Source organism: Nothobranchius furzeri, chromosome 17, assembly GCF_043380555.1.
Source record: "Nothobranchius furzeri strain GRZ-AD chromosome 17, NfurGRZ-RIMD1, whole genome shotgun sequence".
In the NCBI taxonomy this organism is placed as follows: Eukaryota; Metazoa; Chordata; class Actinopteri; order Cyprinodontiformes; family Nothobranchiidae; genus Nothobranchius; species Nothobranchius furzeri.
Genome location: NC_091757.1, coordinates 495,062 through 567,150, shown reverse-complemented (window position 1 = coordinate 567,150; position 72,089 = coordinate 495,062). Strand labels below are relative to the sequence as shown.

The 72,089-nt window shown below is 43.1% G+C and overlaps 2 protein-coding genes across 5 annotated transcripts; one reads left to right on the top strand and one right to left on the bottom strand.

The window, feature by feature from the left end:
- Positions 1-37,320: 37,320 nt before the first annotated feature.
- Positions 37,321-66,442, bottom strand: LOC129153212 (uncharacterized). Of its 4 annotated transcripts, XM_070546414.1 has the most exons (12): positions 66,307-66,442; positions 65,894-65,971; positions 48,944-49,060; positions 48,699-48,802; positions 47,956-48,228; positions 47,753-47,846; positions 47,562-47,629; positions 47,083-47,469; positions 46,883-47,005; positions 46,706-46,756; positions 46,565-46,627; positions 37,321-46,484 (listed from the first exon to the last, which is right to left on the bottom strand). In XM_070546414.1, exons 3-12 carry the CDS (start codon positions 49,050-49,052, stop codon positions 37,449-37,451), a joined length of 10,308 nt encoding a protein of 3,435 aa, XP_070402515.1. In that variant the 5' UTR covers positions 49,053-49,060; positions 65,894-65,971; positions 66,307-66,442; the 3' UTR covers positions 37,321-37,448. The 4 variants fall into 4 exon arrangements, with proteins under 4 accessions (XP_070402515.1, XP_070402516.1, XP_070402517.1 ...); XM_070546415.1 differs by lacking the exons at positions 65,894-65,971; positions 66,307-66,442 and adding an exon at positions 58,882-59,013; XM_070546416.1 differs by lacking the exons at positions 65,894-65,971; positions 66,307-66,442 and having other exon boundaries at positions 47,083-47,148; positions 47,251-47,469; positions 48,944-49,308.
- On the top strand, positions 59,773-62,064 carry LOC139063793 (uncharacterized). Its single transcript, XM_070546612.1, has 6 exons — positions 59,773-59,852; positions 60,137-60,176; positions 60,561-60,666; positions 60,895-61,182; positions 61,372-61,440; positions 61,852-62,064. The coding sequence occupies exons 1-6, from the start codon at positions 59,773-59,775 to the stop codon at positions 61,965-61,967; spliced, it is 699 nt and encodes a 232-aa protein (XP_070402713.1). The 3' UTR covers positions 61,968-62,064.
- Positions 66,443-72,089: the final 5,647 nt, after the last annotated feature.

Genomic DNA, 72,089 nt, shown 5'->3' with positions numbered 1-72,089 from the left:
TGACTGAGGATTACGAAAATTGGTACACTCATGTAGGGTCTCTGGCCCTACAAAAAAGTCTCTTGGAGCCAAGCGCAATTTCGCACAGGAGGTCGGCCATTTTGGTCCAAGTACTCGATTTAGTGGTTTTCGCACACGTTGTTTGGACATTGATGGCCCGTTGCCCTTTACACCGATCACCTTCAAACTTATGCTATGTACTTTTAAGTCAAAGGGGAAAAAATTCAACCGTCGGATTTTAAATAAGTATAAAGGTGTGGGCGTGGCTAAGCCTCAAACTTTGACCTTTCGCCATGACATTACTTGACTTAATAACGCCCATGTGCATGATCAGATCTAATTCAAACTTTGTCTGTGTGATCACTGACCACATCTCAAGACAACGACAATGTGGACAGCTGACATCACCTAAGCCCCGCCCCCTGACAACAGGAAGTCTATTGTTTTATGGTGAAATGCCCATATTTGTCCCCTCTAATTTAATGAAAATGACACTCAGGTCATACAGTGTCTTCATGATGTTTTAAAGACCATTCAGATCTGATAGCTTTCCAGAAAGGGAGGGGCTTTGATGCCATGGTGAATGCTGGCGTGACGCCATGACCTTACATTTGACTGTAACTTCCACAAACGGCCTCCGATTTGCCCGAAACTGAATATGGCAATGAACAATCATGCCCTTTAGCCAATGAGGCACAAACGGTTGGTGAATGTTATATAATGTCACCAAAGCTGACCTCAATGGGACTTTTCTGTAGTTGGTCACAGCGCCACCTAGATAACGTTATCCTTCGATAACTTTAAAAAACATGGTCAGAATAGCATTAAAGTTGGTCACTGTCATCACACCACCAGTGTGGTAAAGATAGAGGATTCCCTAGTGGTGAGACATAAAATATAATGGTGGGCTCAAAGGGGATGCTGAGTCAGGGTGAGTTGCGGACAAGGTGGCCGTTAGCAGTTTCTGGTGTTGGGGTGGTCGACGTTTGTGTTCTGCGGACGTGCCCTGGTGCCCCGGGCTGCCGGCCAGGCCGGAGCGGCGCGGAGCTGCGAGGGCCGAACGACGCTGCTTGCAGCTTTAATTAGGCCCGAGCAGTGAAGCTGCGAAGGCCTATTGTATCTGCTCCGTTTATTATTTTTTTTTTTTTTCTTTCTTTCTTTTTTTTTCTTCCGCGTCTTTGGATGGCCTTTAGGGGGTCTTAGCATATCCAAAAAGTCACCAAATTCTGGCCCAATATAGAAAGTGCGTGAAATTTACGTATTTCACTGGCAACGTGAAAGTTGGTAAAAAAATGTGTCAACAGCGCCCCCTGGAAAATTAAAAATACCCCTCCGCTTTGACCTTTTTTCATAGTAGAGTGATGAAATTTGGTACACTTGTAGAACTCAACAATACGCACAGAAAAGCCTCTTGCACCCATGGTCAATATCAAACAGGAAGTCGGCCATTTTGGACTAAAGTGGCCATTTTGACCCCGTTTTGGCCATTTCTAGGGTCTATATTTGGTTTAACAGTTTGGTCATTTTTCGCACGATCGTCTCAAAAATAGTGTGCGATCGAACAGAAGCGATGGACGATTAAAATGAGACAATAAAATTGACTTTTCGTAAATACTGAAGGGGCGGAACCAGGCCTCAAAGTTCGAGCACTCGCCAAAAAAATTCAAATTGCTATAGATTCATAAATGAAAGAATTACAGTTAAAGAAATGTTCTAAGGACAATCGTCGTCGCCCTCCGAAGACAAATGAATGGTCGATTGATGATGTCACATAAGCCCCGCCCCCTCAGGACTTAAAAGGTCAAGATTTACTGGGAAATTTTCCAAAATTTGCCCTTTCCAATAATCACCCCAAATTTGTAGCGGGTAACTGAAGACAAGTTGGGGTTGCTTGGCGTCACTTTATGGGAGTTTTCTCCAGAAGGCGGGGCTGTGGCGGCGCGGCGAAGTCAGGCATACCGCTTAGGCCTTACGTTTGCCTCCCATTTCGTCATTTCTAGAGATATCGCCACAAAAACTCTTGGGAGTGATCCTAGTTCAGCCCCCCACAAAATGTGATGTGAACATCCGGTGGGCGTGGCCTATTTTCTGAAATAGCGCCCCCTAGGACCATTAAAACTGTCAGCCCCAAGTCATGCTTTGACTGAGCATTATGAAATTTGGCACACTAATGTGGTGTCTCAGGACCTACAAAAAAGTCTCTTGGAGCCAAGTGCAAAGTCGCACAGGAAGTCGGCCATTTTGGTCCAAGTACTCGATTTAGTGGTTTTCGCACACGTTGTTTGGAGAGTGATGCTCCATCGCCCTTTTCACCAATCGCCTTCAAACTTCTGCTATAGACTCTTAAGACATAAAGGAAAAAATTCAACCGTCGGATTTTAAATAAGTATAAAGGTGTGGGCGTGGCTAAGCCTCAAACTTTGACCTGTCACCACGCCACTCTTTTTTTCACAGCTACCTATTGGACTCCTTTTACCCAACCGCCAGCAATCTCTGGCGAATAGCAGCTGACAAGTTGAGGTCACTTAGTCTCCAGTACTGGCAGGTTTTGAAAAAAGGCGGGGCTTTGGGAGCATGGCAAAATTCACCATCACGCCATGGCAATACGTTTGCCTCTCATTTCTTCAATTATCGTGCCATCACCACAAAATGTCTGGTGAGTGTTCCTAGTCTGACCCCCAATAGATTTGGACAGCTGTAGTTTATGGGCGTGGCCTATTTTCTGAAATGGCGCCCTCTAGGACCATTAAAACTGTCAGCCCCTAGCCATGCTTTGACTGAGGAGTACGAAATCTGGTACACTAATGTGGTGTCTCCGGTCCTACAAAAAAGTCTCTTGGAGCCAAGTGCAAAGTCGCACAGGAAGTCAGCCATTTTGGTCCAAGTAGTCGATTTAGTGGTTTTCGCACACGTTGTTTGGAGAGTGTTACACCATTGCCCTTTTCACCAATCACCTTCAAACTTCTGCTATAGACTCTTAAGACAAAGGGGAAAAAATTCAACCTACGGATTTTAAATAAGTATAAAGGTGTGGGCGTGGCTAAGCCTCAAACTTTGACCTGTCGCCACGCCACTCTTTTTTTCACAGCTCCCTATTGGACTCCTTTTAACCAATCACCAGCAATCACTGGCAAATAGCAGCAGACAAGTTGAGGTCACTTGGTCTATAGTACTGGCAGGTTTTGAATAAAGGCGGGGCTTTGGGAGCATGGCGAAATTCGCCATCACGCCATGGAAATACGTTTGTCTCTCATTTCTTCAATCATTGTGACATCGCCACACAATTTCTGATGAGTGATCCTACTCTGACCCCTAATAGAATTGGACAGCTGAAGTTTGTGGGCGTGGCCTATTTTCTGAAATAGCGCCCCCTAGGACCATTAAAACTGTCAGCCCCAAGCCGTGCTTTGACTGAGGATCACGAAATTTGGCACTCTAATGTAGTGTCTCAGGACCTACAAAAAAGTCTCTTGGAGCCAAGCGCAATGTCGCACAGGAGGTCGGCCATTTTGGTCCAAGTACTCGATTTAGTGGTTTTCGCACACGTTATTAGGAGAATGATGTCTCGTCGCCCTTTCCACCGATCACCTTCAAACTCTTGCTATATACTCTTAAGACATAGAGGAAAAGATTCAACCGTCGGATTTTAAATAAGTATAAAGGTGTGGGCGTGGCTAAGCCTCAAACTCTGACCAGTCGCCATTACGTTACTTGACTCAATAACTCCCTTGTGCATGATCAGATCAATTTCAAACTTTGTCCGTGTGATCACTGACCACATCTGAAGACAGTGACAATGTGGACAGCTGGCATCACCTAAGCCCCGCCCCCTGACTACAGGAAGTCTTCTGTTTTATGGTGAAATGCCCATATTTGTCCCCTCTAATTTAGTCAACATGACACTAAGGTCATGCACTGTCTTCATGATGTTGTAATGACTATTCAGATCTGATAGCTTTTCAGAAAGGGAGGAGCTTTGATGCCATGGCGATTTCTGGCGTGACGCTGTGACCTTACGTTTGACTGTAACTTCCACAAACAGCCTCCGATTTGCCAGAGACTGAACATCACATCACCAGTGTGGTAAAGATAGAGTATCTCCTAGTGGTGAGACGTGTAATGCTGGGCTCAGAGGGGATGCTGAATCAGGGTGAGGTGTGGACGAGGAGGCCGTTCACGGTTTCTGGTGTCGGGGTGGTTGACTTTCTGTTCGGCCAGACGTGCCCTGGTGCCCCCGGCTGCCGGCCAGGATGGACAAGCGCGGAGCTGGGTTTGGAGAGCGTCGGGGATGGAGCGGAGGGGGTGCGGAAGGAGGGCGAGCAGCTTCGCTGCGAGGGCCGAACGACGCTGCTTGCAGCTTTAATTATTATTATTTTTTGTTATTCCGTGCCCCCTTTGAACAGCTTTTTGGGGACCTTAACATACCCCAAAACTCACAATATTTTGCACACTTGTCAGGCCTGGTGAAAAATTTGATATTTTAAAGGTCCCAAAAAAATCGCAAAGAAAATGGCTGAACAGCGCCCCCTACAAAGTGAAAAAAACCCCTCTCCATAAAGCTTAGTTTATCGTACAGTTATGAAATTTGGTACACTTGTAGTACTCAACAGTCCGCACAGAAAAGTCTCTTGCAACCATGGTCAATATCAAACAGGAAGTCGGCCATTTTGGGTTGAAATGGCGATTTTTTGCCGTTTTTGCCGTTTTTAGGGTCCGTTTCTGATTGGATTGCTCGATCATTTTTCGCACGATCGTCTCAAAAATTGTGTAAAATTGCTCAGAAGGGATGGGCGAACAAAATGAGATAAGGATTCTGAGTTTTCGTATATGTTGAAGGGGCGGAGCCAGGCCTCGAAGTTTGACTACTCGCCAAAAATATTTAAATTGCTATAACTTCATAACTGAATGGAATAGAGTTACCAAACTTTCTGTGGTCATTCGTCATCCACCCACAAAGTAAATTGAAAGGTCGGATGATGACATCACACAAGCCCCGCCCCCTCAGGACCAAAAAGATCAAGTTTTACTGTGAAAGGTCCCAAATTGCCCCATTTCACTTAATCACCACAAATTTGTAGCTGGTAACTCAAGACAAGTGGGGGTTGCTTGGCGTCACTTTATGGGAGTTTTCGGCAGAGGGCGGGGCTGTGGTGGCGCGGCGAATTCAGGCGTACCGCCTTGGCCTTACGTTTGCCTCCCATTTCGTCATTTCCAAAGATATCGTCACGAAACTTCTTGTGAGTGATCCTAGTCCGGCCCCCCAAAAGATCTGATGTGAACATCTGGTGGGCGTGGCCTATTTTCTGAAATAGCGCCCCCTAGGACCATTAAAACTATTAGCCCCAAGCCATGCTTTGACTGAGGATTACGAAATTTGGTACACTAATGTGGTGTCTCAGGACCTACAAAAAAGTCTCTTGGAGTCAAGTTCAAAGTCGCACAGGAAGTCGGCCATTTTGGATCAAGTACGCGATTTAGTGGTTTTCGCACACGTTGTTTGGAGAGTGATGCTCCGTCGCCCTTTTCACCAATCTCCTTCAAACTTCTGCTATATACCCTTAAGACATAGGGGAAAAAATTCAACCGTCGGATTTTTCAAAAGTTGAAAGGTGTGGGCGTGGCTAAGCCTCAAACTTTGACATGTCGCCACGCTACTCTTTTTTTCACAGCTCCCTACTGGACTCCTTTTACCCAATCACCAGGATTCTGTGGCAAACAGCAGTAGACAAGTTGAGGTTACTTGGTCTCCAGTACTGGCAGGTTTTGAAAAAAGGCGGGGCTTTGGGACCATGGCGAAAATCGCCATCACGCCATGGAAATACGTTTGTCTCTCATTTCTTCAGTTATCGTGATATTGCTACGAAACTTCTGGTGAGTGATCCTAGTCTGAGCTCCAAGAGAAATAGACAGCTGAATTTTGTGGGCGTGGCCTATGTTTTGAAATAGCGCCCCCTAGGACCATTTAAACTATTAGCCCCAAGCCATGCTTTGACTGAGGATTACGAAATTTGGTACACTAATGTGGTGTCTCAGGACCTACAAAAAAGTCTCTTGGAGTCAAGTTCAAAGTCGCACAGGAAGTCGGCCATTTTGGATCAAGTACGCGATTTAGTGGTTTTCGCACACGTTGTTTGGAGAGTGATGCTCCGTCGCCCTTTTCACCAATCTCCTTCAAACTTCTGCTATATACCCTTAAGACATAGGGGAAAAAATTTAACCGTCGGATTTTTCAAAAGTTGAAAGGTGTGGGCGTGGCTAAGCCTCAAACTTTGACCTGTCGCCACGCTACTCTTTTTTTCACAGCTCCCTACTGGACTCCTTTTACCCAATCACCAGGATTCTGTGGCAAACAGCAGTAGACAAGTTGAGGTTACTTGGTCTCCAGTACTGGCAGGTTTTGAAAAAAGGCGGGGCTTTGGGACCATGGCGAAAATCGCCATCACGCCATGGAAATACGTTTGTCTCATTTCTTCAGTTATCGTGATATTGCTACGAAACTTCTGGTGAGTGATCCTAGTCTGAGCTCCAAGAGAAATAGACAGCTGAAGTTTGTGGGCGTGGCCTATATTCTTAAATAGCGCCCCCTAGAGCCATTAAAACTTTCAGCCCCAAGCCATGCTTTGACTGAGGATTACGAAATTTGGTACACTAATGTGGGGTCTCAGGACCTACAAAAAAGTCTCTTGGAGCCAAGCGTAAAGTCGCACAGGAAGTCGGCCATTTTGGTGCAAGTACGTGATTTAGTGGTTTTCGCACACATTGTTTGGAGAGTGATGCTCCGTCGCCCTTTTCACCAATCACCTTCAAACTTCTGCAATACACTCTTAAGACATAGGGGAAAAAATTCAACCGTCGGATTTTTCAAAAGTTGAAAGGTGTGGGCGTGGCTAAGCCTCAAACGTTGACCTTTCGCCATTACTTTACTTGACTTAATAACTCCCATGTGCATGATCAGATCTTTTTCGAACTTTGTCTGTGTGATCATTGACCATATCTGTAAACAATGACAATGTGGACAGCTGACATCACCTAAGCCCCGCCCCCTGACTACAGGAATTTATTTTTTATGCTGAAATGCCCATATTTGTCCCCTCTAATTTAGTCAACATGACCCTAAGGTCATGCACTGTCTTCATGATGCTGTAATGACCATTCAGATCTGATAGCTTTCCAGAAAGGGAGGGGCTTTGATGCCATGGCGAATTCTGGCGTAACGCCGTAATCTTAATATTCAATTTAATGGTGAGCTCAGAGGGGATGCTGAGTCAGGGTGAGGTGCAGACTAGGAGGCCATTCGCGGTTTCTGGTGTCGGGGTGGTTGACGTTTCTGTTCTGTCAGACGTGCACTGGTGCGACGGCAGACCGGAGCGGCGCGGAGCTGCGAGGGCCGAACGACGCTGCTTGCAGCTTTAATTAGGCCCGAGCAGCGAAAGCGCTGCGAAGGCCTCTTGTTTTTGCTCTGATTATTATTATTTTTTGTTATTCCGTGCCCCCTTTGAACAGCTTTTTGGGGACCTTAACATACCCCAAAACTCACAATATTTTGCACACTTGTCAGGCCTGGTGAAAATTTTGATATTTTAAAGGTCCCAAAAAAATCGCAAAGAAAATGGCTGAACAGCGCCCCCTACAAAGTGAAAAAAAACCCTCTCCATAAAGCTTAGTTTATCGTACAGTTATGAAATTTGGTACACTTGTAGTACTCAACAGTCCGCACAGAAAAGTCTCTTGCAACCATGGTCAATATCAAACAGGAAGTCGGCCATTTTGGGTTGAAATGGCGATTTTTTGCCGTTTTTGCCGTTTTTAGGGTCCGTCTCTGATTGGATTGCTCGATCATTTTTCGCACGATCGTCTCAAAAATTGTGTAAAATTGCTCAGAAGGGATGGGCGAACAAAATGAGATAAGGATTCTGAGTTTTCGTATATGTTGAAGGGGCGGAGCCAGGCCTCAAAGTTTGACTACTCGCCAAAAAAATTTAAATTGCTATAACTTCATAATTGAATGGAATAGAGTTACCAAACTTTCTGTGGTCATTTGTCATCGACCCACAAAGTAAATTGAATGGTCGATTGATGACATCACACAAGCCCCGCCCCCTCAGGACCAAAAAGGTCAAGTTTTACTGTGAAAGGTCCCAAATTGCCCCATTTCACTTAATCACCACAAATTTGGAGCTGGTAACTCAAGGCAAGTGGGGGTTGCTTGGCGTCACTTTATGGGAGTTTTCGGCAGAGGGCGGGGCTGTGGCGGGGCGGCGAAGTAAGGCGTACCGCCGTGGCCTTACGTTTGCCTCCCATTTCTTTATTTCTAAAGATGTCGTCACGAAACTTCTTGTGAGTGATCCTAGTCTGGCCCCCCAAAAAATCTGACGTGAACATCCGGTGGGCGTGGCCAATTTTCTGAAATAGCGCCCCCTAGGACCATTAAAACTGTCAGCCCCAAGCCATGCTTTGACTGAGGATTACGAAATTTGGTACACTAATGTGGTGTCTCAGGACCTACAAAAAAGTCTCTTGGAGCCAAGTGCAAAGTCGCACAGGAAGTCGGCCATTTTGGTCCAAGTGCGCGATTTAGTGGTTTTCACACACGTTGTTTGGAGAGTGATACTCCGTCGCCCTTTTCACCAATCACTTTCAAACTTCTGCTATATAGTCTTAAGACATAGAGGAAAAAATTCAACCGTCGGATTTTAAATAAGTATAAAGGTGTGGGCGTGGCTAAGCCTCAAACTTTGACCTTTCGCCACGCCACTCTTTTTTTCACAGCTCCTTATTGGACTCCTTTTACCCAATCACCAGGAATCTCTGGTAAATAGCAGCAGGCAAGTTGAGGTCACTTGGTCTCCAGTACTGGAAGGTTTTGAAAAAAGGCGGGGCTTTGGGAGCATGACGAAATTCGCCATCACGCCATGGAAATACGTTTGCCTCTCATTTCTTCATTTATCGTGATATCACCTCGACCATTGTTGTGAGTGATCCTAGTCTGACCCCCAATAGAAAAGGTCAGCTTAAGTTTGTGGGCGTGGCCTATTTTCTGTATTAGCGCCCCCTAGGACCATTAAAACTGTCAGCCCCAAGCCATGCTTTGACTGAGGATTACGAAATTTGGTACACTAATGTGGTGTCTCAGGACCTACAAAAAAGTCTCTTGGAGCCAAGTGCAAAGTCGCACAGGAAGTCGGCCATTTTGGTCCAAGTGCGCGATTTAGTGGTTTTCACACACGTTGTTTGGAGAGTGATGCTCCGTCGCCCTTTTCACCAATCGCCTTCGAGCTTCTGCTATATACTCTTAAGACATAGAGGAAAAAATTCAACCGTCGGATTTTAAATAAGTATAAAGGTGTGGGTGTGGCTAAGCCTCAAACTTTGACCTTTCGCCACGCCACTCTTTTTTTCACAGCTCCCTATTGGACTCCTTTTACCCAATCACCTGGAATCTCTGGTAAATAGCAGCTGACAAGTTGAGGTCACTTGGTCTACAGTACTGGCAGGTTTTGAAAAAAGGCGAGGCTTTGGGAGCATGGCGAAATTCGCCATCACGTCATGGCAATACGTTTGCCTCTCATTTCTTCAATTATCGTGACATCGCCACAAAATGTCTGGTGAGTGATCCTAGTCTAACCCCCAATAGAAATGGGCATCTGAGATTTGTGGGCGTGGCCTATATTCTGAAATAGCGCCCCCTAGGACCATTAAAACTGTCAGCCCCAAGACAAGGTTTGACTGAGGATTACGAAAATTGGTACACTCATGTAGGGTCTCTGGCCCTACAAAAAAGTCTCTTGGAGCCAAGCGCAATTTCGCACAGGAGGTCGGCCATTTTGGTCCAAGTACTCGATTTAGTGGTTTTCGCACACGTTGTTTGGACATTGATGGCCCGTTGCCCTTTACACCGATCACCTTCAAACTTATGCTATGTACTTTTAAGTCAAAGGGGAAAAAATTCAACCGTCGGATTTTAAATAAGTATAAAGGTGTGGGCGTGGCTAAGCCTCAAACTTTGACCTTTCGCCATGACATTACTTGACTTAATAACTCCCATGTGCATGATCAGATCTAATTCAAACTTTGTCTGTGTGATCACTGACCACATCTCAAGATAACGACAATGTGGACAGCTGACATCACCTAAGCCCCGCCCCCTGACAACAGGAAGTCTATTGTTTTATGGTGAAATGCCTATATTTGTCCCCTCTAATTTAATGAAAATGACACTCAGGTCATACAGTGTCTTCATGATGTTTTAAAGACCATTCAGATCTGATAGCTTTCCAGAAAGGGAGGGGCTTTGATGCCATGGTGAATGCTGGCGTGACGCCATGACCTTACATTTGACTGTAACTTCCACAAACGGCCTCCGATTTGCCCGAAACTGAATATGGCAATGAACAATCATGCCCTTTAGCCAATGAGGCACAAACGGTTGGTGAATGTTATATAATGTCACCAAAGCTGACCTCAATGGGACTTTTCTGTAGTTGGTCACAGCGCCACCTAGATAACGTTATCCTTCGATAACTTTAAAAAACATGGTCAGAATAGCATTAAAGTTGGTCACTGTCATCACACCACCAGTGTGGTAAAGATAGAGGATTCCCTAGTGGTGAGACATAAAATATAATGGTGGGCTCAAAGGGGATGCTGAGTCAGGGTGAGTTGCGGACAAGGTGGCCGTTAGCAGTTTCTGGTGTTGGAGTGGTCGACGTTTGTGTTCTGCGGACGTGCCCTGGTGCCCCGGGCTGCCGGCCAGGCCGGAGCGGCGCGGAGCTGCGAGGGCCGAACGACGCTGCTTGCAGCTTTAATTATTATTATTTTTTGTTATTCCGTGCCCCCTTTGAACAGCTTTTTGGGGACCTTAACATACCCCAAAACTCACAATATTTTGCACACTTGTCAGGCCTGGTGAAAAATTTGATATTTTAAAGGTCCCAAAAAAATTGCAAAGAAAATGGCTGAACAGCGCCCCCTACAAAGTGAAAAAAAACCCTCTCCATAAAGCTTAGTTTATCGTACAGTTATGAAATTTGGTACACTTGTAGTACTCAACAGTCCGCACAGAAAAGTCTCTTGCAACCATGGTCAATATCAAACAGGAAGTCGGCCATTTTGGGTTGAAATGGCGATTTTTTGCCGTTTTTGCCGTTTTTAGGGTCCGTCTCTGATTGGATTGCTCGATCATTTTTCGCACGATCGTCTCAAAAATTGTGTAAAATTGCTCAGAAGGGATGGGCGAACAAAATGAGATAAGGATTCTGAGTTTTCGTATATGTTGAAGGGGCGGAGCCAGGCCTCAAAGTTTGACTACTCGCCAAAAAAATTTAAATTGCTATAACTTCATAATTGAATGGAATAGAGTTACCAAACTTTCTGTGGTCATTTGTCATTGACCCACAAAGTAAATTGAATGGTCGGTTGATGACATCACACAAGCCCCGCCCCCTCAGGACCAAAAAGGTCAAGTTTTACTGTGAAAGGTCCCAAATTGCCCCATTTCACTTAATCACCACAAATTTGGAGCTGGTAACTCAAGGCAAGTGGGGGTTGCTTGGCGTCACTTTATGGGAGTTTTCGGCAGAGGGCGGGGCTGTGGCGGCGCGGCGAAGTAAGGCGTACCGCCGTGGCCTTACGTTTGCCTCCCATTTCTTTATTTCTAAAGATGTCGTCACGAAACTTCTTGTGAGTGATCCTAGTCTGGCCCCCCAAAAAATCTGACGTGAACATCCGGTGGGCGTGGCCAATTTTCTGAAATAGCGCCCCCTAGGACCATTAAAACTGTCAGCCCCAAGCCATGCTTTGACTGAGGATTACGAAATTTGGTACACTAATGTGGTGTCTCAGGACCTACAAAAAAAGTCTCTTGGAGCCAAGTGCAAAGTCGCACAGGAAGTCGGCCATTTTGGTCCAAGTGCGCGATTTAGTTGTTTTCGCACACGTTGTTTGGAGAGTGATGCTCCGTCGCCCTTTTCACCAATCTCCTTCAAACTTCTGCTATATACTCTTAAGACATAGGGGAAAAAATTCAACCGTCGGATTTTTCAAAAGTTGAAAGGTGTGGGCGTGGCTAAGCCTCAAACTTTGAACTGTCGCCACGCCACTCTTTTTTTCACAGCTCCCTACTGGACTCCTTTTACCCAAACACCAGGATTCTGTGGCAAACAGCAGTAGACAACTTGAGGTTACTTGGTCTCCAGTACTGGCAGGTTTTGAAAAAAGGCGGGGCTTTGGGAGCATGGCGAAAATCACCATCACGCCATGGAAATACGTTTGCCTCTCATTCCTTAAGTTATCGAGATATCACCTAGAAATTTGTTGTGAGTGATCCTCGTCTGACCCCCAATAGAAATGGACAGCTAAAATTTGTGGGCGTGGCCAATTTTCTGAAATAGCGCCCTCTAGGACCATTAAAACTGCCAGCCCCTAGCCATGCTTTGACTGAGGATTACGAAATTTGGTAAACTAATGTGGAGTCTCAGGACCTACAAAAAAGTCTCTTGGAGCCAAGTCCAAAGTCGCACAGGAAGTCGGCCATTTTGGTACAAGTACGCGATTTAGTTGTTTTGGTACACGTTGTTTGGAGAGTGATGCTCCGTTGCTTTTTTCACCAATCGCTTTCACACTTCTGCTATATACTCTTAAGACGTAGGGGAAAAAATTCAACCGTCGGATTTTTCAAAAGTTGAAAGGTGTGGGCGTGGCTAAGCCTCAAACTTTGACCTGTCGCCACGCCACTCTTTTTTTCACAGCTCCCTACTGGACTCCTTTTACCCAATCAGCAGGAATCTCTGGCAAATAGCAGTAGACAACGTGAGGTCACTTGGTCTCCAGTACTGGCAGGTTTCAAAAAAAGGCGGGGCTTTGGGAGCATGGCGAAAATCGCCATCACGCCATGGAAATATGTTTGCCTCTCATTTCTTCAGTTATCGTGATATCACTACGAAACTTCTGGTGAGTGATCCTAGTCTGACCCCAAGAGAAATAGACAGCTGAAGTTTGTGGGCGTGGCCTATTTCCTTAAATAGCGCCCCCTAGGACCTTTTAAACTAATAGCCCCAAGCCATGCTTTGACTGAGGATTACGAAATTTGGTACACTAATGTGTTGTCTCAGGAAAAAAAGTCTCTTGGAGCCAAGTGCAAAATCGTACAGGAAGTCGGCCATTTTGGTCCAAGTACTCAATTTAGTGGTTTTCGCAGACATTGTTTGGAGTATTATGCCCCATCGTCCTTTTCACCAATTGCCTTCAAACTCCTGCTATATCCTCTTAAGACATAGGGGAAAAAATTCAACCGTCGGATTTTTCAAAAGTTGAAAGGTGTGGGCGTGGCTAACCCTCAAACTTTGACCTTTCGCCATTACATTTCTTGGCTTAATAACTCCCATGTGCATGATCTAATCTATATCAAACTTTGTCTGTGTGATCACTGACCACATCTGAAGACAATGCCAATGTGGACAACTGACATCCCCTAAGTCCCGCCCTCTACTACAGGAAGTCTATTGTTTTATGGTGAAATGCCCATATTTGTCATGATCTGAAAGCTTTCCAGCGGCCCTAGATAAGTTTAACCTACAATAACTTCAAACAACGTGGTCAGAAAAGCATTACAGTTGGTCTGTGTCATCAGATCCACGAGAGTCGTAAAGGTAGAGTATGCCCTAGTTGTGAGACGTGTAATATAATGGTGTCCTCAGAGGGGATGCTGAGTCAGGGTGAGGTGCGGACGAGGTGATCGTTTGCGGTTTCTGGTGTCGGGGTGGTCGACGTTTCTGTTCCGTGGACGTGCCCTAGTGCCCCGGGCTGCCGGCCAGGCCGGAGCGGCGCGGAGCTGCGAGGGCCGAACGACGCTGCTTGCAGCTTTAATTAGGCCCGAGCAGTGAAGCTGCGAAGGCCTATTGTATCTGCTCCGTTTATTCTTTCTTTCTTTCTTTCTTTCTTTCTTTTTTCTTCCGCATCTTTGAATGGCCTTTAGGGGGTCTTAGCATATCCAAAAAGTCACCAAATTCTGGCTCAATATAGAAAGTGCGTGAAATTTACGTATTTCAATGGCGATGTGAAAGTTCGTAAAAAAGTGGCTGGACAGCGCCCCCTAGAAAGTGAAAAATACCCCTCTCCATAAAGCTTAGTTTATCGTACGGTTATGAAATTTGGTATACTTGTAGTACTCGACAGTCCGCACAGCAAAGTCTCCTGCAACCATGGTCAATATCAAACAGGAAGTCGGCCATTTTGGGTTGAAATGGCGATTTTTAGCCATTTTGGCCATTTCTAGGGTCTATATTTGGTTGAACAGTTTGGTCATTTTTCGCACGATCGTCTCAAAAATAGTGTGCGATCGAACAGAAGCGATGGACGATTCAAATGAGAAAATAAAATTGACTTTTCGTAAATATTGAAGGGGCGGGGCCAGGCCTCAAAGTTCGAGCACTCGCCAAAAAAATTCAAATTGCTATAATTTCATAAATGAAAGAACTACAGTTAAAGTAACTTTCTGTGGACAATCGTCATCGCCCCCCGAAGACAAATGAATGGTCGATTGATCATGTCACATAAGCCCCGCCCCCTCAGGACTTAAAAGGTCAAGTTTTACTGGGAAATTTTCTAAAATTCGCCCTTTCAAATAATCATCCCAAATTTGTACCAGGTAACTGAAGACAAGTTGGGGTTGCTTGGCGTCACTTTATGGGAGTTTTCTGCAGAAGGCGGGGCTGTGGCGGCACGGCGGAGTCAGGCGTACCACTTAGGCCTTACGTTTGCCTCCCATTTCGTCATTTCTAAAGATATCGCCACGAAACTTCTTGGGAGTGATCCTAGTCCTGCCCCCCGAAAAATGGGATGTGAAAATCCGGTGGGCGTGGCCTATTTTCTGAAATAGCGCCCCCTAGGTCCATTAAAACTGTCAGCCCCAAGCCATGCTTTGACTGAGGATTATGAAATTTGGTACACTAATGTGGTGTCTCAGGACCTACAAAAAAGTCTCTTGGCGCCAAGAACCAAGTCGCACAGGAAGTCGGCCATTTTTGTCCAAGTACTCGATTTAGTGGTTTTCGCACACGTTGTTTGGAGAGTGTTGCACCATCGCCCTTTTCACCAATCACCTTCAAACTTCTGCTATAGACTCTTAAGACATAGGGGAAAAAATTCAACCTACGGATTTTAAATAAGTATAAAGGTGTGGGCGTGGCTAAGCCTCAAACTTTGACCTGTCGCCACGCCACTCTTTTTTTCACAGCTCCCTATTGGACTCCTTTTACCCAATCACCAGGAATCTCTGGCAAATAGCAGCAGACAAGTTGAGGTCACTTGGTCTCCAGTACTGGCAGGTTTTGAAAAAAGGCGGGGCTTTGGGAGCATGGCGAAATTCGCCATCACGCCATGGAAATATGTTTGCCTCTCATTTCTTCATTTATCGTGATATCCCCTCGAAATTTGTTGTGAGTGATCCTAGTCTGATCCCAAATAGAAATCGACAGCTGAAGTTTGTGGGCATGGCCTAATTTCTGAAATAGCACCCCCTACGACCATTAAAACTGTCAGCCCCAAGCCATGCTTTGACTGAGGATTACGAAATTTGGTACACTAATGTGGTGTCTCAGGACCTACAAAAAAGTCTCTTGGAGCCAAGTGCAAAGTCGCACAAGAAGTCGGCCATTTTGGTCCAAGTACTCGATTTAGTGGTTTTCGCACACGTTGTTTGGAGAGTGATGCTCCATCGCCCTATTCACCAATCGCCTTCAAACTTCTGCTATGTACTCTTAAGACAAAGGGGAAAAAATTCAACCGTCAGATTTTAAATAACTATAAAGGTGTGGGCGTGGCTAAGCCTCAAACTTTGACCTGTCGCCACGCCACTCTTTTTTTCACAGCTCCCTATTGGCCTCCTTTTAACCAATCATTAGCAATCACTGGCTAATAGTAGCAGACAAGTTGAGGTCACTTGGTCTATAGTACTGGCAGGTTTCGACTAAAGGCGGGGCTTTGGGAGCATGGCGAAATTCGCCATCACGCCATGGAAATACGTTTGTCTCTCATTTCTTCAATCATTGTGACATCGCCACACAATTTCTGATGAGTGATCCTACTCTGACCCCTAATAGAAATCGACAGCTGAAGTTAGTGGGTGTGGCCTATTTTCTGAAATAGCGCCCCCTAGGACCATTAAAACTGTCAGCCCCAAGCCATGCTTTGACTGAGGATCACAAAATTTGGCACACTAATGTAGTGTCTCAGGACCTACAAAAAAGTCTCGTGGAGCCAAGCGCAATGTCGCACAGGAGGTCGGCCATTTTGGTCCAAGTACTCGATTTAGTGGTTTTCGCACACGTTATTAGGAGAATGATGTCTCGTCGTCCTTTCCACCGATCACCTTCAAACTTCTGCTATATACTCTTAAGACATAGAGGAAAAAATTCAACCGTCGGATTTTAAATAAGTATAAAGGTGTGGGCGTGGCTAAGCCTCAAACTTTGACCAGTCGCCATTACGTTATTTGACTCAATAACTCCCATGTGCATGATCAGATCAATTTCAAACTTTGTCTGTGTGATCACTGACCACATCTGAAGACAGTGACAATGTGGACAGCTGACATCACCTAAGCCCCGCCCCCTGACTACAGGAAGTCTACAGTTTTATGGTGAAATGCCCATATTTGTCCCCTCTAATTTAATCAACATGACACTAAGGTCATGCACTGTCTTCATGATGCTGTAATGACCATTCAGATCTGATAGCTTTTCAGAAAGGGAGGGGCTTTGATGCCATGGCGAATTCTGTTCTGGTGGACGTTTCTATTCCGCGGACGTGCCCTGGTGTCCCGTGCTGCCGGCCAGGAAGGAGCGGCGGGGAGCTGGGTTTGGAGAGCGTCTGTGATGGAGTGGAGGGGATGCGGAAGGAGGGCGAGCAGCTTCGCTGCGAGGGCCGAACGACGCTGCTTGCAGCTTTAATTAGGCCCGAGCAGCGAAAGCGCTGCGAAGGCCTCTTGTTTTTGCTCTGATTATTATTATTTTTTGTTATTCCGTGCCCCCTTTGAACAGCTTTTTGGGGACCTTAACATACCCCAAAACTCACAATATTTTGCACACTTGTCAGGCCTGGTGAAAAATTTGATATTTTAAAGGTCCCAAAAAAATCGCAAAGAAAATGGCTGAACAGCGCCCCCTACAAAGTGAAAAAAACCCCTCTCCATAAAGCTTAGTTTATCGTACAGTTATGAAATTTGGTACACTTGTAGTACTCAACAGTCCGCACAGAAAAGTCTCTTGCAACCATGGTCAATATCAAATAGGAAGTCGGCCATTTTGGGTTGAAATGGCGATTTTTTGCCGTTTTTGCCGTTTTTAGGGTCCGTTTCTGATTGGATTGCTCGATCATTTTTCGCACGATCGTCTCAAAAATTGTGTGAAATTGCTCAGAAGGGATGGGCGAACAAAATGAGATAAGGATTCTGAGTTTTCGTATATGTTGAAGGGGCGGAGCCAGGCCTCGAAGTTTGACTACTCGCCAAAAATATTTAAATTGCTATAACTTCATAACTGAATGGAATAGAGTTACCAAACTTTCTGTGGTCATTCGTCATCCACCCACAAAGTAAATTGAAAGGTCGGATGATGACATCACACAAGCCCCGCCCCCTCAGGACCAAAAAGATCAAGTTTTACTGTGAAAGGTCCCAAATTGCCCCATTTCACTTAATCACCACAAATTTGTAGCTGGTAACTCAAGACAAGTGGGGGTTGCTTGGCGTCACTTTATGGGAGTTTTCGGCAGAGGGCGGGGCTGTGGTGGCGCGGCGAATTCAGGCGTACCGCCTTGGCCTTACGTTTGCCTCCCATTTCGTCATTTCCAAAGATATCGTCACGAAACTTCTTGTGAGTGATCCTAGTCCGGCCCCCCAAAAGATCTGATGTGAACATCTGGTGGGCGTGGCCTATTTTCTGAAATAGCGCCCCCTAGGACCATTAAAACTATTAGCCCCAAGCCATGCTTTGACTGAGGATTACGAAATTTGGTACACTAATGTGGTGTCTCAGGACCTACAAAAAAGTCTCTTGGAGTCAAGTTCAAAGTCGCACAGGAAGTCGGCCATTTTGGATCAAGTACGCGATTTAGTGGTTTTCGCACACGTTGTTTGGAGAGTGATGCTCCGTCGCCCTTTTCACCAATCTCCTTCAAACTTCTGCTATATACCCTTAAGACATAGGGGAAAAAATTCAACCGTCGGATTTTTCAAAAGTTGAAAGGTGTGGGCGTGGCTAAGCCTCAAACTTTGACCTGTCGCCACGCTAGTCTTTTTTTCACAGCTCCCTACTGGACTCCTTTTACCCAATCACCAGGATTCTGTGGCAAACAGCAGTAGACAAGTTGAGGTTACTTGGTCTCCAGTACTGGCAGGTTTTGAAAAAAGGCGGGGCTTTGGGACCATGGCGAAAATCGCCATCACGCCATGGAAATACGTTTGTCTCTCATTTCTTCAGTTATCGTGATATTGCTACGAAACTTCTGGTGAGTGATCCTAGTCTGAGCTCCAAGAGAAATAGACAGCTGAATTTTGTGGGCGTGGCCTATGTTTTGAAATAGCGCCCCCTAGGACCATTTAAACTATTAGCCCCAAGCCATGCTTTGACTGAGGATTACGAAATTTGGTACACTAATGTGGTGTCTCAGGACCTACAAAAAAGTCTCTTGGAGTCAAGTTCAAAGTCGCACAGGAAGTCGGCCATTTTGGATCAAGTACGCGATTTAGTGGTTTTCGCACACGTTGTTTGGAGAGTGATGCTCCGTCGCCCTTTTCACCAATCTCCTTCAAACTTCTGCTATATACCCTTAAGACATAGGGGAAAAAATTCAACCGTCGGATTTTTCAAAAGTTGAAAGGTGTGGGCGTGGCTAAGCCTCAAACTTTGACCTGTCGCCACGCTACTCTTTTTTTCACAGCTCCCTACTGGACTCCTTTTACCCAATCACCAGGATTCTGTGGCAAACAGCAGTAGACAAGTTGAGGTTACTTGGTCTCCAGTACTGGCAGGTTTTGAAAAAAGGCGGGGCTTTGGGACCATGGCGAAAATCGCCATCACGCCATGGAAATACGTTTGTCTCATTTCTTCAGTTATCGTGATATTGCTACGAAACTTCTGGTGAGTGATCCTAGTCTGAGCTCCAAGAGAAATAGACAGCTGAAGTTTGTGGGCGTGGCCTATATTCTTAAATAGCGCCCCCTAGAGCCATTAAAACTTTCAGCCCCAAGCCATGCTTTGACTGAGGATTACGAAATTTGGTACACTAATGTGGGGTCTCAGGACCTACAAAAAAGTCTCTTGGAGCCAAGCGTAAAGTCGCACAGGAAGTCGGCCATTTTGGTGCAAGTACGTGATTTAGTGGTTTTCGCACACATTGTTTGGAGAGTGATGCTCCGTCGCCCTTTTCACCAATCACCTTCAAACTTCTGCAATACACTCTTAAGACATAGGGGAAAAAATTCAACCGTCGGATTTTTCAAAAGTTGAAAGGTGTGGGCGTGGCTAAGCCTCAAACTTTGACCTGCCGCCACGCCACTCTTTTTTTCACAGCTCCCTACTGGACTCCTTTTACCTAATCACCAGGATTCTGTGGGAAACAGCAGTAGACAACTTGAGGTTACTTGGTCTCCAGTACTGGCAGGTTTTGAAAAAAGGCGGGGCTTTGGGAGCATGGCGAAAATCGCCATCACGCCATGGAAATACGTTTGCCTCTCATTTCTTCAGTTATCGTGATATCGCTCCGACACTTCTGGTGAGTGATCCTAGTCTGAGCCCCAAGAGAAATAGACATCTGAAGTTTGTGGGCGTGGCCTATTCTCTTAAATAGCGCCCCCAAGGACCATTTAAACTAATAGCCCCAAGCCAAGCTTTGACTGAGGATTACGAAATTTGGTACACTAATGTGGTGTCTCAGTACCTACAAAAAAGTCTCTTGGAGCCAAGTGCAAAGTCGCACAGGAAGTCGGCCATTTTGGTCCACGTACGCGATTTAGTGGTTTTCGCACACGTTGTTTGGAGAGTGATGCTTCGTCGCCCTTTTCACCAATCTCCTTCAAACTTCTGCTATATACTCTTAAGACATAGGGGAAAAAATTCAACCGTCGGATTTTTCAAAAGTTGAAAGGTGTGGGCGTGCCTAAGCCTCAAACTTTGACCTGTAGCCACGCCACTCTTTTTTTCACAGCTCCCTACTGGACTCCTTTTACCCAATCACCAGGATTCTGTGGGAATCAGCAGTAGACAACTTGAGGTTACTTAGTCTCCAGTACTGGCAGGTTTTGAAAAAAGGCGGGGCTTTGAGAGCATGGCGAAAATCGCCATCACGCCATGGAAATACGTTTGCCTCTCATTTCTTCAGTTATCGTGATATCGCTACGAAACTTCTGGTGAGTGATCCTAGTCTGACCCCCAAGAGAAATAGACAGCTGAAGTTTGTGGGCGTGGCCTATTCTCTTAAATAGCGCCCCCTAGGACCATTTAAACTAATAGCCCCAAGCCATGCTTTGATTGAGGATTACGAAATTTGGTACACTAATGTGGTGTCTCAGGACCTACAAAAAAGCCTCTTGGAGCCAAGCGCAAAGTCGCACAGGAAGTCGGCCATTTTGGTCCAAGTACGCGATTTAGTGGTTTTCGCACACGTTGTTTGGAGAGTGATGCTCCGTCGCCCTTTTCACCAATCACTTTCAAACTTCTGCTGTATACTCTTAAGACGTAGGGTAAAAAATTCAACCGTCGGATTTTTCAAAAGTTGAAAGGTGTGGGCGTGGCTAAGCCTCAAACTTTGACCTTTCGCCATTACTTTACTTGACTTAATAACTCCCATGAGCATGATCAGATCTTTTTCAAACTTTGTCTGTGTGATAATTGACCATATCTGTAAAAAATGACAATGTGGACAGCTGACATCACCTAAGCCCCGCCCCCTGACTACAGGAATTCTATTTTTTTATGCTGAAATGCCCATATTTGTCCCCTCTAATTTAGTCAACAAGACACCAAGGTCATGCACTGTCTTCATGATGCTGTATTGACCATTCAGATCTGATAGCTTTCCAGAAAGGGAGGGGCTTTGATGCCTTGGTGAATTCTGGCGTAACGCCGTAACCTTACAAATCATTTTAATGGTGAGCTCAGAGGGGATGCTGAGTCAGGGTGAGGTGCGGACTAGGAGGCCATTCGCGGATTCTAGTGTCGGGGTGGTTGACGTTTCTGTTCTGCCAGACGTGCCTTGGTGCCCCGGGCTGCCGGTCAGGCTTTAGCGGCGCGGAGCTGCGAGGGCCGAACGACGCTGCTTGCAGCTTTAATTATTATTATTCTTTTTTCTTCCGCGTCTTTGGGTGGCCTTTAGGGGGTCTTAGCATATCCAAAAAGTCACCAAATTCTGGCTCAATATAGAAAGTGCGTGAAATTTACGTATTTCACTGGCGATGTGAAAGTTCATAAAAAAGTGGCTCGACAGTGCCCCCTAGAAAGTGAAAAATACCCCTTTCCATAAAGCTTAGTTTATCGTACAGTTATGAAATTTGGTATACTGATAATACTCAACAGTCCGCACAGAAAAGCCTCTTGCAACCATGGTCAATATAAAACAGGAAGTCGGCCATTTTGGGTTGAAATGAGGATTTTTAGCCGTTTTGGCCAATTCTAGGGTCTATATTTGGTTGAACAGTTTGGTCATTTTTCGCACCATCGTCTCAAAAATAGTGCGAGATCGAACAGAAGCGATGGACGATTCAAATGAGACAATAAAATTGACTTTTCGTAAATACTGAAGGGGCGGGGCCAGGCCTCAAAGTTCGAGCACTCGCCAAAAAAATTCAAATTGCTATAATTTCACAAATGAAAGAATTACAGTTAAAACAATTTCTAAGGACAATTGCCATCGCCCCCCGAAGACAAATGAATGGTCGATAGATGATGTCACACAAGCCCCGCCCCCTCAGGACTTAAAAGGTCAAGTTTTACTGGGAAATTTTCCAAAATTCGCCCTTTCAAATAATCACCCCAAATTTGTAGCAGGTAACTGAAGACAAGTTGGGGTTGCTTGGCGTCACTTTATGGGAGTTTTCTGCAGAAGGCGGGGCTGTGGCGGCGCGGCGAAGTCAGGCGTACCGCTTAGGCCTTACGTTTGCCTCCCATTTCGTCATTTCTAAAGATATCGCCACAAAACTTCTTGGGAGTGATCCTAGTCCTGCCCCCCAAAAAATGTGATGTGAAAATCCTGTGGGCGTGGCCTATTTTCTGAAATAGCGCCCCCTAGGACCATTAAAACTGTCAGCCCCAAGCCAGGCTTTGACTGAGGATTACGAAATTTGGTACACTAATGTGGTGTCTCAGGACCTACAAAAAAGTCTCTTGGAGCCAAGCACCAAGTCGCACAGGAAGTCGGCCATTTTGGTCCAAGTACTCGATTTAGTGGTTTTCGCACACGTTGTTTGGAGAGTGTTGCACCATCGCCCTTTTCACCAATCACCTTCAAACATCTGCTATACACTCTTAAGACATAGATGAAAAAATTCAACCGTCGGATTTTAAATAAGTATAAAGGTGTGGGCGTGGCTAAGCCTCAAACTTTGACCTGTCGCCACGCCACTCTTTTTTTCACAGCTCCCTATTGGACTCCTTTTAACCAATCACCAGCAATCACTGGCAAATAGCAGCAGACAAGTTGAGGTCACTTGGTTTATAGTACTGGCAGGTTTCGAATAAAGGCGGGGCTTTGGGAGCATGGCGAAATTCACCATCACGCCATGGAAATACGTTTGTCTCTCATTTCTTCAATCATTGTTACATCACCACACAATTTCTGATGAGTGATCTTACTCTGACCCCTAATAGAATTGGACAGCTGAAGTTTGTGGGCGTGGCCTATTTTCTGAAATAGCGCCCCCTAGGACCATTAAAACTATCAGCCCCAAGCCATGCTTTGACTGAGGATCACGAAATTTGGCACACTAATGTAGTGTCTCAGGACCTACAAAAAAGTCTCTTGGAGCCAAGTCCAATGTCGCACAGGAGGTCGGCCATTTTGGTCCAAGTACTCGATTTAGTGGTTTTCCCACACGTTATTAGGAGAATGATGTCTCGTCGTCCTTTCCACCGATCACCTTCAAACTCCTGCTATATACTCTTAAGACATAGAGGAAAAAATTCAACCGTCGGATTTTAAATAAGTATAAAGGTGTGGGCGTGGCTAAGCCTCAAACTTTGACCAGTCGCCATTACGTTACTTGACTTAATAACTCCCATGTGCATGATCAGATCAATTTCAAACTTTGTCTGTGTGATCACTGACCACATCTGAAGACAGTGACAATGTGGACAGCTGACATCACCTAAGCCCCGCCCCCTGACTACAGGAAGTCTACTGTTTTATGGTGAAATGCCCATATTTGTCCCCTCTAATTTAGTCAACATGACACTAAGGTCATGCACTGTCTTCATGATGTTGTAATGACCATTCAGATCTGATAGCTTTTCAGAAAGGGAGGGGCTTTGATGCCATGGCGATTTCTGGCGTGAAGCTGTGACCTTACGTTTGACTGTAACTTCCACAAACAGCCTCCGATTTGCCCGAGACTGAACATCACATCACCAGTGTGGTAAAGATAGAGTATCTCCTAGTGGTGAGACGTGTAATGGTGGGCTCAGAGGGGATGCTGAGTCAGGGTGAGGTGTGGACGAGGAGGCCATTCACGGTTTCTGGTGTCGGGGTGGTTGACTGTCTGTTCTGCCAGACGTGCCCTGGTGCTCCCGGCTGCCGGCCAGGATGGAGAAGCGCAGAGCTGGGTTTGGAGAGCGTCGGGGATGGAGCGGAGGGGGTGCGGAAGGAGGGCGAGCTGCTTCGCTGCGAGGGCCGAACGACGCTGCTTGCAGCTTTAATTAGGCCCGAGCAGTGAAGCTGCGAAGGCCTATTGTATCTGCTCCGTTTCTTATTTTTTTTTTTTTTTCTTTCTTTTTTTTTCTTCCGCGTCTTTGGATGGCCTTTAGGGGTTCTTAGCATATCCAAAAACTCACCAAATTCTGGGCCAATATAGAAATTGTGTGAAATTTACGTATTTCACTGGCAACGTGAAAGTTGGTAAAAAAGTGTTTCGACAGCGCCCCCTGGAAAATTAAAAATACCCCTCTGCTTTGACCTTTTTTCATAGTAGAGTTATGAAATTTGGTACACTTATAGAACTCAACAATACGCACAGAAAAGCCTCTTGCACCCATGGTCAATATCAAACAGGAAGTCGGCCATTTTGGACTAAAGTGGCCATTTTGACCCCGTTTTGGCCATTTCTAGGGTCTATATTTGGTTGAACAGTTTGGTCATTTTTCGCACGATCGTCTCAAAAATTGTGTGCGATCGAACAGAAGCGATGGACGATTAAAATGAGACAATAAAATTGACTTTTCGTAAATACTGAAGGGGCGGGACCAGGCCTCAAAGTTCGAGCACTCGCCAAAAAAATTCAAATTGCTATAATTTCATAAATGAAAGAATTACAGTTAAAGTAACTTCCTGTGGACAATTGTCATCGCCCCCCGAAGACAAATGAATGGTCGATTGATGATGTCACATAAGTCCCGCCCCCTCAGGACTTAAAAGGTCAAGTTTTACTGGGAAATTTTCCAAAATTCGCCCTTTCAAATAATCAACCCAAATTTGTAGCAGATAACTGAAGACAAGTTGGGGTTGCTTGGCATCACTTTATGGGAGTTTTCTGCAGAAGGCGGGGCTGTGGCGGCGCGGCGAAGTCAGGCGTACCGACGTGGCCTTACGTTTGCCTCCCATTTCGTCATTTCTAGAGATATCGCCACAAAACGTCTTGTGAGTGATCCTAGTCCGGCCCCCCAAAATATCTCATGTGAACATCTGGTGGGCGTGGCCTATTTTCTGAAATAGCGCCCCCTAGGTCCATTAAAACTGTCAGCCCCAAGTCATGCTTTGACTGAGGATTATGAAATTTGGCATACTAATGTGGTGTCTCAGGACCTACAAAAAAGTCTCTTGGAGCCAAGGGCAAAGTCGCACAGGAAGTCGGCCATTTTGGTCCAAGTACTCGATTTAGTGGTTTTCGCACACGTTGTTTGGAGAGTGATGCTCCATCGCCCTTTTCACCAATCCCCTTCAAACTTCTGCTATATACTCTTAAGACATAAAGGAAAAAATTCAACCGTCGGATTTTAAATAAGTATAAAGGTGTGGGCGTGGCTAAGCCTCAAACTTTGACCTGTCACCACGCCACTCTTTTTTTCACAGCTACCTATTGGACTCCTTTTACCCAATCGCCAGCAATCTCTGGCGAATAGCAGCTGACAAGTTGAGGTCACTTAGTCTCCAGTACTGGCAGGTTTTGAAAAAAGGCGGGGCTTTGGGAGCATGGCAAAATTCACCATCACGCCATGGCAATACGTTTGCCTCTCATTTCTTCAATTATCGTGCCATCGCCACAAAATGTCTGGTGAGTGATCCTAGTCTGACCCCCAATAGATTTGGACAGCTGTAATTTGTGGGCGTGGCCTATTTTCTGAAATGGCACCCCCTAGGACCATTAAAACTGTCAGCCCCTAGCCATGCTTTGACTGAGGAGTACGAAATCTGGTACACTAATGTGGTGTCTCCGGACCTACAAAAAAGTCTATTGGAGCCAAGTGCAAAGTCGCACAGGAAGTCGGCCATTTAGGTCCAAGTACTCGATTTAGTGGTTTTCGCACACGTTGTTTGGAGAGTGTTGCACCATCGCCCTTTTCACCAATCGCCTTCAAACTTCTGCTATATACTCTTAAGACAAAGGGGGAAAAAATCAACCGTCGGATTTTAAATAAGATCAAAGGTGTGGGCGTGGCTAAGCCTCAAACTTTTACCTTTCGCCATTACATTACTTGACTTAACAACTCCCATGTGCATGATCAGATCAATTTCAAACTTTGTCTGTGTGATCACTGACCACATCTGAAGACAGTGACAATGTGGACAGATGACATCACCTAAGCCCCGCCCCCTGACTACAGGAAGTCTACTGTTTTATGGTGAAATGCCCATATTTGTCCCCTCTAATTTACTTAACATGACACTAAGGTCGTGCACTGTCTTCATGATGTTGTAATGACCATTCAGATCTGAAAGCTTTTCAGAAAGGGAGGGACTTTGATGCCATGGCGATTTCTGGCATGACGCTGTGACCTTATGTTTCACTGTAACTTCCACAAACAGCCTCCGATTTGCCCGAGACTGAACATCACATCACCAGTGTGGTAAAGATAGCGTATCTCCTAGTGGTGAGACGTGTAATGGTGGGCTCAGAGGGGATGCTGAGTCAGGGTGAGGTGTGGACGAGGAGGCCGTTCACGGTTTCTGTTGTCGGGTTGGACTTTCTGTTCTGCCAGACGTGCCCTGGTGCCCCCGGCTGCTGGCCAGGACGGAGCAGCGCGGAGCTGGGTTTGGAGAGTGTCGGGTATGGAGCGGAGGGGGTGCGGACGGAGGGCGAGCAGCTTCGCTGCGAGGGCCGAACGACGCTGCTTGCAGCTTTAATTATTAGGCCCGAGCAGCGAAGCGCTGCGAAGGCCTATTGTATCTGCTCCGTTTATTAGGCCCGAGCAGTGAAGCTGCGAAGGCCTATTGTATCTGCTCCGTTTCTTCTTATTAGGCCCGAGCAGTGAAGCTGCGAAGGCCTATTGTATCTGCTCCGTTTCTTCTTATTAGGCCCGAGCAGCGAAAGCGCTGCGAAGGCCTCTTGTTTTTGCTCTGATTATTATTATTTTTTGTTATTCCGTGCCCCCTTTGAACAGCTTTTTGGGGACCTTAACATACCCCAAAACTCACAATATTTTGCACACTTGTCAGGCCTGGTGAAAAATTTGATATTTTAAAGGTCCCAAAAAAATCGCAAAGAAAATGGCTGAACAGCGCCCCCTACAAAGTGAAAAAAACCCCTCTCCATAAAGCTTAGTTTATCGTACAGTTATGAAATTTGGTACACTTGTAGTACTCAACAGTCCGCACAGAAAAGTCTCTTGCAACCATGGTCAATATCAAACAGGAAGTCGGCCATTTTGGGTTGAAATGGCGATTTTTTGCCGTTTTTGCCGTTTTTAGGGTCCGTTTCTGATTGGATTGCTCGATCATTTTTCGCACGATCGTCTCAAAAATTGTGTAAAATTGCTCAGAAGGGATGGGCGAACAAAATGAGATAAGGATTCTGAGTTTTCGTATATGTTGAAGGGGCGGAGCCAGGCCTCGAAGTTTGACTACTCGCCAAAAATATTTAAATTGCTATAACTTCATAACTGAATGGAATAGAGTTACCAAACTTTCTGTGGTCATTCGTCATCCACCCACAAAGTAAATTGAAAGGTCGGATGATGACATCACACAAGCCCCGCCCCCTCAGGACCAAAAAGATCAAGTTTTACTGTGAAAGGTCCCAAATTGCCCCATTTCACTTAATCACCACAAATTTGTAGCTGGTAACTCAAGACAAGTGGGGGTTGCTTGGCGTCACTTTATGGGAGTTTTCGGCAGAGGGCGGGGCTGTGGTGGCGCGGCGAATTCAGGCGTACCGCCTTGGCCTTACGTTTGCCTCCCATTTCGTCATTTCCAAAGATATCGTCACGAAACTTCTTGTGAGTGATCCTAGTCCGGCCCCCCAAAAGATCTGATGTGAACATCTGGTGGGCGTGGCCTATTTTCTGAAATAGCGCCCCCTAGGACCATTAAAACTATTAGCCCCAAGCCATGCTTTGACTGAGGATTACGAAATTTGGTACACTAATGTGGTGTCTCAGGACCTACAAAAAAGTCTCTTGGAGTCAAGTTCAAAGTCGCACAGGAAGTCGGCCATTTTGGATCAAGTACGCGATTTAGTGGTTTTCGCACACGTTGTTTGGAGAGTGATGCTCCGTCGCCCTTTTCACCAATCTCCTTCAAACTTCTGCTATATACCCTTAAGACATAGGGGAAAAAATTCAACCGTCGGATTTTTCAAAAGTTGAAAGGTGTGGGCGTGGCTAAGCCTCAAACTTTGACCTGTCGCCACGCTACTCTTTTTTTCACAGCTCCCTACTGGACTCCTTTTACCCAATCACCAGGATTCTGTGGCAAACAGCAGTAGACAAGTTGAGGTTACTTGGTCTCCAGTACTGGCAGGTTTTGAAAAAAGGCGGGGCTTTGGGACCATGGCGAAAATCGCCATCACGCCATGGAAATACGTTTGTCTCTCATTTCTTCAGTTATCGTGATATTGCTACGAAACTTCTGGTGAGTGATCCTAGTCTGAGCTCCAAGAGAAATAGACAGCTGAATTTTGTGGGCGTGGCCTATGTTTTGAAATAGCGCCCCCTAGGACCATTTAAACTATTAGCCCCAAGCCATGCTTTGACTGAGGATTACGAAATTTGGTACACTAATGTGGTGTCTCAGGACCTACAAAAAAGTCTCTTGGAGTCAAGTTCAAAGTCGCACAGGAAGTCGGCCATTTTGGATCAAGTACGCGATTTAGTGGTTTTCGCACACGTTGTTTGGAGAGTGATGCTCCGTCGCCCTTTTCACCAATCTCCTTCAAACTTCTGCTATATACCCTTAAGACATAGGGGAAAAAATTTGACCGTCGGATTTTTCAAAAGTTGAAAGGTGTGGGCGTGGCTAAGCCTCAAACTTTGACCTGTCGCCACGCTACTCTTTTTTTCACAGCTCCCTACTGGACTCCTTTTACCCAATCACCAGGATTCTGTGGCAAACAGCAGTAGACAAGTTGAGGTTACTTGGTCTCCAGTACTGGCAGGTTTTGAAAAAAGGCGGGGCTTTGGGACCATGGCGAAAATCGCCATCACGCCATGGAAATACGTTTGTCTCATTTCTTCAGTTATCGTGATATTGCTACGAAACTTCTGGTGAGTGATCCTAGTCTGAGCTCCAAGAGAAATAGACAGCTGAAGTTTGTGGGCGTGGCCTATATTCTTAAATAGCGCCCCCTAGAGCCATTAAAACTTTCAGCCCCAAGCCATGCTTTGACTGAGGATTACGAAATTTGGTACACTAATGTGGGGTCTCAGGACCTACAAAAAAGTCTCTTGGAGCCAAGCGTAAAGTCGCACAGGAAGTCGGCCATTTTGGTGCAAGTACGTGATTTAGTGGTTTTCGCACACATTGTTTGGAGAGTGATGCTCCGTCGCCCTTTTCACCAATCACCTTCAAACTTCTGCAATACACTCTTAAGACATAGGGGAAAAAATTCAACCGTCGGATTTTTCAAAAGTTGAAAGGTGTGGGCGTGGCTAAGCCTCAAACGTTGACCTTTCGCCATTACTTTACTTGACTTAATAACTCCCATGTGCATGATCAGATCTTTTTCGAACTTTGTCTGTGTGATCATTGACCATATCTGTAAACAATGACAATGTGGACAGCTGACATCACCTAAGCCCCGCCCCCTGACTACAGGAATTTATTTTTTATGCTGAAATGCCCATATTTGTCCCCTCTAATTTAGTCAACATGACCCTAAGGTCATGCACTGTCTTCATGATGCTGTAATGACCATTCAGATCTGATAGCTTTCCAGAAAGGGAGGGGCTTTGATGCCATGGCGAATTCTGGCGTAACGCCGTAATCTTAATATTCAATTTAATGGTGAGCTCAGAGGGGATGCTGAGTCAGGGTGAGGTGCAGACTAGGAGGCCATTCGCGGTTTCTGGTGTCGGGGTGGTTGACGTTTCTGTTCTGTCAGACGTGCACTGGTGCGACGGCAGACCGGAGCGGCGCGGAGCTGCGAGGGCCGAACGACGCTGCTTGCAGCTTTAATTATTATTCTTTTTTCTTCCGCGTCTTTGAATGGCCTTTAGGGGGTCTTAGCATATCCAAAAAGTCACCAAATTCTGGCCCAATATAGAAAGTGCGTGAAATTTACGTATTTCACTGGCGATGTGAAAGTTCGTCAAAAAGTGACTGAACAGCGCCCCCTAGAAAGTGAAAAATACCCCTCTCCATAAAGCTTAGTTTATCGTACAGTTATGAAATTTGGTATACTTGTAGTACTCAACAGTCCGCACAGAAAAGTCTCTTGCAACCATGGTCAATATCAAACAGGAAGTCGGCCATTTTGGAGTAAAGTGGCCATTTTGACCCCGTTTTGGCCATTTCTAGGGTCTATATTTGGTTGAACAGTTTGGTCATTTTTCGCACCATCGTCTCAAAAATTGTGCGAGATCGAACAGAATCGATGGACGATTCAAATGAGACAATAAAATTGACTTTTCGTAAATACTGAAGGGGCGGGGCCAGGCCTCAAAGTTCGAACACTCGCCAAAAAAATTCAAATTGCTATAATTTCATAAATGAAAGAATTACGGTTAAAGAAATGTTCTGTGGACAATTGTCATCGCCCTCCGAAGACAAATGAATGGTCGATTGATGATGTCACATAAGCCCCGCCCCCTCAGGACTTAAAAGGTCAAGTTTTACTGGGAAATTTTCCAAAATTCGCCCTTTCCAATAATCACCCCAAATTTGTAGCGGGTAACTGAAGACAAGTTGGGGTTGCTTGGCTTCACTTTATGGGAGTTTTCTGCAGAAGGCGGGGCTGTGGCGGCGCGGCGAATTCAGGCGTACCACTTAGGCCTTACGTTTGCCTCCCATTTCGTCATTTCTAGAGATATCGCCACGAAGCTTCTTGTGAGTGATCCTAGTCTGGCCCCCCAAAAGATCTGATGTGAAATTCCGGTGGGCGTGGTCTATTTTCTGAAATAGCGCCCCCTAGGACCATTAAAACTGACAGCCCCAAGCCATGCTTTGACTGAGGATTACGAAATTTGGTACACTAATGTGGTGTCTCAGGACCTACAAAAAAGTCTCTTGGAGCCAAGTGCATTGTCGCACAGGAAGTCGGCCATTTTGGTCCAAGTGCGCAATTTAGTGGTTTTCGCACACGTTGTTTGGAGAGTGATGCTCCGTCGCCCTTTTCACCAATTGCCTTCACACTTCGGCTACATACTCTTAACACATAGATGAAAAAATTCAACCGTCGGATTTTAAATAAGTATAAAGGTGTGGGCGTGGCTAAGCCTCAAACTTTGACCTGTCGCCACGCCACTCTTTTTTTTCACAGCTCCCTATTGGACTCCTTTTAACCAATCACCACCAAACAGTGGCGAATAGCAGCAGACAAGTTGAGGTCACTTGGTCTATAGTACTGGCAGGTTTCGAATAAAGGCGGGGCTTTGGAAGAATGGCGAAATTCGCCATCACGACATGGAAATACGTTTGTCTCTCATTTCTTCAGTCATTGTGACATCGCCATACAAGTTCTGATGAGTGATCCTACTCTGACCCCTAATAGAATTGGACAGCTGAAGTTTGTGGGCGTGGCCTATTTTCTGAAACAGCGCCCCCTAGGACCATTAAAACAGTCAGCCCCAAGCCATGCTTTGACTGAGGATCACAAAATTTGGCACACTAATGTAGTGTACCAGGACCTACAAAAAAGTCTCTTGGAGCCAAGCACAATGTCGCACAGGAGGTCGGCCATTTTGGTCCAAGTACTCAATTTAGTGGTTTTCGCACACGTTATTAGGAGAATGATATCTCCTCGCCCTTTCCACCGATCACCTTCAAACCTCTGCTATATACTCTTAAGACATAGAGGAAAAAATTCAACCGTCGGATTTTAAATAAGTATAAAGGTGTGGGCGTGGCTAAGCCTCAAACTTTGACCAGTCGCCATTACCTTATTTGACTTAACAACTCCCATGTGCATGATCAGATCAATTTCATACTTTGTCTGTGTGATCACTGACCACATCTGAAGACAGTGACAATGTGGACAGCTGACATCACCTAAGCCCCGCCCCCTGACTACAGGAAGTCAACTGTTTTATGGTGAAATGCCCATATTTGTTCCCTCTAATTTAGTCAAGATGACACTAAGGTCATGCACTGTCTTCATGATGTTGTAATGACCATTCAGATCTGATAGCTTTTCAGAAAGGCAGGGGCTTTGATGCCATGGCGATTTCTGACGTGACACTGTGACCTTACGTTTGACTGTAACTTCCACAAACAGCCTCCGACTTGCCCGAGACTGAACATCGCATCACCAGTGTGGTAAAGATAGAGTATCTCCTAGTGGTGAGACGTGTAATGGTGGGCTCAGAGGGGATGCTGAGTCAGGGTAAGGTGTGGACGAGGAGGCCGTTCACGGTTTCTGGTGTCGGGGTGGTTGACTTTCTGTTCCGCCAGACGTTCCCTGGTGCCCCCGGCTGCCGGCCAGGACGGAGAAGCGCGGAGCTGGGTTTGGAGAGCGTCGGGGATGGAGCGGAGGGGGTGCGGAAGGAGGGCGAGCAGCTTCGCTGCGAGGGCCGAACGACGCTGCTTGCAGCTTTAATTATTATTCTTTTTTCTTCCGCGTCTTTGAATGGCCTTTAGGGGGTCTTAGCATATCCAAAAAGTCACCAAATTCTGGCCCAATATAGAAAGTGCGTGAAATTTACGTATTTCACTGGCGATGTGAAAGTTCGTCAAAAAGTGACTGAACAGCGCCCCCTAGAAAGTGAAAAATACCCCTCTCCATAAAGCTTAGTTTATCGTACAGTTATGAAATTTGGTATACTTGTAGTACTCAACAGTCCGCACAGAAAAGTCTCTTGCAACCATGGTCAATATCAAACAGGAAGTCGGCCATTTTGGAGTAAAGTGGCCATTTTGACCCCGTTTTGGCCATTTCTAGGGTCTATATTTGGTTGAACAGTTTGGTCATTTTTCGCACCATCGTCTCAAAAATTGTGCGAGATCGAACAGAAGCGATGGACGATTCAAATGAGACAATAAAATTGACTTTTCGTAAATACTGAAGGGGCGGGGCCAGGCCTCAAAGTTCGAGCACTCGCCAAAAAAATTCAAATTGCTATAATTTCATAAATGAAAGAATTACAGTTAAAGAAATGTTCTGTGGACAATTGTCATCGCCCTCCGAAGACAAATGAATGGTCGATTGATGATGTCACATAAGCCCCGCCCCCTCAGGACTTAAAAGGTCAAGTTTTACTGGGAAATTTTCCAAAATTCGCCCTTTCCAATAATCACCCCAAATTTGTAGTGGGTAACTGAAGACAAGTTGGGGTTGCTTGGCTTCACTTTATGGGAGTTTTCTGCAGAAGGCGGGGCTGTGGCGGCACGGCGAATTCAGGCGTACCGCTTAGGCCTTACGTTTGCCTCCCATTTCGTCATTTCTAGAGATATCGCCACGAAGCTTCTTGTGAGTGATCCTAGTCTGGCCCCCCAAAAGATCTGATGTGAAATTCCGGTGGGCGTGGTCTATTTTCTGAAATAGCGCCCCCTAGGACCATTAAAACTGACAGCCCCAAGCCATGCTTTGACTGAGGATTACGAAATTTGGTACACTAATGTGGTGTCTCAGGACCTATAAAAAAGTCTCTTGGAGCCAAGTGCATTGTCGCACAGGAAGTTGGCCATTTTGGTCCAAGTGCGCAATTTAGTGGTTTTCGCACACGTTGTTTGGAGAGTGATGCTCCGTCGCCCTTTTCACCAATTGCCTTCACACTTCGGCTACATACTCTTAAGACATAGATGAAAAAATTCAACCGTCGGATTTTAAATAAGTATAAAGGTGTGGGCGTGGCTAAGCCTCAAACTTTGACCTGTCGCCACGCCACTCTTTTTTTCACAGCTCCCTATTGGACTCCTTTTAACCAATCACCACCAAACAGTGGCGAATAGCAGCAGACAAGTTGAGGTCACTTGGTCTATAGTACTGGCAGGTTTCGAATAAAGGCGGGGCTTTGGGAGAATGGCGAAATTCGCCATCACGACATGGAAATACGTTTGTCTCTCATTTCTTCAGTCATTGTGACATCGCCATACAAGTTCTGATGAGTGATCCTACTCTGACCCCTAATAGAATTGGACAGCTGAAGTTTGTGGGCGTGGCCTATTTTCTGAAACAGCGCCCCCTAGGACCATTAAAACAGTCAGCCCCAAGCCATGCTTTGACTGAGGATCACAAAATTTGGCACACTAATGTAGTGCACCAGGACCTACAAAAAAGTCTCTTGGAGCCAAGCACAATGTCGCACAGGAGGTCGGCCATTTTGGTCCAAGTACTCAATTTAGTGGTTTTCGCACACGTTATTAGGAGAATGATATCTCCTCGCCCTTTCCACCGATCACCTTCAAACCTCTGCTATATACTCTTAAGACATAGAGGAAAAAATTCAACCGTCGGATTTTAAATAAGTATAAAGGTGTGGGCGTGGCTAAGCCTCAAACTTTGACCAGTCGCCATTACCTTATTTGACTTAACTCCCATGTGCATGATCAGATCAATTTCATACTTTGTCTGTGTGATCACTGACCACATCTGAAGACAGTGACAATGTGGACAGCTGACATCACCTAAGCCCCGCCCCCTGACTACAGGAAGTCAACTGTTTTATGGTGAAATGCCCATATTTGTTCCCTCTAATTTAGTCAAGATGACACTAAGGTCATGTACTGTCTTCCTGATGTTGTAATGACCATTCAGATCTGATAGCTTTTCAGAAAGGCAGGGGCATGGCGATTTCTGGCATGACGCTGTGACCTTACGTTTGACTGTAACTTCCACAAACAGCCTCCGACTTGCCCGAGACTGAACATCACATCACCAGTGTGGTAAAGATAGAGTATGCCCTAGTAGTGAGACGTTTCTGAGTGCTGTGCGAATGCAATGTGAAAATGTTCTTACTGGAGGGATGGTTCTAGGAACTTATGCAGTTGGTAAGCGCCTATAAATGCAGCCTCTAACTGAACTATGTGAAAATTGTTAAAGCATGTGATCCATTTTCTCTAGAGTGCTACCTACAAACTTTTAAAAGTGTAATAATTTGTACAGACAATTGGCTTTAGATAAATAATACAGTGTGATTCACACCAATTTACACCACATTGATTTTGATTCGCTCAATAACAGCTCAAAGAGATTTTACGTGAATTAAAGACAGCAACATCTAGATGAATTAAAACTTGAACAACATCAACAAATAAAGTCACAAACATGCCAAACTTGTTGTATTTTATTACACAACACTGGAAATGTTTTTACTAGCTCAGCAAGTTAAATCACTATGGCACCATTTCCTTAAACATTGTTTGCTTTTTATGACATATGCATGATTTGATTGTTTCACAATTTTCCACTAATATCAACATCCCATTGAAATAAATCCAAACTTTTTTGATAAATTGTCTTTTTTCCCCAGAATTTAAACAACTAAAACAGAATGGTAGCTTAGCAAAAATGACAAATAGTCTCTTACAGTAGAAATTTAGAGGAGAGAAAACAACAATTAGTGACTTTGATCTCTGACATAAGTTAAGATTTAAATTTAATGTTCTGATTTTTTTCCCTCAGACATGTCTGAAGAAATAATCAAGGATTTAATTAGATTTTTCAACTGTTAAATGCTATTCAAAAGGGTTTGGCTATGAAAGAACACAAGTACCTTGTCTGTGTTAGCTTATTATTGGGCTTCTTCAGCACCAGCCTGTGTGATTACTGAAGAACCTGAGCAAGTTTAACCCTTCAGCCTTTATTGTAACAGCATTTCTCCACTGCGCTCATCTCCCATGAGTCCTGGATCACTCTGACGTTACCATTTGGTATGGAGGTTCGTGAGTGGCCAGACCTGCGTCAAAGTCCCACCTTCTAGTTTGATTGACAGCTGCGGTTTTCGCCTCACAATCAGTTTATGCAAGATTCAAAGACCTGTGAAAAATAATGTAAATTCAGGACTGTCCCACAGAAAGAAACGTGGTTCCTAATGGCATGTCAGCCACTCAGGAAGGCTCAGAGTAGAGGCTGGAAAGGTGAGCACGATCAAACCATTTTTGAGACAGGGGAGATTTGCTATATTATTGTTTGTAAAACAATGTTTTGTCCAATTGTTTTAGATATGTGTTTAAAAATCACCATAAATTGTAAAAATAAATAAATAAATGTTAAACTTTAGGGGTGCTAGAGATGAATTTAGGGGTGCTTCAGTACTCACAAAAGCACGCTAGAAATGCCCATGGGTGTGATCTTATCAGTTGTCCTTGAAATCAAAATGTGTTTAGTTCTAGGGTGAATTGCAGCAAGTAAGATTTTAAACTTAAAGTTTATTGTTTTTTGCCTTTTTTAATAATAGTTTTTTCCAGTGATCAACACAATTAGCAGGGCAACACAGGGATTTGAACCCTGTCCCACAATTGGGAGACCAGACCATTGCCTTTGCTTTTTTGTGCATTTTACCAGGTAAAGCAAACCCTGCATTAAAACAGCATGAAATTCACCAGTTTAATTTTTAACATTATGCATAATTTGGTGTTGAATTGTTACATCGTTTAGTAGTGATGAATGAGAGGCCAATTGTACTAAAGGTTTTCAGTTTAATTTCAATAAATACCATCTTAATGCAGGAAACGAAACCTTTAGAAAGCTTTTAAACACATTTAATTTTGATGTTAAAAAAGACGTTTAAAAGCTTTCCAATACATCCTACACATTTTGCAACAAAGAAGATGAAATACACACACACACACACACACACACACTCACACACATTACAACAATAAAATTAGTGTATTAATTGCTGATCTGGACAGATATGTTTTTAGTTTTGATTAAAAAGTGGGTGAGAGATTAATGCAGAGGACAAGGGGAAAGAGCATTCTAGAGCTGAGAGAAGGTGGGAAATGGCTCAATGTTATTTTGACTAGGTCAGTAGGGGACATGAAAATTGAAATCACAGAAATGGTGAAGCATACAGCAGCAGTTAGTGGTTTTTCCTACATAGGCGTGGTGCTGCACCACTCCCGAAATTCTAGTGCCATGACAAATGCACGACACCAAAACGTTCCGCGCGTTATTACCCCCTTTGTTGCTCTCATGACAGCTAAATATTTTGCGAATGTAACACTTCTCACCTATATGCATCAGAGAAATTTCAGCACCCACAGTTTAAAAATCTTGCTACACTCCTGTGCGCACATTGTCCTGCAACCCCTGCTCTCACACATGGAACGCGGCAGCGAAGTTGTCCTGAGTGTACACAACCTCTCAACGGCATCGAAACATGTACACTGCTTAAAAACAATACATCCAATATATTTCATATAGAAAAGTTCTGACAGACTATATGTATGATATATATATACAAGTTCTATTGTCATTGCATAGGTGTACAACGAAATTGATTTTGCTCTCAGTAGAGATAGCTCATGTAAGGAAAGGTAAAATATTAGTAAATGTTAAAGCTAAAATTGATCACACACACACACACACACACACACACACACACACACACACACACACACACACACACACACACACACACACACACACACCTCTTTACATTACAAATTCTGCAGTTAGGTGTTGATCAAATCAAAGCTGTTTTTGAGGTAAACTAAAGCCGTGTCAAAGCACACATGATGCCCTGATGATCACTAAAATATGTTGGAATAACAGATGCTTCTGTTATATACTTGTTGGATTTTACATAGACATGATCTATTAAAGTGCCTTTCTCGGTTGTTGGCTGTTTGACTATTTGGGCATAGCCTCTGTCAGTCAAAAGTTTTAATATTGTTGATGATTTTAAAATGTCATCATTAAAATCTCCCATTAGTACTAATGTCTCACTTTGTACCTCCAGCCAATCAAGCAACTTTGTTAAATTTACTTTAAGCAAAGAAAGGGGATAAAGAGGAGGTCGATAAATGAGTCCAAGTACTATGTGTAAGTTAACAAAGCTATACACTAAACTCTCCAAGTTGACGTCTGGAGCCTGCAACATTTTAAATGCCACACCATCTGCAGTATAAAAGCCAACACCACCATGTTGTTGTTCTTGAAAAGCAATCAAAGACTCATGAGTACTAGAATAAGCTAAACCTCGTGGGCAGTTGTAAAAACTATAGCCATCAATCTTTACTGCATCTGATCTGTCTGTAGATACCCATGTTTCTGTGACAGCAATGCAATTAGGTTGCAAATGCTGTGTGCAGAAAGCTAAGTCTTTAACGTGTCGATTCAGACTTTGGACATTCATTAAAAACACAGTGAATGCAGAAGAGTTAAATCTGTCGAACTGTGAGTTTGGAGTCAAAAAAGGGGTCATTTTACTAACTGCAACTGTAATGTCATCTTTACAATAGATTCGTTTTTCATCAAAGTCCTGAATTGTGAGTCCTGAAAGACTTGTTACACGGCTAAGTGCTACATATGCTTGACCTGGTGCAAATATTTTCCTAAAACTAACAACGGCGTTTTCAAGAGTGAGTCCCTGAACTTTATGAACCGTAACCGCCCAAGCTAATTTAAGAGGAAATTGTCGACGTAATCCACCTTTAACAGTGGCTCTTTCCTCCTCGGGTTCAATAGGTGTAGATCCAGCTAAATTTGCTGACAGAGACTGGGAGGTTTTCCTCCTCTGCAAGCCGACACGATGGTCATCAAACTGAACATAAACTTTCTTAGGAAAGGTGTCATTTTCTAAAATTACAATTTCCGTCAACGTACCACAAATTCCGTTTACTAAACCGTCAATGACATCCACATTTTTACACAACATTACACGCGCACCCTTACCCAACTGTAACACTTCTGACAAGTTAGTATTAGAAGCTCTGGCATGATTCCCTTCCAACAACTTCAGTTTGCCTGTTCTTTTATCATTAACATAATCTTTGGCTGTAATTGATATGTAATCAGGACAAACGTGACATAACTGATGGATGTTGTGATTATTTACTTGATTATTTGTTGCAAATATGTGCAATGCTGAGCTTGCCTCACCTGTTTCACAAGTTTTTAAAACCTTTAAATCCTCAGGTAACAATGGTGTACCTTTTGTATGAGTTCTGATTCTATTTAGCAGTCCAGAAAACACAGCATCTTTCTGTCTAACGACTTCAGTTAACTGTACAACTTTAAATAGGCTTGACCATAAGTTGCTACCTACACCATCAGAATAGAGTGGCTTCCCTTTAACAGGAGGTAGCTGGAAGAAATCTCCAACAGCCACTACACTGACATTTCCAAAAGGTGAAAAGTCACCCGTTTGTTTAATCTGACGTAATCTACCATGAACATAGGACAACAGGTTATGATCGACCATTGATATTTCATCAATAATAAGAAGCTGCAAATCACAATATTTTGTACGTAAAGAATTTAGTTTTTCTTCACCCAGAGGAGTGTACGGTAAGCGCACATCCTTTCCTATAGACAGTGTAGTGTGGATTGTTGTTGCACCTAAATTATATGCTGCAATCCCAGTAGGAGCTGTCAATACTACACATGCATTATCAGGATGTCTACAGCTTGGTGACAGTAATCTCTGTGTTTCATACTCGATTGCTCGAATTAAATGACTTTTCCCAACGCCTGCCCCACCTGTAACAAAAACATGCAGTGGTTCAGGGTTATTACCATTAACTTTATCTACACACCACTGCCTGATTTGATTAAAAACAGAAAACTGTTTTTCATTTAAAGACCTAATCAATGCCAGACCTTCACCTCTACTCATCGTGTTTCTCTTCTCTAAATGTGCAGTTTGGTTTGAACATGGAGCCAAATCTGGGATTACTTCTGCCTCGTCACTTACTGTCGGTTCTGATTCTTTCAGTATTTCAACACACTCTAAACGTTCCATTTCAACTGCCGGACACAACTCACACCATGCATCTTCTAACATTACATCACCGACTATATTATTCACAGCATCCAAATGATCAGATTCTAACTCAAATTTACTCCGATTTAAATCTACAACAGCCTTTACCGAGTGGTTTGTTCTATCAAAAAATCTAATTAAACCAGTTCTGTAAAATTCCTCAAAAGTTTCACAGTTAAGCTTAAGTTGACTATCATGGCGGTACGGTAAAAACAACTGCAACATGCTTTGAAAAAATTTCTCCGAGTCTTTGGTTTCAGAGAAACGCGCGTAACGAACAACCGCTGGTTTAGTCCGAGTTCTTTTTGTAACAAATCCTAAATCATTACTTAACTTTATAGGGTTTCTACATTTTTCGTTTTTACTCAAAACACGATATTCTGATGCAAACGTAGCCAGGCACATATCATTGAACACATCATCATTTGGCCTCTTCTTATAACGATCAACTAATCCGGTCATCCACATGTCATCTGAAGTAAGATCCTGTGATGCTGCTTTTTGCCTCAAAACAGAAATAGGCAAACTCATTTTCACTATATTATCACCAGTGGGAACAAACACAACTTTCCTAGAACACTCCTTTAGATGCATGTTAGTTAGCCTGTAGACTGCTTCCTGCGCACAAACATCTCGATTATGAAGATAAACATTACCAAGAGTCTTCAAGGCCTCTTTAGCACTAAGATTACCATCTTTGGCTGCTTCTCTTTGAGAATTAGCAAGCAGAAGGCCAATTTCCCGTTCACTTTTAGACATGTAAGATATTATGTATACACAGCATGCATAAGCATCGACGCAATACTGGATATCAAGATTAGCATTCCAAGCTTTTAACAGCAACTTGCTATACTGATTAATCCAGATTTCATTAACTTCCCTTTTCAAAACAACATGTGTATTTCGACAAAATCGTTTATATGCCATCTCAAATAGTTCCTGACTGATACCCAGGCCCTGAAACAGACCTTCTACACTGTTATATGGACAGTCTTCACTAGAAATAGCAGTCTTTACTTTAGTTAAAATGGCACTTGCTACTTCTTTGTCCATTTCTTGTTTACGAGCTTTATCTTGAGACGCACAGGCACACTGTACAGTGCTATCTGTTTTATCACACTTGCAAGTCTTCACTGCATCTTGATACTTTTCACCACGACTAATAAAAGTTCTAACAGATGCAGGCCGTGGAAAATTAAAACGACAAACAGTTTTTTTCTTTCTACAAGTCTTTGAATGCCGTTTGGAGTGCTGCTGGACAGATGAGACGACTTCATGTAGTGAATCGTCTTCAGAAGGAAGTTCACATGTGACATATTCATCAACAAATGCAATGACCTCCTCATCTGTGTTCTTATCTAAAATGGGAGCACCAGAAACCCAGAAAAGGCAATGACAGTGAGGAGAACCACGCTGCTGGAACTCAACACGATAATAATAATCTTCTATTTTACCAATGGGATTGGCAGGAGACATTAGCACTTCCCTTAAGAAGACATGCCATCTAAAATCAAACATTCGGGCAGCAGTTACTGGATTCCTACGTAGGAGGTCACATTTATCAGCCCACTCCAGCTGTTCCACTGTCTCTGTTCTGCCTTCCTGTTTCAAAATACTATAAAGAAGGTTAGTCCACCTCAAATCTGCCGACGAAAATGATGCGAACCAAGTAGGTTTGCCCAACATTTTTACACAAGCCAGGAGGTCTCGCTGAGCAGATTGCCAAAAAGCAGGTGTGCCGCGAATTGGTTTAAGAAACCGGTAGCCATCATCAAACTCTAACAGCTTATTTAAAGAATCCTGATCCTGTATCAAATTACCCAACTTCTGAGATTCACCGCTTTTACCTTTACGCAAAGCTATAGAAACTTTGGACACAACTTGCTCTAGTTCAGACATGTACTGTGCAAAAAATATATATTCTACATTGTTAGCAAATCGACCATCGACATGAAGAAGCCTGTTGTTGAAATACCGATTCAGAGTCAAACGAAATTGTCTGCTTTCATAGTAAGTATTCGATCCTGAAGGAAACAAGACGGGAAAACTTTTTGCTTCATTTGTAAAATCTGAAAGCAATTTCACTGGATTGTTACCTTCACCTGGAGCTACATTTAATATGTTATCCACATACTGATCCAATGCTTCTTGTCCTATATCTACTGGCATGAGACAGGTGTCCTGAAACATACAGTGCTGTTGTCTGTCATGCAATAACTCATCTTCTCCATCTATGCAAGTATCTTCATCTTTACCAGAACCACTATCTTCTTGCAGGACAGACGACTCATCTTCCTGAGTAAATGTGTTAATCCAAGACTCATTGAACTCTACATCTTTATAATGCAAATTATGACGTTTTAAATACTGAAGAGCTTCCTGAACATGCTGTGTGTCAACATACTGATAATCATAGTGTCCTTTATATGTCAATTTACGTTTTAACTTTACAGGTAATAAAGACCCCTCCATGTTGGTACGTGGTAACAAACTGCACGTTTCCACTATATTTGCAGGTACACAAGTGACAGGACCATGAATCCCATTCTGACCACCTTTGGGCAGAGCCAACATTTTCATAAAGGGTATATTCATCGCTATTAAATGTTGCTCTAATGTATTTAAACATGCCAGTTGAGGTGGGATGGGATCAACAGTCAGCTTGTTGATTGAACTTTCTGGGGGTATCTGACATTTACTAATTTTATAATGACACGTGTAACAGATTATCAATTTATTTCTACATACATTCAATTTGCAAGGTAATCTACAGGCATCATTGCATTTGTGTAGATGATTGTCACTTATACATTTATCTGCTATAAGTGACATTTCTTTGGTTTTTCTATAGTATTCTTGATTACAATTTAAGACCTGATGTCTAAACAACAACCGTGAGCAGACACAACACACAAAATCAGGTCCATCTTTCACCTTCTCTAAAAATTGATCTACAACAAAATTAAAGTTTTGTGAATTTACTTTAATCAGCTTTCTTTTATGCTGGATACTTTCTATTAAACATGTTTTATGCTCAATATTAAGGTATTTCTTTTTACTCATTTTTTTCTTTTTGTCACGATGAGCCAAATTCTGATGGTACTTATACACACTCATCTGTTTAAGCTTCTCTCGATGAGCCAAATTCTGATGGTACTTATACACACTCATCTGTTTAAGCTTCTCTCGATGAGCCAAATTCTGATGGTACTTATACACACTCATCTGTTTAAGCTTCTCTCGATGAGCCAAATTCTGATGGTACTTATACACACTCATCTGTTTAAGCTTTTCTCGATGAGCCAAGTTATGATGATAGTTGAAAATGGACCTATGTTTGGCCTTATGTTTAACTTTCTCTTTATGTGCAAGAAGAAATTTGTATTTAAATTTGGTTGTGCTGATCTTTTTCATTCTGTAAGCAACATTTTGCTTGTATGCATTTTTCTTCTGACTTTTTATTTTGTCTTTAACTGCACTTACCATTTTATAATTAGAGGCTTCTGCATAAGCCTTATTTTGCTTTAAATATCTGGAAAAACTCTTCCTCGTTTTCATCTTTTCCATGTTTGGGTCAGCATTTAACTGCATCATAGTTGACCTTCTGCATTTGTTTACGTTGTCTGACAAAGAATCAACTTTACAAAACCCAAAACATGTTTCTTTATTACCCAGTCTTATGCAAAGAACGGGCTCAAAATGATTATTACAGTTTGACAAATATAGTCCCTCAGTGACAAAATTACCAGTTTGAGAACTATATTTGACCCACTCTGTGCCATTGTTGATAAATATGGGTAATCCTAAAACACTGGCTGTAGTTCTAAATTCTACTTCTGTAGCACAGTGACCGACATAATTCATCTGTGACTTTTTTATGTATTCTGACACAGAAGCATGTTCTTTTCCCAGAAACTTCTCACACTCTTCAGCATTTTTGGACATATAAGAAACAACAGCGAGTCTGATCTTACGATGGCCCTTCTGTGACCCACTAATTACATGAGCTACAGCTCTAAAAAAGCTGTTACCATCTTCAATAATATGTTCTGTCTTACACACATTTCCTAAAGGCCCACCTGATGTGGATTCTTGAGAATTGTGTTTCTCAAAATCTATTTTCAACCGATTACACAGAGTTTTACAAAAATCTGCAGACAGAGGAGTAAATAAAGTATTTGAATGAACAACACTAACACCATCTGTATCTATGGAACTCGGCTCAAGTGTGACAGTTTCTACTGAACATTTTAAATGTTCTGTAGGGGCATGTCGAGTATTGTATCTACCAGAAATACTATTTACAGGGCCACAATAACCATAACAAGTTCCTGTGTTAGGTTGTTTTACACAAACCACTGTCTCATAATGGTTACCATTACTATTCTCCAAATAAACAGCCTGCTGTGAAAAGATGCTGTTGGATGTATATTTAAGCCATTTATCATTACAGTAAGTAAATATGTTAATGCCAAAATAATCAGCAGCAGCTTGAATTTCCACTTCAGTTGCCCAACTGCCAACGTACTGCATCCTGGATGAGGTGAGGTACTGCGAAACCGAGGAATACTCACTTCTTAAAATGGTTTGATACATTTGAGGATTCTTTTTTAACTGATTGACCAAAGCAAGACGGATTTTTCTATGATATTCCTGGGTGCTAGAAACAGCTTGACTAAGTGCTCTAAAAAAACAGTTTCCATCTGCCACTATTGATTTATTCATGCATGGTACACCCAATTCACCAATCACACGAGATGATTCATCAACCATTGCCGACTTCACATTCAGACGTTTACTCAACACCTGAGACACGTCCCTAGAAATGGGATTGAAATGAAAATCTTTAGTGCTAACATCACTAACAAAAACAACAGGGTTTATGTCGGTGTCATCTGTCTGTAACTTTTTTGGTTCCGAGAGTGGAAATGACTCTTCACGTCTAACCTCCTTTCCTGTTGTTGGAGGCAACCTTGTTTGTTCAGAAACATTTTTCAATGTGTCCATCTGAACAATGTTAACTCCACTGATCTCAAACAACTTCTGAGTTCCATTTAATTTACTGGCAAACCTCTGAATATATCTAAAAACATTGTCAAGACTACTAAAGTATAGAATTACACTTTTACCGTTTGGGTCAACCATTCCATCTGCAGAACGAGCATGTGAATCAACAATAGCATAATGTCCATCTTCACTAAGTAAAGCGCAAGTATTGTCTCCAAGTGTAAAAAAACATGTTTCATATTGTGTACACATCTTATTCAAACCATCCCAAAGACTAGTGTACACTCCAGCATTTATAAGTTCACCTTCAACGATATCTACATTTCCACAAACAAAATCCCCATAATTCAACTTAAAAGTCTGTTTGCCCATAACGATTTCCTTTGGCAATTCTGGGACAGAAAGAAACACATTCCCAGCACTTATTAGATCACTGTCGCGTAAATATGTGTACAGCTCATCGCCCAAAACAACAACATTGTCTAACATGGCAAAATCCCATGAAAAAACACTTTGTATGTTGTGCTTAGTTAAAGCAACAAGACTTATTGCTGCACACTGAACGCCGCCATATTTAAAACGCCCATCGCTCTGATTAAATGATCCTGTAAGTGAGCTTAAAATTGTATCATTGTTTACAATACTGTTGTCATCATCAACGTTAACCACACTTGTGCTACATGAAGGAACAGGAGATGATTCAACCATCGCAGACTTCACATTCAGACATTTACTCAACGCCTGTGACACGTCTGTAGAAACGGGACTGAAATGAAAATCTTTAGTACTAGCATCACTAACAAAAATAACAGGGTTTATGTCAATGTCATCTGTTTGTTCAGATACATTTTTAAATGTGTCCATCTGAACAATATCCACTCCAGTGATCTCAAATAACCTCTGAGATCCCACCAGTTCACTAGCAAACCTCTGAAAATGTTGAAAAACATTATCAAGGTTCGCAAAGTACAGAACTACACTCTGTCCTGTCGGGTCTACCATGCCGTCTGCGGAGCGTGCATGGGAATCTACTACAGCATAACGTCCATTATCACAAATGATAGCACAAGTATTGCCACTTAATGTCATAATGCAAGTTTCATGCTGTGTGCACATCTTCTTCAATCCATCCAGGAGAGGAGTGTACACACCAGCATCTATTAACTCGCCTTCAGCTACATCTACATCTCCTAAAACGAAATCCCCGTAAACAAGCTTAAAACTCTGTTCTTCCATGTCAATTTCCTTTGGCAAGTCTGGAACAGAGAGAAACTCATGTCCACCTCTAATCTTCTTGTTGTCGCGCAAATCTGTGTACAGCTCATCTCCTAACTCAACAACGTTATCCAACACGGCAAAATCCCAAGAGAAAACACTCTTCTGTTTGTGCTTTGTTAAAGCAACAACAGTAATAGCTGCACACTGAACTCCCCCATATTTAAAACGCCCATCGCCCTGATGAAATGATCCTAGGACAGAGTCTAAAATTGTATCATCGTTGTGTAAAATTGTTTTATCTTCATCAAAATTATTTACAACAGGATTTTGAACAGTTGTCTCTGGAACTAGAGACGACAGCAAAACCTGTGAACGCACGCAAGAAGGGGTGTTAGCAGACTGACCTCTGGGTGATGCATGCGCGTGATGGCCAGAAGGAAGCATCACAGCATGGGCAGCAACAGACCCAGAGACAGACCCCGGACAACCAGATGCCTCCTGATGGTGGGGTGAAGGCAGCTGGTCACAGTCCAACACCTATACAGAAGAAATTAAAGGTCAATACATCGTCAATAAAGATTAGTTTAGTTTTTATATTTGAAACACACGCTTCTTACCTCCTTCCTAGACCGAACAGACTCCACGTCTGCAAGAGGATTTATGCAAGGTGTGGATGCAACCTATAATTCAAGAACAACAACGGTGAAGAAAAATAACACCACAATGTATTTGTATGCCAGATAATTTAATGAATCAACCTCCTGCTGGACACGCCTAGCTGCTTTCTTAAAATGTCGCACAGATGTAGTCTACAAACAGAAAATAATACGGTTAAGTACAATACTTTCAAATATACCATACAGACAGCCCATATTACAAGCATCAGGAACAACATTACATTAAAAGATAATAATAAACTTTAGCTTTAAAGTTACCTGTAATTCTGTGGGACCATCCGCTGGAGCAATCGTGTCCATGGCAGCCAGAATTGAAGGTGAGAACCTAACGGGATTCAGGGGGATGAAACACTCCTTCAAGGCCACTGAAGTGTCATCAGTCTATTGAAGAAAATTCACCACATATTATCATCTAATCAAAATTCTTTGAAAAAGATCAATCAAAAACATTCACAAACCTTAGAAACAACCACTCGTTTCTTGGGGGAATTAGAAGTCTTTTCAAATTCCCCTGAATGGTTTCTCTGCAATGGTAAATAAAAGAAAACACATTTAGAAGCATTACTGGCCCAGTTGCCTAAAATTATAAACATTTTACAATATTTATACTTTATAAAGTCTCTCACCTTCCCGCTAGGTCTCACAAACGTCCATTCGGAAGGGCGTGGAGGTGGAATGCGTTCCACACCCTTCACAACCACACGGGGCACAATACTCGCTTTCTGCGGACGAGACACCTGGTGCTGCACCAGTGGCTTTGGTGCGTGTGTCTCCAAGAACTGATAGGAGGCATTCCACATCAGTTGCGTGAGTATAGGCATCCCGTGATTATCACTGAGGTGGATCTGCAACCACAAACACGAACAAAAGAAAATACAAATTTATCATCTCAAACTTAAGAACCTTTACCTTGTTTTCTTCCAAGCAATATACTTACACCATCACGGCACCACAGTTTAAGACGGTACCTGGGTAGGTGATCGTGGATCGGCACATAACTTACACCTTCGAAGCAGAAGGAAAAAATTCATGTAAAGTTATACATTGTGATTGTTTGATACCTAAGAGTAAATAGCAATAACGCTTGTCGTTAATACTACCGTTTCATCTAATTATGTTGCAACTTACCTAGCTTAGCCGATCTGCGGTGGTACTCCTGCTGAAACAGGTCTTGACGCTCCCAGGAACCAACTAAACGGGGAATCATGGAGGTACAGAAAACCTAAAAAAAAAATAAAAAAAAAAGAAGAAGAAAGAATACAATTATTTTTAAAGATGTACGTTTACTGTCATTTCTCATACCTTCAAAATTACACAAATCAGCCTCTCACCTTAGGCCAGCGACTGAGAACAGCCAAAAGGTACCGCTCAAATGCATCCCCTGCCTCTTCAACTGTTCTGCTGGCCGTAAGGTTGTTAGAAGGAGCCATGACGCAAACAGCATCAGGCTCCCGAGGTAACACAGCCTGTGAAACCTCAAGGCGCAGAAGATCTGCACAAGCTCCTGGAGTGGACATCACACCAAAAGCGAGGCCGCCAACCGGCATAGGGACTATGCCGTCTGCCACGGACCTCAAGTGGGAGTCCCCAACAAGTAGGATGAACTAAATTAGAAAAATTAATACATACATTTCAATATAAAACAATCTGTATTTCTATGACATTTCATACAAACGGCAATGCAATATGCTTTTCAGGAAGAAAGAGATCACATTAAACAGTCAAAGTTTACAAACAATAAAACATGAAATGGTAAAACTAATCACAGAATACACCAACATAAATACAAATAAAGATATGTAAAAATAACTGAGCAGCTTAAGTTCTAAATCACAGATTGAGAAGCACCGACTAAAAAGGAAGATGAACACAACTAGGTTTTCTATTAAGATTCAAAAGTTGGTAGACTTTAGGCACATGTCAAAAAGAAGCCGATTCAGTCTGTTTGCAGCACTGTAACTGATAACGGCTTCAACACCATCTGACCGTATCCTTAGAATCCCAGAGTACTGCTAGATATTATTGGAAGAAAATCTATATTTACATTTTAAATATTTGTGGACATTACACTCACTTTCTTGTCAGGAATCTCATCTGGAAGGACCAGCTTGTGAGCTTTGTTAGAAATCACACTGGTCGGCCAACGACGAACTCGATGACGAAAGCCAGTTCCAGAAACTTACAAAACAAAAACACACACACAAAAATTAACAATCTTTTTGGCTAATAATTTTTCATCTTACATAAATACAGTATAGATTAAATGAATTGCAAAACACTACAATAATTTGTTCTGCGAAATAATACTGCAATACATACAATTAACATCATCATTGCTGTGCGTTGGAATCCCGATACGAATAGGCGGAGCTGGACGATTGCTGCGCTTAGCAGCATCCGCCTTGCGTTTGGACTCTTTGCCAGGCATAGCGAATGCTGTTTGAAACATAAAATACATGACAGCACTATTAGAAAAGCAACACAAACACTATGGATTTCTATGTTATCATGTGTCTGTACTCAGTAAAGACAGAATTAGACTCACTCACTCACTCACACCTTTTAGAATCTTATGCAACCATCAATTTGCTAAACTTGTATAATTGTAAAAACAATCCTAAATTTTAAAAAGCAAGTCACCCATGACCAGGTTCTTACTCAACTCCCACTTCCTGTTTGAAAAATGCAACAAATGCTGTTGCCTAGCACACCGACAGGGTGGAGCCACAAACAAATACCAAGCCCCCACAATGCGGCTCTAAAATCGGTCCCAACCCGGAAGTACCAAAAATTGCAGTTCCACCCTCATCCACTAGGGGCTGGAGTCAGAAGCGAGCAAATCCTCATTGACTCCCATGTTAAAAAATACCAATTTCACAGCAGAAATAAACATGTTTACAGCCTGGTACCAAAACATGTTTTTGGTTTAAATGATCTAGTTTACACTCATGACAACTCTGAGGGGGTGAATTTTTTTCTCACTCTTCTGTTTAAGTGTATTTAAAGACTAAAATTCTGTATAATTAATGAGCATCCGACACACGTGACCACAGAGCTAGCTCCGTGGAAAAGCCTCAGTCTGAGACTCGGCCTGGCTTGGAAACTGCTCCGAGATTTTGAGTTGATCCCAGCCTTGCAGCCCCACCCTCAGCTCCTCCTCTCTTCCCTTTTATGGAATTGTCTGGCCTTGACGGAACCGGTGACACGGTCAAAATGGCGGTGGTGGCCACCTCCCATTTTAGTACAAAAACTTGTTATTGGAGCCTATGGAAACTCATTGTACATATGTTAATGTCGATGACAAATACACACACTCACAACATTGTGACATCATAATGTACAGGGGTGGACATTAACTTCAAAACCAACCAGCCAGCTGGGCCGGTAACTCTGAATATTTACCGGCCCTGCCAAGAATCTATCGGCCCCGCTGGTCAGCTGCCAAAATGAGTCAAAATAACAACTGAACCATTTTAAATGTAATAAACCTTTATTTTGTACACATTCACAAACATAATAACGTATTCAAGTTTTAATTTGTTTGTTCCCTCAACAAAACATGATTTTGTCGTCGCTAGGGATGGGTACCTTTGACATTTGAATCGATCCGGTACTAATTCCCGGTACCTACGAGTCGATACCGGTACTTAACGGTACCAATTTTCGATACTTTTGAGTGTTTATTATTTTAATTCTCTTTTATAATTAAATAGATATTTTTCTCAATATATAACCATATTTGATAAATATCACGATAAATAACATACAAGTTTGTATTTTAACATCGTCCTTGTAGTTTTATAAGCTGATAATTAAACTGAAGCAAACATCTTTACTGTGAACTAAATTTACTGTGTATCTTCATTCCTTTTGCCGTCCTTTTTCATTTGATTTTTCCTACTGGGAAGTTAGAATTTCCGAGGAGAAAGCGAACGCACCATTAGCTGATAACAATGGTGGCAATGGAAGCTAACATATCAAGCTAACGTTATCTTTAACAGTTTATTTCGCTGCTGGAGCAGATTAAAACGATGATGCCTCAAACTTAGATAATTGTCACTGGTTTTACCTTCACCCAATCACCCGTCGCATTTAGTAAAGTAAAGCCAAACTTTAGAGCGCGTTCATGTTCTTCTAGTCGGAAATTCGGAGTTCCGAGGAGAAAGCGAACGCACCATTAGCGAAACGGAAGCTAACAAATCAAGGTAACGTTATCTTAAACATTTTATTTACCTACTGGAGCAGATTAAGATGAGGATGTCTCACTTAGATCGTTGTCTGTCGCTAGTTTCATCACCCAGTTATCCACCACATTTAGTGAAGTGGACCCAAGCTTTAGCGTGCGTTCTTTCTACCATGCTTGCTCTGTTTACAACGGGCTCGCAGGGACCGGCGACATAACGCTCTTGCGCATGCGCAACTGTCTTGGCAGTACCGAAACGAGGCACCGTTTGAATTGACGTGAATCGGTGTTCGGTCGGTTCTATGGAATTCGGTCGGTACCTTAAAAAGTACCGAATTCGGTACTCATCCCTAGTCGTCGCATACTTCCGCCATACAACGCAGTACATCACCAACTCCGCTTTGCTGTACTCAAGCCGTTGCCTGTGTTGGAGATGAGCCAGTTCTGCGCAGATTAGACCAGCGGTGATCGGCGAGCAGTGCATGCCGGTTAGATTTGTGTCCGAATTGACGCCGACTTGCTCTGACGTCATGCATACGTAGGCAACGATAACCTTGTGAGATCAAGGCGGCCGCAGATTTTGGAGCAAGGCGCTGCAGTTGCTCTCCCTCGGCTGCAAAACCTAGAGCAGGGATTCCCAAAGTGCGCGAGCTGCCGCTAGGGGGTGCGCGAGATGAAAAGTGTAATGGCTGCGGAGCTCAGAGAAGTCTGTCAGGTGTCACCATTAGCGCTGCCAGAAACTCATTTGTGGGTGGGCCAAAGAAAAAGTAAGTGGGCACAATAAATGTAATTGAAAACAAGTATATTTGTGTGTGTGTGTGTGTGTGTCCTCCACATGTGCCCTAACTTCATAATAACAATGCGCCGAGCTTCAACACTCTGGCCTGCGCACGCCGATATGTTCCGTATTTGATCATTTTTAACGGTGTTGGAGAAATCTGAAGGTGGTGAGTCATTCTGGCAGATTGTAATTAACACCTGTCTCATGCAGGTGTTCTGACATTGTAAACCTCACACACAGAACATTGTGGATGTAACTAAATAACAAGAAATGATTCCCATTCAGGCTATTGACAGCGCGCTGAAGATCTGAAGTTCAGAATGCATCTGTCAGAGGTCAGACGCGTGCCAGCGGAACCACAGCTCACGGGTGCACAAGGGAGCACATCTGGGCTGGGCAGAAGTAATTTTACAACGTTGGTTTAAATAGAACCAATAACGAGACACAGTGACTTAAACGCTGCAAGTTGTGAAGCGTGTTCTATCCGCGAGCCGCATCACCAAGCGGAAAGTGAATGCGTCAAGCATAAACCAAGCTTCATGGAGCTGTGCCGCGCGCGCACACACACACACACACAGATTCAATAAGTGCACGCTGCGCAAACTGCGGCGCGCCGTCAGACTGAAGGCAGAAATGAGCTCTGACTCCTCTGTGATAAAAACTTTTAAGAGGTTTTATAACAACATTCTTCATTCCAGGTCAAATTAAGATATTAGCTTCTATTTTGGGATGACGTATTAAAGTTGGGTCCGCTCCAGCCAGTGACTCGGAAGGTGCAGCATTTGTTATTCTTGTCCGAGTGGCAGCGGATCGCAGATTCAGCCACACCATAAAACAGCAAGTCGCTCTGAGGCAAACGTGAACCTCATGGCTATATCTTGTCCCCTATAGACATTTGATTACACACAAGTGATCAGCTCAGGTTTACGCAGAGCAGAAGGAAGGAGAGCGCTCTGGCCGCACAGGTTAAACGTTCCTACTTTAAGAAAACCGTTAAATTGCATTGTTTATATGCTACCTGAGCACCCTAAATATTTATTTAAAATTAAATCGAAGGAAATTGTAATGGTATAGAATGTTTATTAATTACTATTTAAAAAATGAAAGTGAGGGGGAAAAAGGTCGATCATATTTTTTTACCCTGTCTGTTTAGCTTGACGTCTGATATATATATAGCTACGCCCTGATGTGTGTGTGTGTGTGGGGGGGTGCGTCGACGTGGTCCGGACATAGAAGGGGGTGCGCGGCTAAATAAGTTTGGGAACCACTGATCTAGAGGATGACGGGAAACACCTGGCTCTCACATGATCTAAGATCTGATTGGTTCATATTCTGATCCAAACATCCGGTGGTAGAACATGAAATGTTAGTTGGTCACATGTATTCTGTAAATCACGTTATGTTGATGACAACAATATAGGCCATAAAGAGAAATGTGTTTTGTTTTCTTTTGTCACGTTTCCTTACCACACTGAAGCTACAGCTGATAACCTTTACTTATTATTACAGTCATGTTTTCATATAGAATATATGATATCCACAAGCACGTGAGGATGTGTTTCAGCTGCTAACAGGCACCAGAATTAAAATTGAAAATTGAACAAGTGTGAATGCTAACGCGATATCTTCAGCCATCGTCACCCCCGAGCTACACATGCAGGGAAATCTAAGAGATTCAACTGGCAGAAACAACTGGTTCACACCATTCTCTCACACACACACACACACACACACACACACACACACACGCCTTTTAGAATCTTATGCAACCATCAATTTGCTAAACTTATATAATTGTAAAAACAATCCTACATTTTAAAGAGCAAGTCACCCATGGCCACATTCTTATTCAACTCCCACTTCCTGTTTGAAAAATGCAACAAATGCTGTTGTCTAGCAGACCGAGAGGGTGGAGCCACAAACAAATACACACACTCACAACATTGTGACATCAAAATGTACCATCTAACATCACTGTGTACCTCTTAGCCAATAGCTATGACAGATTTAAATTCAAATGCAGTGCAGAGTTTTTATCTGACAACCGCACAACACTGACAGTTTTAGGCAGAAAATTAAAATCTTATCTAAAATGCACTAAAGTGCAAAACTATTGCCTACGCATTTCTGTAGCACAATTAGACACACATTTATATAGTTTATCAGAAAAAAAAAGTTGATTTGGGAGCAACTTGCTCTTTAAATGAGTTAATCACAGTATAATCTAATTTAAAGGGCAATAATCAATAACTTGTGTGTGACATCTATGACAAAATACATTAACATAATTATTACTATAATTATTACTACTTTACTGATAACCCCTGAACAAGGAATCATAATATAAAAATGAAAATATCTAATCAAACACCAAGAATGAAGTTTTAAATCATGCCAAATTTCAAACTATTGTTTAAAAATATCAAAAGTTATTAAATGTCAAGTTTTATTAGTACTTACTTGCACTTATGAAAGTGCACATACACCTGCTGTATTCTATATAGAGTGCTTAGACTAATTCAAATAGTCGACAACACATGTACTAAAAAACATTTATTTATAACTGCATTGTAGGAAATATTCAGTCACAACATATTCTTTAATTTAGTCTTAAACAATGCTACTTAAATAGTTTAAACACCCCCTTGTTATCAGTCAAACTTTTGAATAGTCTATGGTATTTACATTATTTTACTTAATCTCAGTTTAGCTTTAAGTACTGTAACTTTTAATAACGTTTTACTTATTTCTACGTTAAACTTCGCATGACTAAAAATAAACTCACAATATTACATTATTATTTTTTCCCTGTGTCCTGTCTGGCTGTGAAGCAAACAGAATTGATGTCTGAATGTTGGTGAAAAGCCTTACAGATTTACTCTCAGGTGGAGCATCAAAGCTAATGTCACGTCTGATACTTTAAACTTTATTGTTTTTGAATACTTTGTAATTCCGACCAGACAACGGAATCAGAGGTGAAAGATAAAGACAAAGACAAAAGGTGGGGGGAGATAGGGGGGAGGGGTCCAACAAAAATAAACAATAATGAACAAGAGTCTGCTTCTAGGCCTGCAGAAAGAGAAAGAAGAGAAAAAATGGGACACACAACACAACAGGAGCAAGCCATCACTGTGTCAACTTGAAGAAATACAATCACACGATAATAATAAATCATAGTGCATTTAGTGGCAACAACAGCCTTAAGACATGTGTTGAACGTGCCCAAGTCCATACTTATGAGAGCACCATGTGAGCACCTGTGTGTGTACAAGCGCTTGTTTATGTAAGGTTTCTCTATAAGAGCGTCTAATAGAGTGTGGGGGGCCACAGATCTGCCCCAAAGATGTGTAGGAGACTAAGAGAGCTCCAAGTCCCAGAGATCCAGCCGCTGCCCCAGAACACAAAACCGTCAGACAGCAGCTGGTACTGGTCGCTCGTGTACGTCAAAGCTATCTTTCATAAAACGATAATCAATAAAACGATTTATATAAAGTGGATCCAGAAGTTGTAGCCCGTCTCTGCCTACAATATTTTGATATTTTTCACTCTGTTGGTGGTTTTACTGAGCAGGTGCCACTTTTGTCATACGTTACTTTTTAAAACATGTTTAGACTGTTCAGAATACAAATCCAGGCTCTGTCACGTTTGATTGTTGTAATAAAACTTTGTAGGTGGGGAAGGTCAGAAAAGGATCCGATCATTTTGTTTTTCCCTTATTTACAGTGACAGAGATAACGGCGCAGTGTGCCTGCCTCTGGTGTTAATCAAGTTTAATTTTATCTATTTTCACAAGAAAACAGAACAGTTAAAAGCAGGGCTTGTGTTGACCGGACAGTTCCCGTATTTGGCCGTTTATTTTGACGGAGAAAGAAAGAATTACTCCGACGCACGCAGACAAACTGACACTTTATTCGTTTAGCAAATCGCAGATGTTGCTAAATCACTCAAGAAAAGATTCCCTTCTGAACATCTGAGCTGGACATCGCTCAGTGCAGCTCACTGTCAGCATGTACATAAGGTGCACAGCAAGCTGAAGATGTGGAGAGGGGCTTGGAGAATGTTGCAGAACCATGCAGGAAGATTCCTTCCACTGAAGCGAGAGTTTTCCAAACCCGGTCTCTCAGGGAGACTTGTCACTTAGAAAATGTTCCCTGATGATGAAACTTTGGCTGAATTGTGCTTGTTCCCAGTGGCAGTTCTACATGGAATTACTCCCCGGGCGAGTCCCCCTTTGAGCCCCCCCCCCACCACCACCACCACCACACTACCCCACCTGCACAAACACATGCATGTTTTCTGCAAACAGGCATGTTTTATTAGAACGACTATTGAACATTCATTTTTCTAAGTTGCACATATTTACATTAATTACTATGAAGTTGTCAGAATGTAAAGCAATATACATTATATACTGTATCAAAATATATAGAATCAAAAATACAAAAACAACTAAACTAACTAAATATTAACAATATATGAACATAATATATAATAAATATTCTAAATAGTAGGGCTGCACAATGTATCGAAAAATTATCGTCATCGCAATAACAGGACGTGCGATAGGCCTACCGCAAAGGACGTCAAAAACGGCGATAAATGTTTGGTTCAAACATTTCCATCCGTGTCATACATCAACTTTTTGTAAACCAGCTCTGTTTTTTAAGCGGAAGTATTATTTGACCAATCAAATGTAGCCCTTCTGATATGCAGCCAATCAGACAGGTCCATTCACGTAATACGCCCGCCCCCTACATAGACCCTTACCCCAAAATTCCACTATCTCTGCTCTGCTCCGCCCCCCGCTTTCCGCTGACGCTCGCTTCCCTTGTTCGTCATGCTGGCTCAGATTAACAAACTCACTTTGTGCTGAGGTTTCTGGAATCAGCGCTGCTTTCAAACGTGAACGTGAGTCCGCTCGGTGTCGTTAAGCAGCTGATAATAACCGGGTTGACTCCGACACGTGCCTGTGAACCAACCCACCGTTAGCCCCAGGCTCCGGTTAGCTTCCAGCTAAAAGGCTACAGCACTCTCCTCCCAGTCCCACCCTGCTAAAGAGGGCCTGGAAAAGTTCCCCCACACATCAAAGTGATTTTTCATTTATGAGCTTTTATAACCTTGTTAATCAGGATAGTTGATTTGCTGCTGCACATAAACTGTCAGTCAGAAGCTCTGCTAGCCGCTTATCTTAGAGGAGCTAGTTCAATTTGTTAGCTTGTTATCAGAATCATAGTTGCAGTTTCATCATCTGAGCTGCTTTTTGAGATCTAGGTAAATTTGTTCAATTTGGGGTTAAAAACAAAGTTTTCAAATATTTTCCATGTAGTTTTTCGCCAGTTCCTCTTCTGAAAGGTAGACAATTGTTTTTCTCTTTCCCTCAGAAAATCTTAATATTCTCCTAGTTTGGCCCAGCACAGTTCACTTCCCAATTACAGTAACAGCCTTATATCATAACCACATAAGTGGAGAAAATGCTCAGTAGCTATGAGAGAATTTGCTGTTGCATTTAAGTGATGTTGGCTATTATTTAACAGTTAAACTTATTTTCTGTTTTTTTTTTTTTTAATTATTCAAAAACCCTGGTAAGGATGTGTTTCTGTATTTGGAGCTTCAGAAAAAGTTTTATGGTGGAGGAGATGTTTTAAAGTCACTGAGAAACTGCATGCATGCAGTTTGTTGTTTTGCTGATAATACAGTAGCAGGTGCAGCTGCATATTTTTTCAATAAAAATGGTATGCTGTAATGGAATTCATGCATTAGTTTTTGTTTGCTTTGAACCCAGAGCAAACGTCACACGCCAGGCGACATCAACACTGCATACTTTAGTATTTGTTCATTTAGCGTGAGTAATATCGGTATCGCAAAATTAAGCACTGTTATCGAATATCGCAGGTTTTCCTAATATCGTGCAGTCCTACTAAATAGCAAAAATATTTCACACATAACAAACTAAAGATAATCACTACAGCATTGCACTTAGAACAGAAAACACAAACTAAAATTAAAACCTAACCTTCATGCAAAGTCATCAATAATGTCATCATATGAAATCTGCTCCCCTACTGAGTGATTGATACTAATCAGAGCCAGGTTAGTCAGCCGCCCCTGAAACATAGGTGACCTCAGGTATGACTTGATCAAGTTTTGAAAAGCCCCTCTCAGCTTGAGCCACAGTGACTGGCAGAGCAGTCCAAAAGTTGGGTTAGATCTCCAATAGATCCTTATCATGATCCATAATATTTTAGAATGACCTCTGAAATTGTAATTTAAACTGGCATAAAAATATTTTGCGATACCGATATGACTTCTCTGAGCTCTGCAGCCATTACACTTTTCACCTCGCGCACCCCCTAGCGGCAGCTCGCGCACGCACCACACTTTGGGAATCCCTGATCTACACGACTGAAGGAAGAAATGACGTAGCAGCTGACCGCCATCTTAGATGGGTTCCCACTCACATCGTTGAAGTTAAAAAACCCACCCAAAATGACGGAAACAGAGCCATGTTTAATGGGAAGCCATTCAACACATTGCATTCGTTAGACGGACAAGTTCCCTTGCATTTGAAGACTGAAACACCCACTCAAAATGGCGGATGGGCCATTGCTTCTCAAACGCACATGTAGCATTTACGTCTTTATTGCTATGCAGAAAAATGTTCAAGTATTGACTATTAAATAAAACGTGACAAAAATGACCCACAAAACGAATATGTCTACGACTTTGTAACATACTTCAGCAATCAATATTGAAACCGTTACATTCTTCTGCGTCAGTGCGGAGACACACGGAGCACTTACGCACTCAATCGACATAAATCACAACCGCTCAACAGGAAAAGGAGCAAGCACACCTTCCGTTATTTCACAATAAATCGATAACAAAAAGCGTTATTTTTTTGTTTCATATGCACAGGTTTAACAACTTTTAACAACTATCAATGGCGGTTGAACTTTAAATGCACAAAAATAAGCCATAAACACAGTTTCCACTATCAAAGTAGTCACACTTTGTGGATCCAAACACTGCTGATCTCTCAACAAAAAAGATAGGCAGCTTAGCGCACTGTGCAAACACTTTCACTCTCTGTGTAACTGAATCCACACCATCCAACCAGTTAGCTTTACTCGGTTCCAAATTAAATCACAGGAATAATAAAACTGCTTGCTTAAAGATCTGCACAAGAAATTATTTATCAAAGCATTCCTTACTCACCATGACAAGAAGTTATTTATCAAAGCATTCATTACTCACCATGACAAGAAGTTATTTATCAAAGCATTCATTACTCACCATGACAAGAAGTGAACAAGATGAAAACAACTAAAAATGCTTAAAAATAAACAAACATACTAAAACAAATGAACAAGAAACGCAACAGGTAAAGATCCAAACAAACGTACGTGTGCACTCAGAGAAGTCTTACTAAAAAAGACGTTAGATGCAGTTCAAATGACACATATATAGCCAAACTGTGAGCCAATCGGCGGGATGGAAAACATCACGTGGAAAAAAACTCCCAATTAGATTGAAGTTTATTCAAAACACAATGTACTATCGTCCAATCAGTAAGCCAGACTCGGAAATTTCAAAATAAACCAATCAGTTTCTTGAACGACAGACCATGTTACATCCATGTATGGTTTCGGTTTTACATGAGACCGCCCCCTCACGAAGCCGAAGAAACGTGGACTCAGCTTTGATGATGATGGGCTATAGAGCTACCGCCAAAGGCTTTCGTTAGTGCTCGGTAGAACTCGGAGATTCTCGACTCCAGCACGTTTTTGGCCTTCACTCGTCACGGTCATCACGCAGACGTAACAAACATGGACGCCAGTGCGCCTACTACCAGCAGCAGCATGGATACCGGATCTCAGCAGCCAATGAATTCAGTTCGGTCTCTTCTCCAATATCCGTTCAAGAGGAAAACTATGGTGGAAAAACTTAATATCAAAGAGCTTGGACCAGATCAGCCCGACGTAAAGATAAGCCAGCAGGAGGAGGAGAGAGGTAAACTGTACACACGAGGCTTCGGGAAGGCTTGGCTAGCTGGATGCAATCACGCTAATGCGTTATTTTGCTTTCCAAACGACTGTGACAGATGAGGCATGGATTGAGTCAGGAGTTACGGACATGAAACATTTTTCTGAGAAGGTGAAGAAACATGAGTTATCCCGGTCACACATGGACAACACGGTGAAGCTAGCTATGCTAGGCAGAGCTAACATAGCCATGCAGCTAAAGACGAGGGACGCAGGCTTGCAGTGAATAAACACAATGAAGAAGTGGATCAGAACGGCACATTTTGTCCAAGAGAGAGTTGTCAACACAGTGTATGAGCACAAGGATGACCTCCTCAGATGTTTCCAGATGATCAGAGACTCGGATGACTTTGATCCAGTCACTGAGAGAGAGGCAGGAGGCTTTGTGACAATGCTGGAAGAAGATTTCGGCTTTCTGCTGGCACTGTGTCACAAGATCATGCCACATGTGGACATGCTGTTCAACCAGCTGCAGAAGAGGAACATTGACTCTGTCTCCATCACAGGGGTCATCCAGAGCTTCACCAACAGTATGCAAAAGATCAGGTACATACTTGTTTATTTAATATTATTCTGATTAAATTCTCCAGTTTGTTAGTTTCACAAACAGTAATGTGGATGTGGACCATATATGGTCATGTTATTTTATGTGCAATTTAATGCAGTATTTTTCAACCTTGGTCCGCAAGGCAGTGTGCCAATAGTCAGACATACGTGGATTAATCCCTTTGTCCAATAATGTAAGACAGGAAATAAAAGAGCTGTGCTTAATTCAAGAAATAGTGAAGTTGTGCACAAAACTCAAAAAAACACAAGTTTGTTTAAAAGAAAAAATAGCACAGCCCCAACAAAAATATTTTTCACCAGCCGCCACTGCTGGCAAGTGACACCTTTTTTCAAGCGTATCTGTTGGATGGCCTGGCCAGGTAGAACGAAGACCATGCCAGCAGAAGGGAGATCAGAGCCTCACCCCTAAAGCGGCCTCCTGAGGCATGCTGCAAACCAGCTGTCACAGGAAGTTCTCGGGAAGAGCTGTGTGAATTACACAGGGCCACAGGCGTACACAGGTGTGTTACCTGAGCTGATGCACGAGTCAGAGGAGACGAAGTTCAGCTTTGACCAAGCTCTGATTAGATTAATATTTCATGCTAGCTAATTAAAAGTCAACAATGTGTTTGTTTGCTGAAATTGTGTCGTGACAGTGACTTACAGTTAAACAAACGTTAATTAAAGTTAAAGTTAATTTTTGATTCATTGCTTTCAGGGAAACACATTGGGGTCAAGTATATCTACGACCAAACAGGAGATGTTCTTGAGGACCGCAGAGTGGCAAATGCAGCATTGGGGACAGAGGACGTAGCTGTGGCAGAAGATGAGGGCTTTGAAGAGTCTGAGGATTTTGTGGATCTGACAGTTCCCATTTTGGAAACCATGCTCCAGACTCCTCAACCTGCCTGTTCATATGACTTCTTGACATCACCTGCATCTGAACCCTTCCTAGAGATAGCATCTGTAGAAGTTAAACATGCTCCTGTGGATGCAATGAAAGAAAGTGAGTGATGTTCATGCCCAAATATCACATAGATGGGAAAGTCAAGATGGATTCTTTTATTATGTAAAGTCACATGACATAAGTGACTTTAGAACCAGGTTACTGATTAATTTTGTTCTATGAACCTGTGTCTGAAAGTGTGTGTGTGTGTGTGTGTGTTTAATAAAAGGTTTTGATATTTATGTTTAGCTGCATCTCCATCAAGGCTGCCTGATTTCCACTCTGATGACACCTGCTCCAGGGACATCAAGGAGACAGGTAAGTTAGATATGATTTGGCTACTTTTGCCCATTTCTTTTCTTATAAATACGTGACAAACATCATTTAGGACTCCGTTAGCCCCAACAACACATAAGGTTTCAGAGCTGTGCAGAATTTGACTGAAGCACTCTTCAGTCTGAGAGAGCACAGCCTGGCTCTCACCCTTGAAGACTCCAATAACATTGTCGCTCTTTGGAAAAGATTGTCAGAACACAAAAAGGAGCGCACCGTTTTTTAACCACGCCACCAAACAACCCTGAACAAAGGCCATTTTAGAGCAACAAAAAAAATCGTTGCACCAGGCGTTGAGTCGACAAAACGGTATATTGCTCACAGCTGTTCAGCCACTGATGCATATTCTTCTACAGATCTTGCCTCAGTCCATTTCTCTTACTTTTGTCCTCCTAGGTTCTATTCTGGAGCACGCATTCCTGGACAGTAGCCGGATTGCAACCAGATTGTTGAAGCCCTTTTTGTCCAGCTCTGCATGGCTTACCCAAACCCAAAGACAGTGGAAGGTGTGACATTTTCAAGGTGGACCCTCATCATTCGTACTTACAAGCACATTAGAGAGTGCATCCTGAACAACATCACAATCATGGAGGAGACTACCATACAGTTGCCAGAAGTCAACAAAACAACCCTCACACAGTGGTGAGTTAAAACTGTGTCATAATGAATAATGATGGACTCAAATTAGCTGACCCAGAGACAAACAGATTAACTTAAAGAAGATTTATTCACAAGCGGGATACACAAAAAGTACTCCACAGGAGGATCAGTGGAGTAATGATAATTCACTTGTAGTGCTCACTCCACTGGAGGTACGGTCTGCTCAGGGGGGTGTGAGAGAGAAGGGTGAAGATTAGATGGATCCACAAATTAATTGTAATCTTTAAAGGGGTCAAAGGATGGTAGCCTACCACAACACCACATTCCACCATGCTGCAGCACCTGACCAGGAAACATCCACGTGTAAATGTCACTTCTGCAAGCCGACTCGGGGGTCCGCTATATATTCTGCGAACGCTGTGCGACTTTTCCGTTTGTAGCACTCAGTTTCAGCTCACACTGTGCGTCTGGTAGCAACACGTCGTACCTAAAAATGTGCTAAAAATAGAAGTTTTTACACAACACGTCAGACTTTTTATTGCGTTGTTATTGATGTCTGTTGCTCCTCGAGATCGTTGCAGGAGGACACAGTTATTTATGAGACTGGCGGAGGAAAACGAAAAAGTAAATAAATGTTTAGGGATGAGTACCGAATTCGGTACTTTTTAAGGTAACAACCAAATTCCACAGTACCGAACGAGCACCGATTCACTTCATTTGAAACAGTGCCTCGTTACGGTACCCGTCCTTCATAACGAGAACTTGCCTAGACAGCTGCGCATGCGCAAGAGCGTTATGTCATCGGTCGCTGCGAGCGAGTTGTAAACAGCAGCATGGTGAAACCAGCGACAACAATCTAAGTGAGACATCCTCATCTTAATCTGCTCCGGTAGGTAAATAAAATGTTTAACATAGCGTTAGCTTGATTTGTTAGCTTCCGTTTCACTAATGGTGCATTCGCTTTCTCCTCGGAACTCCAAAATTCCGACTAGAAGAACATGAGCGCGCTCTAAAGTTTGGCTTCACTTTACTAAATGCGACGGGTGATTGGGTGAAGATGAAACCAGCGACAACGATCTAAGTGTGAGGCATCATCGTTTAAATCTGCTCCAGCAGTTAAATAAACTGTTTAAGATAACGTTAGCTTGATATGTTAGCTTCCATTGCCACCATTGTTATCTTAGAACATGGCCTAGCAAAGCCCAGCACCAGTTCCTGGAGGTCACCATGTTTACTGGAAAATAAACCTGATGGCTCATATAGGTTTGTTACTGACTACCGCAAGTTAAATGCAAAAACCGTCCCAGATTTGTTTCCTTTGCCTCGTGTAGAGGATTGTATGGATAGTGTGGGTTCAGCTACATTTGTTACTAAACTAGATCTTCTAAAAGGCTATTGGCAGGTGCCGCTAACTCCTTTTGCATCTAAAGTGTCTGCTTTCGTCACTCCAGATAACCTGTTCCAGTACACCGTGTTGCCGTTCGGTTTGAGGAACGCCCCCGCTACTTTTCAGCGTTTTCAGCAAGAACTACTTCTTCTTTCGCCAACCATGGTGTGTGATATGGCACAATATAAATACCTTAACCCTCCACTGGGGGGCGCACACTGGGCTCCCTGTTTATTCAATTCAATAATTTATTTCACTCAAAAGTTTAAATATACAAACTTCAAATTAGAATATAAGCATTCGAGTGAAATAGGGGGAGGAAGAAGAAAAAATCTTATATGACCTACCCCCTTTAACAAGATAAATAACAAAAAGTACAAAATAGCCTTATACACAAAAATTAAACCGCTCTCTTACTTCCACAAATAATATCACTACTAAAACATTAATCCTCCATCCTAAACCCACCAAATCATACGATTTTTGCCTTTTATCTTTATACATTTTTTTGAATTGACCAGTACTTGTACATTTTTTTAATTCATCATCCAGGTTATTCCATAATTTCACACCATATGTTAACATACACATTTGCTTTAATGTAGTACGAACAAATAACCTTTTAAACTCTGGTTTCTTTCTATTCATTTTTTGGGATCAAAACAAAGGACCTTTGTAGATTAGTTGGCAGTAAATTATTTCTAGCCTTAAACATAATTAGTAGTGATGGGTAGATGAAGCCTCATGAAGCGTTTCAGCACATTCCCCAAATAGTATTGAAACTGTGTCGACACAGTGCTGCTGTTTTGCTCTATAATGACACCTACTGGACTTTAAATATCATTGCAGGCAACATACTGGAGACACAACAGACGCTGATTCAATGACCTAATCATACTTGTATACACTGTAAGCTATTGTAGGCCTACTTCATAAGTTATTATTTTAAACTTCTAAATTTAAAATCTATACACCTCAAAATATTCTGTGAATGATACCAAGTGACAATTAAAGTGACAGTGCTGTGAATGTGATATTACCCATTTCAGTGTCATTGACTCAAGTTTTTTTTATTTTTATAAATTTTTATTAAGAAAAATAAGTTTATCCAATGTGTTGGCATTTAGTCTATTACGTTTTTTGGACACTATTTCACCAGCTTTCGAAAACACACGTTCACAGGGCACAGAAGAAGCTGGGGTACACAAAAACCGTAAAGCCAGGTGGAAAAGGTGTGGGTAGGATGTCTTCCGGTTTCCCCAGTATGTTAATGGATCTTCTTGTCTTGAAATGTTTCCCTCTGCTAAGTAGCGCTGGACCTCAATGATCGAGTCAGCTGTTGCATTGGTGGTTTGTCTGCCAACCTCTTCATCAAGCTGCTGCCACAGATTATCTGAAATAATAAAAAATACATAGAAGTTTTAGTTTTTGTTAGCAACAAAACAAATGTGAAAATAAACTGATAATACTGAACAACTTGCCTGAAGTGGGTAACTGCTCTAATGAAGGTCCAGGCTGTGGCTCAGATGTTGTGTGACCAATTACTGCAGCACACTCCATTTTCAGGCGATTGACAGCCTCACTACACTTGGAGGAACTACGAAATCCAAGTGTTTTAAATCTGGGGTCTAAAAGTGTTGATAGGGTCAACACACTTAATGACTCCAGATTGGAAGCAGTGTCTGTGACGCGACGTCTAAGTTGGTCATGGAGACGTGTGGCTGCTTGTGTGTGTAGATGTAAAGAGTTCCGCTCAAGTGCACAATTTAGCATTTTCATCATCGGGATGACCTTTGATCCTGAAACTCTCCTCTCCTCAGACAACTCCACTGTGGCCTGATGGAAAGGGGCCAGCACAAGAAGTGCTTCCCTTAAGATGTTGAGCTCATCAGCTGTGAGTGGAGTTCAATCTGTTTGGAGAGGCAAGAGATACCCACACTGGTTCTTTCTCATCATGTAGCCATGACAGCATCTGATATGTGCTGTTCCAACGTGTTGGTACCTCAGTGACAAGTTTCAAGGTGGGCCGTCCCATCTGTTGCTGCACTTGAGCTAGCTTCTCTTTTGCTGTGGTGCTGGATCTGAAGAATGATACAATCTGCCTAGAGTTGTGTCTTATGGATGAAAGTTCAGGGATCTGATCACAGGATTTTTTGACTATTAAATTTAGTTTGTGTGCAATGCAGATTGAATGTCGAATTTGAAGAGTTCGTGTTGCTGCTATCATGTTTGGTGCTGCGTCGGTCACAAGACACCTTACCTTATTTGTTATGGCCCAGTCATCCATCATGCCCCTTTTGACTTGGGCCAGATTGTCAGCAGTGTGACTTTGTGGAAAGTGTTTGACTCCCAACACAGATGTACACAACTGCATATTATCATTGATGTAGTGACAGGTAAGAGCTAAGCCTCCATGTTCAAGGAGGTCCACATGTCAGCTGTTATACTCACTGCCACAGCTTGCTGTACTTCCCTTTTTACTCGTTCGAGTTCCTCCGCATGCTTTTTGGCCATCATTTACTTAACCGTCTGAAAATGAATCAAAATCAAATTAGTCTAGTACTCAACACATTAATTAGACCACCTGTCATTAAAGCAAGAAAAACATCCAGCTATGAAGTTCTCTGTGTTTTGCCCTGTTGAATAGAAGGTAGGAATTTAAAACTGAATCCAGTTTTATACCCAAATGTGAGCTGACACACCGGACAGAAATTATTCAAGCATGCATGATATTTGAATCACAAGTGTTTATTTTTGTTTGCTGTGTCATAAACCTTAAATCAGACGATGGTCTAATACATTTGTTAAGCACTGTATATATTACTTGAGTAACAGCAGCTATCTGAGACATTGTGTATACAAACCTTTCTGGTTGGCAAAGCGTAAGATGGATCAAGGGCCTGAATCAACCCCCGAACCCCTCACTCTCCACAATACTCAGGGGTTGGCAGTCCTTTATAATAAAATTCAGGACTGCTTGGTCCAGAGCAGTCTTCCTAGATTCTAGATTTCAAAATAATAAAACATATATTAGTAAAACAACTGTGACAAAGCATGCCCAGTGTCTATATTGGTCTACCTGTGTTCGTTCTTTGCTTCCTCTTCGTTTTCATGCTTGACTCTGTAATGTCTCAGCATTGAGGAAGTGCTCTTATTTGTATAAGACAACTCGGCTGAGCAGATCCGACATTTAACCTAATTAAATTAAATAAATAATTTGCACTGAGAGTCAGTCACATTGCTGTTTTCAACTCTGACAGATGCGCAGAAACAAGGAAAGACAAACACGTACCTTATTTGCTGTTAAAAGATCAAAATGATCCCATACAGCAGAAACTTTTCTTTTCCTCTCTGGCTCCATTTTCTTGATGTAAAGAGGGATGTCTTGTTTTATCTTTGAAATGGTAATTTTTTCGCGGCGACTCATCCCGTTGACAGATGCAGAGTCGATACCTTATAAACACAGTTTGGCGCCTCGGCAATGAGCGACACAGCAGCAGTGTTGGTCACGTGACTTTTTCTTAAAGCAACACACGGATCGACACTGATCGACACAGGTTTCGCTCCATGAGCTTGACACATGCGCCGGTGTGTCGGTGTTGCTGGACCCATCACTAATAATTAGTAAAATTTTCAAGTTAACTAAGTCTTTAATTGATGCTTTTCCTGTTTGCTCAGCAGGAGGAATCACGCCCCTCCCAGAGACACCCTCTGTCGTGGCTGGATGATGATGCAGAGATAATGGCTGCTTGTAAATCTGTGGAAGGTATGGGGCAGAACAAATCTAATTTGCACCTTCCAAGCTTAAACAACACACACTACAAAGCTTTTGTGGTCTTTTTAGACTCCCTCATCTCAAAGCAACCAACAATAGGAGCTGCAGCGACCAGGACGTTGCCAAAGGCTCCTGCTCTACAGCGGCTGATGGTTCTCCTGCTCCTGCTGATCCCTCTGCTTCTGCATCCCCTGCCAGTCCGATAGCTGCTTCTTCTGGCTCCAATACTCCTCCTGGCCCCTCTGCTGGCTTTTCTGCTGCTGTCCTGGACAAGGTTTTAAGGAACAGGACGGACCTTGGGATGCCAGTCTCTCGGCCTGCTGCTACTCAGCCACAGCTTCAGCCCCACACACACACACACACACACACACACACACACACACACACACACACACACACACACACACACACATACAACGTCATGTGAACAGCAAAATGATCTTCTGTAAAAGAGTTAGAAATTGATTGCTGCGCCTTTGTCACACATGTTGCATGTACCTCCACACCTGTGATAAGGGATACTCTGACTATGCCCTAGTGGTGAGACGTGTAATATAATGGTGGCCTCAGAGGGGATGCTGAATCAGGGTGAGGTGCAGACGAGGTGACCGTTGGCGGTTTCTGGTGTCGAGGCGGTCGACATTTCTGTTCCACAGACATGCCCTGGGCTACCAGCCAGGAAGGAGCGGCGCGGAGCTGGGTTTGGAGAGCGTCGGGGATGGAGTGGAGGGGGTGCGGACGGAGGGCGAGCAGCTTCGCTGCGAGGGCCGAACGACGCTGCTTGCAGCTTTAATTATTTTTTGTTATTCCGTGCCCCCTTTGAACAGCTTTTTGGGGACCTTAACATACCCCAAAACTCACAATATTTTGCACACTTGTCAGGCCTGGTGAAAAATTTGATATTTTAAAGGTCCCAAAAAAATCGCAAAGAAAATGGCTGAACAGCGCCCCCTACAAAGTGAAAAAAACCCCTCTCCATAAAGCTTAGTTTATCGTACAGTTATGAAATTTGGTATACTTGTAGTACTCAACAGTCCGCACAGAAAAGTCTCTTGCAACCATGGTCAATATCAAACAGGAAGTCGGCCATTTTGGGTTGAAATGGCGATTTTTTGCCTTTTTTGCCGTTTTTAGGGTCCGTCTCTGATTGGATTGCTCGATCATTTTTCGCACGATCGTCTCAAAAATTGTGTAAAATTGCTCAGAAGGGATGGGCGAACAAAATGAGATAAGGATTCTGAGTTTTCGTATATGTTGAAGGGGCGGAGCCAGGCCTCAAAGTTTGACTACTCGCCAAAAAAATTTAAATTGCTATAACTTCATAATTGAACGGAATAGAGTTACCAAACTTTCTGTGGTAATTTGTCATTGACCCACAAAGTAAATTGAATGGTCGGTTGATGACATCACACAAGCCCCGCCCCCTCAGGACCAAAAAGGTCAAGTTTTACTGTGAAAGGTCCCAAATTGCCCCATTTCACTTAATCACCACAAATTTGGAGCTGGTAACTCAAGGCAAGTGGGGGTTGCTTGGCGTCACTTTATGGGAGTTTTCGGCAGAGGGCGGGGCTGTGGCGGCGCGGCGAAGTAAGGCGTACTGCCGTGGCCTTACGTTTGCCTCCCATTTCTTTATTTCTAAAGATGTCGTCACGAAACTTCTTGTGAGTGATCCTAGTCTGGCCCCCCAAAAAATCTGACGTGAACATCCGGTGGGCGTGGCCAATTTTCTGAAATAGCGCCCCCTAGGACCATTAAAACTGTCAGCCCCAAGCCATGCTTTGACTGAGGATTACGAAATTTGGTACACTAATGTGGTGTCTCAGGACCTACAAAAAAGTCTCTTGGAGCCAAGTGCAAAGTCGCACAGGAAGTCGGCCATTTTGGTCCAAGTACGCGATTTAGTGGTTTTCGCACACGTTGTTTGGAGAGTGATGCTCCGTCGCCCTTTTCACCGATCTCCTTCAAACTTCTGCTTTATACTGTTAAGACATAGGGGAAAAAATTCAACCGTCGGATTTTTCAAAAGTTGAAAGGTGTGGGCGTGGCTAAGCCTCAAACTTTGACCTGTCGCCACGCCACTCTTTTTTTCACAGCTCCCTATTGGACTCCTTTTACCCAATTACCAGGAATCTCTGGCAAATACGAGTAGACAACTTGAGGTCACTTGGTATCCAGTCCTGTTAGGTTTTGAAAAAAGGTGGGGCTTTGAGAGCATGGCGAAATTCGCCATCACGCCATGGAAATATGTTTGCCTCTCATTTCTTCAGTTATCGTGACATCGCTACGAAACTTCTGGTGAGTGATCCTAGTCTGACCCCCAATAGAAATTGAGAGATGCAGTTTGTGGGCGGGGCCTATTTTCTGAAATAGCGCCCCCTAGGACTATTAAAACTAACAGCCCCAAGCCATGCTTTGACTGAGGATTACGAAATTTGGTAACCTAATGTGTTGTCTCAGGACCTACAAAAAAGTCTCTTGGAGCCAAGCGCAAAGTCGCACAGGAAGTCGGCCATTTTGGTCCAAGTACGCAATTTAGTGGTTTTCGCACACGTTGTTTGGAGAGTGATGCTCCGTCGTCCTTTTCACCAATCTCCTTCAAACTTCTGCCATATGCTCTTAAGTCATCGGGGAAAAAATTCAACCGTCGGATTTTTCAAAAGTTGAAAGGTGTGGGCGTGGCTAAGCCTCAAACTTTGACCTTTCGCCACGCCACTCTTTTTTTCACAGCTTCCTATTGGACTCCTTTTACCCAATCACCAATAATCTCTGGCAAATAGCAGTAGACAACTTGAGGTCACTTGGTATCCAGTACTGGCAGGTTTCGAGTAAAGGCGGGGCTTTGGCAGCATGGCGAAAATCACCATCACGCCATGGAAATACGTTTGCCTCTCATTTCTTCAGTTATTGTGATAGCGCTACGAAACTTCTTGTAAGTGATCCTTGTTTGACCCCCAAGAGACAAACATAGCTGAAATTTGTGGGCGTGGCCTATTTTCTTAAATAGCGCCCCCTAGGACCATTTAAACTAATAGCCCCAAGCCATGCTTTGACTGAAGATTACGAAATTTGGTACACTAATGTGGGGTCTCAGGACCTACAAAAAAGTCTCTTGGAGCCAAGCGTAAAGTCGCACAGGAAGTCAGCCATTTTGGTCCAAGTACGCGATTTAGTGGTTTTCGCACACGTTGTTTGGAGAGTGATGCTCCGTCGCCCTTTTCACCAATCACTTTCAAACTTCTACTATATACTCTTAAGACGTAGGGGAAAAAATTCAACCGTCGCATTTTTCAAAAGTTGAAAGGTGTGGGCGTGGCTAAGTCTCAAACTTTGACCTTTCGCCATTACTTTACTTGACTTAATAACTCCCATGTGCAAGATCAGATCTTTTTCAAACTTTGTCTGTGTGATCATTGACCATATCTGTAAAAAATGACAATGTGGACAGCTGACATCACCTAAGCCCCGCCCCCTGACCACAGGAAGTCTATTTTTTTATGCTGAAATGCCCATATTTGTCCCCTCTAATTTAGTCAACAAGACACCAAGGTCATGCACTGTCTTCATGATGCTGTATTGACCATTCAGATCTGATAGCTTTCCAGAAAGGGAAGGGCTTTGATGCCATGGCGAATTCTGGCGTAACGCCGCACCCTTACAATTCAATTTAATGGTGAGCTCAGAGGGGATGCTGAGTAAGGGTGAGGTGCGGACTAGGAGGCCATTTGCGGTTTCTAGTGTCGGGGCGGTTGACGTTTCTGTTCTGCCAGACGTGCCCTGGTGCCCCGGGCTGTCGGCCAGGCCGGAGCGGCGCGGAGCTGCGAGGGCCGAACGACGCTGCTTGCAGCTTTAATTATTATTACGCTTTCTTTTTTCTTCCGCGTCTTTGGGTGGCCTTTAGGGGGTCTTAGCATATCCAAAAAGTCACCAAATTCTGGCCCAATATAGAAAGTGCGTGAAATTTACGTATTTCACTGGCGATGTGAAAGTTGATAAAAAAGTGGCTCGACAGCGCCCCCTAAAGAGTGAAAAATACCCCTCTCCATAAAGCTTAGTTTATCGTACAGTTATGAAATTTGGTATACTGGTACTACTCAACAGTCCGCACAAAAAAGCCTCTTGCAACCATGGTCAATATAAAACAGGAAGTCGGCCATTTTGGGTTGAAATGGCGATTTTTAGCCGTTTTGGCCATTTCTAGGGTCTATATTTGGTTGAACAGTTTCGTCATTTTTCGTACCATAGTCTCAAAAATAGTGTGCCATCGAACAGAAGCGATGGACGCTTCAAATGAGAAAATAAAATTGACTTTTCGTAAATACTGAAGGGGCGGGGCCAGGCCTCAAAGTTCGAGCACTCGCCAAAAAAATTCAAATTGCTATAATTTCACAAATGAAAGAATTACAGTTAAAGTAACTTTCTATGGATAATCGTCATCGCCCCCCGAAGACAAATGAATGGTCGCTGGATGATGTCACACAAGCCCCGCCCCCTCAGGACTTAAAACGTCAAGTTTTACTGGGAAATTTTCCAAAATTCGCCCTGTCGAATAATCAGCCCGAATTTGTAGCAGGTAACTGAAGAGAAGTTGGCGTTGCTTGACGTCACTTTATGGGTGTTTTCTGCAGAAGGCGGGGCTGTGGCGACGCGGCGAAGTCAGGCGTACCGCCGTGACCATACATGTGCCTCCCATGTCGTCATTTCTATAGATACAGTCACGAAACGTCTTGTGAGTGATCCTAGTCCGGCCCCCCAAAAGATCTCATGTGAACATCAAATGGGCGTGGCCTATTTTCTGAAATAGCGCCCCCTAGGTCCATTAAAACTGTCAGCCCCAAGCCATGCTTTGACTGAGGAGTACGAAATTTGGTACAC

Coding starts and splice junctions, on each gene's coding strand:
- LOC129153212 (XM_070546413.1), bottom strand. CDS start 49,082: ATGTATTTTATGTTTCAAACAGCATTCGCTATGCCTGGCAAAGAGTCC. Junction 47,847..47,955: donor TTCTCAGTCGCTGGCCTAAG/GTGAGAGGCTGA, acceptor TTTTTTTTTTAG/GTTTTCTGTACCTCCATGAT. Junction 46,628..46,705: donor CTAGGCGTGTCCAGCAGGAG/GTTGATTCATTA, acceptor CTTGAATTATAG/GTTGCATCCACACCTTGCAT.
- LOC139063793 (XM_070546612.1), top strand. CDS start 59,773: ATGGACAACACGGTGAAGCTAGCTATGCTAGGCAGAGCTAACATAGCC. Junction 60,667..60,894: donor AAGTTCTCGGGAAGAGCTGT/GTGAATTACACA, acceptor CATTGCTTTCAG/GGAAACACATTGGGGTCAAG. Junction 61,183..61,371: donor TGTGGATGCAATGAAAGAAA/GTGAGTGATGTT, acceptor ATTTATGTTTAG/CTGCATCTCCATCAAGGCTG.